At 50.6% G+C, this 60,197-nt stretch overlaps 6 protein-coding genes across 14 annotated transcripts; 3 read left to right on the top strand and 3 right to left on the bottom strand.

Annotated features, from left to right (window-relative positions):
* Positions 1 to 3,220: 3,220 nt before the first annotated feature.
* PVRIG (PVR related immunoglobulin domain containing) lies at positions 3,221 to 5,621 on the bottom strand. Of its 4 annotated transcripts, XM_032459723.1 has the most exons (5): positions 4,821 to 5,200; positions 4,386 to 4,736; positions 4,089 to 4,212; positions 3,940 to 4,000; positions 3,221 to 3,835 (listed from the first exon to the last, which is right to left on the bottom strand). In XM_032459723.1, exons 1-5 carry the CDS (start codon positions 4,879 to 4,881, stop codon positions 3,515 to 3,517), a joined length of 918 nt encoding a protein of 305 aa, XP_032315614.1. In that variant the 5' UTR covers positions 4,882 to 5,200; the 3' UTR covers positions 3,221 to 3,514. The 4 variants fall into 4 exon arrangements, with proteins under 4 accessions (XP_032315614.1, XP_006189283.3, XP_032315612.1 ...); XM_006189221.3 differs by having other exon boundaries at positions 3,221 to 4,000; positions 4,821 to 5,618; XM_032459721.1 differs by having other exon boundaries at positions 4,386 to 5,052.
* Positions 5,622 to 10,440: 4,819 nt separating this feature from the next.
* Positions 10,441 to 36,442, bottom strand: STAG3 (stromal antigen 3). Of its 4 annotated transcripts, XM_032459725.1 has the most exons (37): positions 36,285 to 36,442; positions 35,640 to 35,760; positions 35,275 to 35,384; positions 34,747 to 34,929; positions 33,471 to 33,573; positions 32,842 to 32,958; positions 29,263 to 29,359; positions 28,428 to 28,504; positions 27,936 to 28,140; positions 27,369 to 27,520; positions 24,897 to 24,970; positions 23,823 to 23,946; positions 23,221 to 23,319; positions 22,936 to 23,015; positions 22,507 to 22,614; positions 22,121 to 22,235; positions 21,853 to 21,958; positions 21,562 to 21,665; positions 21,200 to 21,292; positions 21,001 to 21,090; positions 20,560 to 20,760; positions 20,371 to 20,441; positions 20,180 to 20,267; positions 19,625 to 19,705; positions 19,446 to 19,553; positions 19,136 to 19,304; positions 18,872 to 19,008; positions 17,991 to 18,092; positions 17,333 to 17,481; positions 16,949 to 17,077; positions 16,693 to 16,850; positions 12,729 to 12,903; positions 12,398 to 12,499; positions 12,036 to 12,114; positions 11,753 to 11,841; positions 11,133 to 11,189; positions 10,441 to 10,848 (listed from the first exon to the last, which is right to left on the bottom strand). In XM_032459725.1, exons 4-36 carry the CDS (start codon positions 34,917 to 34,919, stop codon positions 11,156 to 11,158), a joined length of 3,789 nt encoding a protein of 1,262 aa, XP_032315616.1. In that variant the 5' UTR covers positions 34,920 to 34,929; positions 35,275 to 35,384; positions 35,640 to 35,760; positions 36,285 to 36,442; the 3' UTR covers positions 10,441 to 10,848; positions 11,133 to 11,155. The 4 variants fall into 4 exon arrangements, with proteins under 4 accessions (XP_032315616.1, XP_032315618.1, XP_032315617.1 ...); XM_032459727.1 differs by lacking the exon at positions 35,275 to 35,384; XM_032459726.1 differs by lacking the exons at positions 35,275 to 35,384; positions 35,640 to 35,760.
* Positions 36,443 to 36,515: 73 nt separating this feature from the next.
* Positions 36,516 to 42,141, top strand: GPC2 (glypican 2). The gene is made up of 10 exons (XM_032459734.1): positions 36,516 to 36,681; positions 37,332 to 37,490; positions 37,776 to 38,098; positions 38,901 to 38,981; positions 39,747 to 39,909; positions 40,162 to 40,292; positions 40,530 to 40,679; positions 40,769 to 40,908; positions 41,010 to 41,185; positions 41,863 to 42,141. Exons 1-10 carry the CDS (start codon positions 36,516 to 36,518, stop codon positions 42,108 to 42,110), a joined length of 1,737 nt encoding a protein of 578 aa, XP_032315625.1. The 3' UTR covers positions 42,111 to 42,141.
* A 1,051-nt stretch (positions 42,142 to 43,192) lies between these two features.
* On the top strand, positions 43,193 to 48,940 carry GAL3ST4 (galactose-3-O-sulfotransferase 4). Its single transcript, XM_006181238.3, has 4 exons — positions 43,193 to 43,465; positions 44,433 to 44,745; positions 44,927 to 45,230; positions 47,495 to 48,940. The coding sequence occupies exons 2-4, from the start codon at positions 44,621 to 44,623 to the stop codon at positions 48,524 to 48,526; spliced, it is 1,461 nt and encodes a 486-aa protein (XP_006181300.1). The 5' UTR covers positions 43,193 to 43,465; positions 44,433 to 44,620; the 3' UTR covers positions 48,527 to 48,940.
* A 214-nt stretch (positions 48,941 to 49,154) lies between these two features.
* On the top strand, positions 49,155 to 53,611 carry MAP11 (microtubule associated protein 11). 2 transcript variants are annotated; one of them, XM_032459732.1, is made up of 11 exons: positions 49,155 to 49,809; positions 50,023 to 50,118; positions 50,222 to 50,351; positions 50,520 to 50,606; positions 50,770 to 50,890; positions 50,997 to 51,144; positions 51,266 to 51,348; positions 51,446 to 51,609; positions 52,131 to 52,285; positions 52,508 to 52,701; positions 52,814 to 53,611. In XM_032459732.1, exons 1-11 carry the CDS (start codon positions 49,399 to 49,401, stop codon positions 52,965 to 52,967), a joined length of 1,743 nt encoding a protein of 580 aa, XP_032315623.1. In that variant the 5' UTR covers positions 49,155 to 49,398; the 3' UTR covers positions 52,968 to 53,611. The 2 variants fall into 2 exon arrangements, with proteins under 2 accessions (XP_032315623.1, XP_032315624.1); XM_032459733.1 differs by lacking the exon at positions 50,520 to 50,606.
* Positions 53,612 to 53,849: 238 nt separating this feature from the next.
* Positions 53,850 to 57,092, bottom strand: LAMTOR4 (late endosomal/lysosomal adaptor, MAPK and MTOR activator 4). 2 transcript variants are annotated; one of them, XM_032459744.1, is made up of 4 exons: positions 56,965 to 57,092; positions 56,400 to 56,480; positions 54,512 to 54,629; positions 53,850 to 54,211 (listed from the first exon to the last, which is right to left on the bottom strand). In XM_032459744.1, the coding sequence occupies exons 1-4, from the start codon at positions 56,965 to 56,967 to the stop codon at positions 54,099 to 54,101; spliced, it is 315 nt and encodes a 104-aa protein (XP_032315635.1). In that variant the 5' UTR covers positions 56,968 to 57,092; the 3' UTR covers positions 53,850 to 54,098. The 2 variants fall into 2 exon arrangements, with proteins under 2 accessions (XP_032315635.1, XP_032315636.1); XM_032459745.1 differs by having other exon boundaries at positions 53,850 to 54,196; positions 56,965 to 57,088.
* Positions 57,093 to 60,197: the final 3,105 nt, after the last annotated feature.

Here is a 60,197-nt window from a genome sequence, read left to right on the forward strand (position 1 = left end):
GGAGAGCCTCCCCCTGACCCTGTGTGTCCCTAAGCTTGGAATGGGGGCACCATCTCTGATTTCTCTTGGGGGAGTTACTCTCCTGGGCCTGGAAGAGGCCCAGAGACCAGGAGGGATGCAGGAGGCTCTCCTGGCTCAACTCTGGCCCCTCCAGGCTAGGCCCTCTCCCTGCGTCCTGCTGGCAGAGTCCTCCGACACCCCAGGTCCGATTTCTTCTCTCTAGGTCCCAGGCCCCTCCTTTCACTGCTGAGCTCAGCAGCAGCGGGTGGGCGCCCCGGCAGGACTGGGAGCAAGGCTGTGACGTCGCCCAGCCTCTGCAGTGAACCCAGCAAAGGTCTGTGGCTCCCTGGCCCCACAAGGGGCTCAAGGTCACACACCCGGCCGTGGTGGTGGTGCCAAGGGTCCAGCACTCCATCTGGGTGCAGGTCAGTACAGAGCAGTGGCAGCCAAGGGCCCCAAACTGAGAGAAGCTGGATGGGCAGTGGGCTACACAGAGGGTAGGAGCTGGCACTGGACTGAGGCTAGTGGTGCAGGGGTGCTGGTGGGGAGCCGTAGGCCATGGGGACACATGATGGGACCTGAGTGGGGAGGAGTGCTCTAGCGGGCTGAGCCGGAGCCTGGGCTCAGAATAGGGCTGGGGGCGAGCCCCAGGGTGGGTAGGGGCTGGGCTGCGGACAGAGGGCTCCGGGGTCGCCAAGGGGCAGAAGGTCAGGGTGGCTTGTTCTCGGGGACCTGCTGCTGGACTGCAGTGGGGTGAGGAGAAGGAGCAGTTGACGGGGGCTGGAGGTAGTTACCAGGGAGGGAGGGTCCTGAGGGCGGTCTGGGGGCAGGTTGAGCTCCGGTCCTGGGCTCCAGGTTGGGCTCCTGGGCCAGCTCAGTAGGCAGAAGGGGGGCTGTGGGCCCGGTACTGAGTGGGTATGGGTCCTGGACGTGGGTAGTTCACAATTCTGTTCCCCTGCCCACCCCCTGTGCCTCTGAGGATGCTCTTCTCTGCGGCAGGGCTGACATCTGCAGAAGGACCTCCAGGGCCGCCTCCGGGGTGGCTGCCCAGCCGGACTCCTCTGCTGCTTGTGTCAGTGGTGTCACCTGGTGGCATCCACACGCCTGGCTTCCGGCACCTAGCTCTGCCTCGACCTGACGCCCCAGCAGGGCCCCACCAGGAGCTAAGCATCTCCAGGGCCAGCATGGTGGTGCCCCACCCCCTCTCCTCCCCGGTATGAATCTCTCTGCCTTCTAGCTGTGTGATCTTGGGCTCAGGCTCCACTTTCGCTAAGTGGGCTTCTAACAACCCCAAGGAGCAGATATTTTCTGTAAGTACTAAACAAGATAGTCTGTGACAAGTTGCTCAGTACTCGACCCTGCTTTCCAATCTTCACACTCCCCTCAGCCTTTGCCGTCCTTATATGAGAAGCAAAGTGAGCCTCTAAGAGGTTAAGTAAGCCACTGGAGGTCCCACCGCCAGGGAGTGGCCCCCGGTATTCCAAGCCACGTCTGTTCAAAGCAGCAGCCTTATATGGGAGGATGGCCTGGGGCATGTCCTGGATGCCCAGTGGAGATGCTGGGCTGATTCAGCTCTGTCCCCTTGGGCCAGTTTTCTCCTGCTTGGGCCTCAGTTTCCCCACATGTTGAATGAAGGAACAGTAGAGCATCATCTCCAAGATGGTGGGGCTGACGCTGCTTTCAGGAGCTGTGTGCAGCCACACCTCCAGGCACAGGGCCACAACCCGGCGCTCTCTGCTGGTCCCTTCAATGCTGCTGGTTCTGGCACTTGGGCTGGGCAGTAGGGAGCAGGCCATCTGCAGGGACTTGCTGGGTCCTGAGGTTTTTGGTTTCACGTAACAGGACCAGGCTGGGCTGTGGCCTCCTGAGCTTGTGGAGATGGGCTTGGGTCGGGGGCTCTCCCTGACTATGATGGGCAAGGGGCCTGGTTGAGGGCCTGGGAGCCCTCAGAGCTGCCCCCTTGTCCCATGAACAGTCTCTTCCTAGGGAAGTGAGGCCTCCTCCAAGGCTTCCCCTGAGCCCCACTGCCCCCTTCCCCATCTCTGGTCTTGACGTGGTCCCAAGGTGGCCTGGCTGTGAGCTACTCCCTCCTTTACTGATATTCCCCTGACTTTCCTCAGAGACCTTCGCAGCACCCCTCCTCTCTCCCTTGAACCCGCAGCCCTGCAGGGACCACTGAGCTGACCAGGTCAGTGCTGAGGGCTTCTCAGAGGATGATGACCCCTGACTGAGGAAAGCAGGCCCTATGACCCCTTAACCACCCCCTTGCCCTGTCTAGGTCACTCTCTCCCCAGCATGGTGTAGGGCTGGTGGCTAGATGGCGATGGGTCCTGGGAAGGCCACAACCAAGTGTGCCTGGAACAGTAAGCTGGGTTTCCAGAAGTTTCTGTAGTTGGACACAGCCTCTGGACAGGCCCTCCCTGAGCCAGGCAGAGCGATTTAGCAGGTGGCACTGCCTGGGATTTCCCACATGCGGGACCAAAGAAGGGGCTGAGCGGCAGGTGTCCCCCACTAGCATTTGCCCTGCTGGGGAGCTGCCTTAGCTGGGCTCCAGGCCCACGCGGCCCCTGTCGGCTTCAATCCACCACGCCCTGGGGAGCTTTGCCGCTTGCAGAGCTCTCTCACCGTGTTGTCTCATGTGGCAAAGATGTGATGAGGGTTGCTGTTTCCAGGCTACTAGGGCTGTTTCCAGGCGGGCTGGCTCCTGAGGGGAAGATGAGTGGGTGGTGGAGTGTGTGTTAGGTCTGAGTGGGCCCCTGCCTGTCTCCGGAATGGCCTGTAATAGTTGAGGAGCCAGACAAAGCCACTGTGGGAAGATCTGAGGTGTGTCCCCTACCTCTGAATGTCAGCTGTGTGGAGGGAGGGCATCAGGGCCCCACCCCAGGCCAGCTCGGGGAGCCCCTGTCCCAGAGACGCCAGGCCAGACCACAGGAACTCTTCTGGGGTTAAAGCCCTCAGAAGCCCTTGCTGCTGTCCTAGGACATAGGGATTTGAGTATGGACAGTCCTGCCTGGGGGCCACCAAACCCCCGACCCTATCTTTCCACCTGGTGTCCCTCAGCAAGGTCTGCAGGGCCAGAAGTCCCCCGTCCCCAGGTCAGGGCAGGGGAGAGAGATCCCCTGCTGAGGCCTCCCCTCTCCCTTCAGTTCTAACTTGGTCCTGCCTCCCCGGAGTTCAAACTGCCTCTAACCTCTTAAACCCCCCAAAGAAAAGGCCCAGGTGAGAGAAATCATTTTTCTTTACTTAGTTTTGACCTCACCTGGGAGGGTTGGGGACTCGAAAACAGGAAACAACCTGAGATGGGGTTTGTCATCTCACATACACACCTGCGCCCACACGTACCCACGTGCTGACCACATCCGCGGCAAGTGGGCCCGGGCCTGGTACGCGTGAAGACACTTACTGGAATAAAGCAAGATGTGCAAAGACGGTGGGCACCCAGGACACACACCAAACAGAAGGGGATCCCAGGCGTCCGGGAGGGGAGAAAGGCGGCGTGGACTTAGGGTCCCTCTTATCGAACTCCTAAACGACCCTCCATGGCTCTGCGCCCAAGAGGGTGAGGGAGGAGGTAGGGGCCGGCGTGGAGAGGCCTCCTTTCTGCCGGAGCATAGAGTCCGTTCTCGACCAAGACGAAGCTGCCGCGCGCAGAGGTGGCCAGGGGCGCCCAGGGGGCGGCGCTCTGGGGGCGGCGCGCCGCGCGGGTGGGGGGCGGCGCCCACCCGCGCAGTGGCTGGGGCGGGAGGACCCGGGCCAGAGTTTCTGGGCAGAAGTAGTTGGTGTTGATGGTGGCGTAGGGGGCGTGGAGAGAGGTCCGGGAGGCTTGGCCGGCTGCCTGCAGGGGTGACACGGAAGGAGATCCAAGTGAGGCTCGGCCTCACGGCGTCCCAGCTCCCGCCCGCTCCGCTCCCCTCTCCAAAACGACCCCCTGATCCTCACGCTTGCTGGCCTCTGTGTCTGGGGGCCCCTGTGTCTGGGTGGCTGAAGCTTCATGATAGACCTGGGAGAGAGTTAGGATGTTCAGAAGCAAAGCAGTGACCGCGAGTGCTGTGGGGATTTGGGTGGGCCCGGCAGGGGCTGGGTCTCACCAGTGCCTTTGTCGATACAGGAGGTAGAGGAGGCAGATGCAGCCAAAGAAGAGGACCCCCGAGACCCCCAAGATCCCAGCCAGGTCGGCCCGCAGCATGGGGGCTGGCGTTGGAGCAGGGAGCCCTGTGCAGAGAGAGAGAGAGAGAGAGAGAGACACACACAAACACACACACACACACACACACACACACACACACACACACACACACACACACACGGCAGACAAACAGCTGGTACCCCCGCGTCCCTGCATCCCTCCCTGTCCTCCCTGGGTGCCCTCCCCTCCTGAACCCCACCTTGGTCTGTGCTGAGGGAGAGGTTCCCACAGGCCTCCTGGAAACCCTCGGGGAAGGAAGTAAACTTGCAGCAGAAGGTGGTGTTGGGACTGGAGCTTCTCCCCTCAGACCCTTCCAGGGTGAGGGAGATGCTGGTTCTGGTTTCCCAGTGGGCCTGGCAGGCAGGGGCCCAGTGCTGGGTGCCGAATTCTGGGTGCAACACCGCCAGCATGGTTCCTCCAGCACCATCGGGGCCCCCGTAGCTCACAGTCACCAGGGATATAGAGCCAGATCCCAGGAATCCACAGCGGACGGTGAAGGACGGGGACTCGGTGGCCTCCATCTGAACTTGCACCCACACCTCAGGGGTCCCTGTGGGGCACAGGCATAGGAAGGGCCCAGGCGGGTTCTCCATCCGCCCCCGTGGCCTCTGCTTCTCCGCAGGCCCCCACTCACCAGCCGTGATGCAGAGAGTCAGCAGCGCCAAGAGCAGGCCCAGGGCCCGGGGCCTGTCCATGGCTTCCCTCGGGCCCCGGCTCTGGGGGCTGCCGAGGTGGGGACAGCACTTGTGTTTCCGTTCTCATCGCAGGAAGCTTTTACGTGTGAGCTGGCCCTGGAAGCCGCTGCTCAGTGCTCTCCACAAATCTGCCCCACTTCCTTCTCTCAGATTGCCTCAGTGCGGTGAACAGGGGCGTGGACCTCAGGCCCTCAAGAGACAGAGTGACAGTGACAGGTTTTCCCTGTCCCCACCCACGCTGTGCTTCAGGGCGAGCAGGGCGGCAGCTCAGGCCCCCTTCCCCACCCTGTCTGTGGGTAACAGCCCCGGGCAGGCCAGGGCCTGGGGAAGGGTGAGGAGGGGGAGGGAAGAGGTGTTTCGGGGACGTGAGAGGAACGTCCTTCCCGTGGGAGGGAGGGGCCCTGGTTTCTCCTTAAGAAGAAGGCTCTCGCCCAGCTAAGGGGTGGGGAATGTGTGGCACTTGGGAAGAGGAAGACCTGTAAGCAGAAGAACCAGGGGGGACTGCCTAGGAGCCAGGCACCACTTGACTGTCACTTGCCTCTTGAGGACACCTGAAGCGGCCATCCACACACCTAGGTGCCCACCAGTCCCATGTCGAATCCCAACCCAGACCTCCCTCCTGAACTCCCACCTCTAACTCCAGCTGTCCCACTGAGCACCTTCTCCCGGATGCCTGTCAACGTGCCCCAAACTGAACTCTGCCCCATCGGCAGCCCTGTCCCCCCAGCTGAAGGCCGAGGGTTTCCAGCTGCTCAGGCCCAAGGCACAGTCATCTGGGACTCTTCCCTCATCTCTGGCCCATCAGGAAACTGAAGGCTTCCCAGCCACCGCCTGAGCTTCTTCCCGCTCCCGCCGCCAACTCTTGGACTCAAGCCGTCGTGCCCCACCAAGTGTTGCTCCAAATTGCTTTCCCAGCTATGTTCATTTACTGAACGCAAACCGACCAGGATGCTGCCATCAGCAGTGACAAGGGATCAGAATGCTTTGTGTCCTGTCGTACCCCGTGCTGAGCTTGCCTCTGGGCTGAGAGGAGCTTGGTGAGCTCCAGGCCAGAGCCACAGGTCGGTGTTGAGGATTCTTGCCCAGGGTGTGGTGAAAACCGAGAGGTGGCCCGACCCCCGGGCTGTGGTCACTGAGGCCTGCCCGATCCACGTGCCCATCTCCATATAATCCTGTCTAATCCCATGGCATTAGCCCAACCACACCTGAGAGCCTGGATTAGCACGGCCTCCAGGCCGGTCTCTTCACTGCCCCCTGCCCTGCTCTCAGGCCAGCCTTTGTTCCGCCTTCGGGTTTTTCTGTTTTTGTTTTTTGTTGTTGATATTTTTAAGAAGGAAGACACAAGTGAAACTGTAAGGATGTACGTTAGATCTTCACTCACTCTCTACTCATTTTTCAAGGACCTGGGCTACTTCCTGTGAATGGGATGAGGGTTTTCAAATCAGAAGAGCTTCCCTCTAGCTTTTATACTATTCAGAAGGCACGGACTAGAATGGCTCCTGTTAAATTGCTCACACGCATTATTTACCCCACAGTGTAGGCCCCACGATCACGGAACCGTTCACACGGCCTGCTCCCCAGTGGTGCTGGTAACCCTGGAGTAAACACTGCACGGGAACTGAGCTCTATGGGGGGGGTGTGAACCCACACTGTGGGGTGTCTCCCTACACAGACAGGGGCACAAATAACCAGCGTGAACAACAGTGCAGAGCAGTCACATCTGAGGGGTGAAGGGTCCACGTACCCCTTACCTTAGTGTCCATATAATTAACTCCAGAAGCTGCCATTAGAGGCCCCACCTCCAGCCTTTGTTTTAAAGCCTATTTTGTCTCATGTAAGTATTGCTACCCCAGATTTCTTTTGATTTCCATTTGCATGAAGCACCTTTTTCCATCCCCTCACTTTTAGTCTCTGTGTGTCTTTAGATCCGGAGTGAGTCTCTTGTAGGCAACATAGGTATGGGTCTTATTTTTTTATCCATTCAACCAGTGTGTCTCTTGATTGAAGCATTTAGTCCATTTACATTTAAAGTAATTACTGATGGGAGTGCACTTATTGCCAGACTTGTTTTCTTGTTGTTTCTGTAATTCTTTTATTCCTTTCTTGTGTTCGATACCCTTGTGAGTTGACTATCTTTAGTGTTATGTTTGAATTCCTATTTGTTGTATATCTGTTAGAGATTTTTGGTTTGTTGTTATCATGAGGCTTATATAGAGAAATCTATATACATGTGACTATTTTAAATTGCTGATCTCTCAATTTCAAATGCATTTAACAACCCTGCATTTTTACTACCCCCCCATAATCACTGTTTTTACATCGTATTTTATAGCTTCCTTTTGTGCATTCCTTAACCACTTATTGCAGATATAGATGATTTTACTACTTTTGTCTTTTAACCTTCCCACAGGCTTGTAAGTGGTTAATGTACCATTCCTGTATATTTGCCTTTACCACTGAGCGTTTTCCTTTTGTAATTTTTGTATTTCTAATAGTGGCCTTTTTTTCTTAGATAAGTCCCTTTAACATTTCTTATAAAGCTGGTTTGGTGGTGCTGAACTCCTTCAGCTTTTGCTTGTCTGTAAAACTTTTATCTGTCAAATCTGAATGCACACCTTACTAGGTAGTGTTCTTAGCCGCAAGTTTTTCCCTTTGCTCACCGTACCATGCCACTCCCTTAATGGCCTGCAGTTTCTGCTGAAGTCAGCTGATAGTCTCATGAGGGTTCCCTCGTGCGTACCTTGTTACTTTTTCCCTTACTGCTTTTAATATTCACTTTTTAGCTTTAATTTTTTGCTATTTTAATTACATGTCTTGGTGTGGTCCTCTTTGGGACTCTGCTTCCTGGATCTGCATGTCTGTCTCCTTTCCTGGATTATGGAAGTTTTCAGCTATTATGTCTTCAAATGTGTTCCCTGCCCGCTTTTTCTCTCTCCTCTCTCTGGGACCTCTATAATGCAAATGTTAGGATGCTCAGTGTTTTCCTGGCGGTCTCTTAAACTGTTCTTATTTCTTTTTATTCTTTTGCTTTTCTCTGTTCAGCTGCAGTGGTTTACACCACGGTCTTCCAAGCTCACTTATCTGTTCCCCTATATTATTTAATCTACTGTTGATTCCTTCTAGTGCATTTTTCATTTCAGTTATTGTAGTCTTCATCTCTGCTGGGTTCCTCTTTATATTTTCTAACTTTGTTAAAAACTAACTTCTCACTCCATTCATCCATTCTTCTCCCAAGTTCTTTGATCATCTTTACGTCCATTACTGTCAACTCTTTAGTTAGCATATTGCCTATCCTCACTTCACTTAGTTCTTCTGGTGCTTTATCTTGTTCCTTCATTTGAAACACATTCCTCTGTCACCTTGTTTTGCCTAATTTGTTGTTTTTTCCTATGTATCTGGTAGGCTGACTGCATTTCCTGATGGTGGAGAAGTGGTGTTTTGTAGGAGACATCCTATACATCTTAGCAGCATGCTCCCCGCTGGTCACCAGGGCTGTATGCTCTAGGGGTACCCCCATGTGGGTTGCATGGGTTCCTCTGTTGAGGCAGGCCAATTACTATGGGCAATCTGGTAAGTATAGCTGGCCCCCAGTCCAGTTGGCTCCTAGGCCCTGCCGTGTCCAGAGGCTGCCAGCCAACCAGTTGGCAGGGCCAGATCCCAAGGCAGCGGGTTGTGGAACCCTGGGTGGTCCTGGGATTAGCGCTGGTTCAGTAGTGGTCTGAGCCAGATTCTGAGGTGGTTGTGAGTCCAGAATGACTGGATCCAGCGTCAGCCTGCTCATGGGTGGGGCTGCTTCCTGACTCAGATGGCTCCAGGTTCCAGGCTGTCACAAAGCTGGTCTGCTGAGTGGGGCTGGATCCCAGGGCAGCTGGCTGAGGAGTCAAAGGGATCTCAGAGCTGCTGTTGGCCTGCTAGTGGGAGTCGGGACCCAGGGAGGCCCCTGGGGTCCTAGGGCTAGTGCTGCACTGGTGTGTGGAGCTGGGTCCTGGGGTCTCTGACTACAGGGCCCTGGGCCCTGAAGTTGTCAGTCTGCTAATGGATGCTGCTGGATCCCAGGGTCTCTGGCTACAGGGCCCAAGGTATCCCAAAGCTGGAGTTGGCATGGTGGTGGGCAAGGGCAGGGCCTGGGGGATCCCCAGGCTGATGCCTGCCTGCCGGTGGGTGGGCTGTGTCCTGCCACAGCAGGCTGTGGGGCTGTGGCAGTCCTGGGGCTGATATCCACCTGCTGGTAGGTGGGGCTGGTACCTGTCCACTGATGTTAGGTCAGTCCTGAGGCCAGTGCTGGCTAACTGGTACATGGACCAGAGCCCAGGGTGTCCTGGGGCTGGTGCCTGCTGATGTGGGCGGAGCTGGGTGGTCTGGTGTGTGAGGTGAGGCCAGGTCCTGTGCCCTCTGGTGGACAAGGCTATGTCCAGATGTGGCTGTGGACTCAGGGTCTCAAGGCAGCCTACCTGCTGGTATGTGGGGCTATCTTGGATGCCAGCCTGGCCCACCAGTGGGTGGACACCAGCCCCAGGACCACCACACCCTCACAGCTTCTTTGTCAGGACCCAACTAACACACCAGCAGGTGTACACCAGCCCCAGGGCCCGCCAGAGCCCTGGCTCGTTGCTTGGCCTGAGGCATCCCAGGACTGGTGCCTACAGGTGGTGGGGGTGGGGGTAGTGATGAGGCGAGGTCCCGAGGCTGACCTAGAAGAGAGGATTCCAAAATTATACTTGCCAGCACCAGGATCCATGTGGTAGAACAAGCACCAAAAATGGTTGCTGACAGTATTCATGTCCCCAGGGTGAGCTCCAGTTACACCGCCTGCCTCTCTAGCAGACTCTTCAAGATCAACAGGTGGGTCTGACTCAGGATTCTTTCAAATCACTGCTTGTTCCCTGGGCCCCATGTGAAATTTTGTGCACACTCTTTAAGAGTGGAGTCTCCATTTCCCCCAGCGCTCTGGGTCTCCTGAAAGTAAGACCCATTGGCCTTCAAAGTCAAACATTCTGAGGGAATCATCTTCTCACTGGCTGGGGAGCCAGATGTGGGGCTCAGAACCCTTGCTCCTTGGGGAGAACGAGTAGCCAGGACATGGTGAGGAACTAGCTGGGGAAGGCAAGGATGAAGGAGAAGGTGGTGTCAGGACTCTGGATTTGGGGCTGGACTTCAGAATAACGTCTAAGTTTCCTCCCAACTAAGATATCTGAGAATCTATAAAAGTTCAAATTATGACAGGTGTCTTAGGATGAGGGCATGAAATTACCCCTAGAAAGAAACCTTGGGTGAAGGCTGCCAAGATAAGTGGACTGGCCTGGTCTCAGTGCAGGTGATGAGGCAGGCCCACCTTCCAGCTAATCAGGGTGCTACCTACATTTCCTCTTCAGCATAAACCGTCTTCCACTAAATAAACTACTCAAAGGAAGCCAGCTTCTCAGTTACTAAGCACCACATCCTTGAGATCCAGCATATAAAGCATCTATTCACTGGGCCATGGAGCTTGCCAGAGGGCTGAAGACACCAGCACAGAACCTGACCTCCGTCAGTTTAACAATCTCAGCCACACCCTGGGACTGACTCAAATGTGTTTATTGAGCTAATCAGTAGGGCACAAAAAAGGCTAGGAAAGACAGTCCACAAAATACAGAAAAGCTATCCAGCTCCTTCCATTCCAACATAGGCAAGCAGTGCCGTTCTCCAGTACTGAAGTGAAGTCCCCACCCCTCCAAACAGCAGAAAATAGGCACTCTGCTCAAAACAGGGGAACAGAGCCACAGTGCATCCGAAGGACAGGAAGTTTATGGCTTCTCTATCTCAACATCTTCCAAGAAAGGTTAGCTTAAAAAGGCAAAGCCCACCTCTTCTTCCCTTCAGAGACCAAGGGTGGGGAAATAATGATTCCTTTTACTCTATCTCCTGTTGGCCTTTTCCAGGTGCTCATGTCGTGGAGGTGGGGAGGGACACAGGGTCATGTCAGAAATCCTGTAATGAGAAAGATGAAAGGAAAACAGATGTAAGAACAGACCAAAGGACAAAGAGATGACTGTATGGTCCTCCAGATGACAATGCTCATTCTCCTGCACCCCCACCCCCACCCTGCCTGCTACTCTGAAAGCCCTGAGGTGGCTGAGATGGCAGGCCAAGCGCAGGGGCCATGGCCTTTCTTTCCATCTGTTTGACAGGCACATAGGTTACCTGCCAGCATCTCCCAAGGGTGCACAACTTCTCTTAACGTGCCTTCCACAGTCTGTTTTGGGGATGCTCACCTCAATGTTCAGCTCTGTAGAATCTAAGAGGTCCAGCCCGTGCTCGCTGGGGGAAGACTGCAAGAGAATAGGGTCAGGACTCAGAAAGGTCCCTCCCCACTCCCATCACATACAAACAATAACAAAGGTCCCTTTCCAGTCTCATGTGACAAGCTCAAGGGTTGCGGAAGGTAGGTCTCGGAAGCAGCCAGGTGGGGAAGAGGAGCAGAGTCAGGGTGGGCAGCAGCGTCAGGCCTTGTCAGAGAAGCGCCTCCTCTCCTGGCCTGCTAACTGAGACCCTTAAATTCATTCCCTTTTGGAAGCAGAGATGGGATTTTTCCTGAGAGGACTTTAGGAAAGATTACTTTAATAGAGGCCTTGCTGTCCAGTCTCTGGATTGAACATGTCGCTATCTGGTTTTCCCTTGGAGCACAAGACGTTCACTCCCCTATGTCCTCCCTCCCTCCTCACAGAGCAGAGAAAGAAGAAAAGCAGCAGACATACAACCCTTTTCTGTTTATAAGGTGCCTTCACTGTGTGTTTCCTGGAAAAGGTCCATTTTGAAGAGGAGGAGGCTGAGGGGGTGAAGGAGCTAACCTGACAAGTGGTGGAGCCGAGGGTGCTCAGGTCGCCGCACTCACCTTCCATGCTTTTCCCACTTCCTCCCGGGAAGCAGGCAGCCCAGGGTAGAAAAGGGAGTGAATGGAGGAACAGGGACTAGGGCTGCCTCCTGAGAAGAGAGGAGGGAAGGTGGGGTGTGCCTGTGTGCGTGCGCGTGTTACTCAGTGATTCTTTCAAAACGCCCTGGGCAACTTCCAGGGACAGTGGACCATCAGGACTGACAGAGAAGAATCACTCTCGTTTCTCTCCCTCACATCTGCTTCTAGTTCTAGAGGGAGAAGGCAAGGGAATGGGTCCGCTCACCTTGCCTGTGCCTTGCCACTCTTCACTTGACTCATCCTGAATTTCTAGCTCTTCTTCGTCCTCCTCCATCAGGCTGAGTCTAGAAGCAGTGGCAAAGAGTATAGAGATTTTCAAGGACCCTGAGGGTGTCTCAGAGGCACCCCGGGGGAGCAGGGGTCCCGGTTTCCACTCCTGCTTCAATCACAGCAGCTCCACTTAAATCAGTTTCACATACTAGGATTCCACACTACACTGGAAGGAAGTGTTCTGTGGTTACACCGAGTCCAAAGAGCAGCAGCACAGAAGCCCTGGATAAGAGGGGAATCCCCTCACTGTAGGTGACAGCTCAGAAGTGAAGACAGAAGATGATGAGAAAAGCTCACCGGGTCAGCCGGTTGCCCAGACCAGGACCTGACGCGTTGACTGGAGTCTGGAAATGCTGTGGACTTGAGGACCTTGACCTCCGAGTGCCTAAACGGGGCTGGCTGTTGGGAATGAAGCAGGATCAGTGACGGAGGTAAAAATAAAGGGTAAAAAGAGGAGGTAGAGTGGCCAGCATTAAACCTAGCAAAAAGCTTAGTATGGAAAAAGAGAAAACATAAAGCTAAAAAAAGGGAAGAGGACCAGAGAAGAACCCCAAAATGAGGGGGTGCTATGGGAGGGAACTACACAACAGAAATGGCAAGACACAGCCGGACTCTCCTGGGGCCGCACCCTTGGGTAAACGCCAATTCTGAGCCACCTTCTTCTTCCATCTCTTCCAGCCCCACCAGGGGCTGCCTACTCTTCACAGCTGTCGAGGTGAGGGTGGGTGTGGGTGGGATACTGTTCAGCCGTAGGCTTTCCTCCTGGGATGAAGAGATGTCCTCTCTGTGCTGCCTGGAGGGGCCTGCAAGGCAGCAGAGACACATTAACTGTAGACCAGGTACTCCCACAGATGCTTTTAGTTTTTCAAGACCTGCTCAGGATTTGATAAGGGAGCATTAATGAAGAAGAGAATAGAAAATCTAGATGGCTCAGTACATTATCACTAAAACATGAGCACAGCCCTACATACTAAAAAGTAAGGCTTACTGAATTGTATCTGGGACTTGTCCAAGAAAAACTCACTACACAGCTTAGAAAACAAGATGGAAAGAGATATAAATATACATTCCACAGATAAACAGTAACATACAAACATGAATGTGAGAGCAGATTAAATTCCCTAAGACTGAGGTCTTGGTTAATCAATGAAGACAAGTGACATCCTATTCATTCAAGATTTCTACAGTGAGAAAAACCTTAAAACGGCAAGTTTTGGGACGTGAAACTAGGGAGGAAGCATGAGAGCTAGAGAGAAACAGAAAAATGGGAGAGAGAACTTTCTAAAAGCCAGAATTGCAACATCAGCATAGTTCTAATATGAAGGATAAGTGGAAGACCTGGGGCCCAAAATGGTAAGTAACTCTCCAGCAGAGATCTAAGAAGGCAGAGGGGGAGAAAGAGCCCCCAAATGCCTTAGAAGACCCAGGTGATACAATTTTAAACATATCGGTATTTGTCAACCATATATTCACACCCCCATTAGCCTCCCTCCCCATGGCCATGACATCAGTAACCAGCAAGTGAGCTGCTACTGGCTTAAAAGCAGAGGGCTGGGGAAACCGGGAGGGGCCACACCCAGGAGCCTGTGTCCGCACAGAAGAAAGCCTGGGCCCCCACGTGGCTCCTTCTAATCTCCGCAGCCTATTGTTACTCATGTAACGTCCAGGGGTTCAGCCCTGGGGCCCCTCCTTGTCTCCATCCGCACTGGTGTCCTCAGCCACTCAGGTCCACAACTTGAAATACCAACTCCCACATGTATCTCAAGCTTCTCCCTCCCCCTGAACTCCAGGTTCCTCCCCAGCTGTCCATCCAACACCACCTGTAGTAACATGGGTAATGCCAGAGCCCTGATCTTCTCTCTGCCCACACACAGCCTTCCCATCTCAGTTGCTATCAACTCCATCCTTCCAACTGTTAGGCCAAAATCCTGGGAGTCATCCTCAAATCCTCTCTGTCTTACATCCGCTTTGCCAGGAGGTCCCATTAGAGTGACATCTTAGAAACACACCTAGAATCTGGCCACTTATCATCTCTGCTGCTCACTGGTTCACTCACTCTCATCTCTTTTCTGGGCCCCTACAGCAGCCTCCTCACCAGTCCCTTGGCTTCAACCCCTGCCCCTCCTACAGTCAGTTATCAACACAGCAGCCAGAAAAATCCCCTTAAAATATAAGGCAGATCCTGTCACTCCTCTGCTCAAATCCCCCAATGTTTACCCATTTCACTCTGAGTAAAAGCCAGACCCTTCCTTCTGCCTGACATGCTCTGGACTCCTACGACCTCCCTGGTCTCATATCCTACACAATCTCCACTCAGCAATACTGGCCTTCTTTGCTGTTCCTTGAACATGCCAAACACGTCTCTACTATGACTGGCCGCGCTCTCCCGTCTGTTACTCTGATGTACACCAGGCACCCCCACTTCCTTCAGTTTTCCTCTCACATTCATGTCCTCTGCCAGGCTCTCCCTGATCACTCTTCATAAGCCTGCAATCCCCACACCTCACCAGCACGTTCTCATTCTCTCCCATGCTTCTCCACCACAGCACATGTCACTATCTGACATTCTTCTAAAGAAAGTTCACTGCTGTATTCCCAGCACAGGTAAGGACAAGGTGCTCAATAAGTATCTGCTGAATGAATGACGGGACCTAGCTCGGCAGCTTTATCCTGCCTTTACAAACCCTCTGTTTTAGGCAAATCAATCTATGTATCTATGTGCTTTGGCGAACACTTACCATCCTTCTATGTTTTTCTTGGCTATTCTGCTAGCCTGTGATACTCATTCTTCCTCTATTCAGCTTACAGAAATCTTACCCATTTTTCAAGCACCAGCTTAAATTCCATCTTCTTGATAAAGCTTTCATATATCAACTAAACTTAAAAATGATACTTTCCTTCCCTGAATTCTATGGCATTCACCTGTCAAATCCTCTCAAATCCTCAAGTTACCACATGTTGGTGACTTTATAATTCACATTTTCTAGAAATCTATTTTCTTTCTTTCCTATTATATGGTAAGCTGCTTAAGTATCCTTCATGGCCACAGAACCCCTAACACAGTAGCTTGCATATAATAGGTCCTTAATAAACAAGTATTTAATTGTTTACTGGTGGTATAAGGAGTAATTTTAGATAGTATACAGAAGGCATTAAAAGGAAGTCACAACCTACCTCACACCACATACAAAATTAACTCAAAATGGATCACAGACCTAAGTGGAATAGTTAAAACTAGAAAACTCTTGGAAGAAAACATAGGAATAAACCTTTATGACCTTGGATTAGGCAATGGTTTCTTAAGATATGACATCAAAAGCACAAACAACCACCACAAAATAGATTAAGTTGGATTTCATCAAAATAAGAACTTCTGTGTTTCAAAGGACACCATCAAGAAAATAAAAAGATAACCCACAGAATGGGAGAAAATTTCTGCATATCTGATAAAGGACTTACATCTAGAATACATAAAAAAACTCTCACAACTCAATAATAAAAAAAAAAACTCAATTTTTAAATGAGCAAAGGATCTGAACAGACATTTCTCTGAGGAAGATATACGAACAGGCAACAAGCACGTGGAAGGACGTGCACCACCACCAAGTATGAGGAACCCTATAACCTTACACATTTGCTGCTGGGACTGCACAGTGATGCAGGCACTTTGGAAAACAGTTTGGCAGCTCCTCGTAAAGTTACAGAGCTATCATCTGATCCAGCAGTCTTACTCCTAGGTATATCTCAAAGAAAGTGAAAACATACGTCCACATAAAAACTTATACATCAATGTTCACAGCAGCATTATGCACAGTAGTCTAAAAGCAGAAACCACCCAAATGTCCATCAACTGATGAATGGATACATAAAACATGGCATATCCATACAATGGAATATTATTTGGCGGTAGAAATTTATGAGGTACTGATAAATGCTAAGCATGGATGAACCCTGAAAACCTGCTAAGTAAAAGAAGACACACAAGGCCACACACTGTATGATTCCAGTTATATAAACATCTAGAACAGGCATCCGCAGAGACAGGAAGTGGATCAGTAGTACTGCCTAGGCTGGGGGAACGGGGAGGAGAAATGACCACTAATATTTATTTCGTGCACTAGAAAACACGAACTAATGCACCAAACTTGTGATTTCTAGGCTATTATTATTTAAGATGAGACTATATAAAAAAAAGAAAATTCGTTTAAGAAAAAAACTTAGGTAAATTACAGGGCAGGCAATGATCTGAAGGCAAAAAAATCATGAAGGTAGTGCAAAAATCTGTGAAATTTGGAAAATAAGAGAATGCAAAATGTCAACGAGGGACATCCTAAATGTACAGATTTCTTAGTTCAAGCTTTGGTTTTATCATTAGTTTCTATTTAATTTTTCAGAGGTTTGCTATTGTTAGTTGGCTAGACAAACCTGGAAGAAAATGAGTACCCTTAATGACAGTAGGTGCTCAATAAAATATTTATTTGACCAAAAATAAGAGTCTGAAGGAGGCAAAAGACCATATGCTACTTATCTAGGTAGTGCCGATCAGGGAAGTAGCACTGAGCACCCTGATACCCACATCTACAGCACTTTACCTTCGATGCGCCTCTTCTTGGAGCGGGGGTAGCCCTGAGGGCTGGCCTCTGCCGTGTTCTCTACAGGGCTGAGGGAGTGGCGGTAGGTGGTGACTGGACCCCAGGTACAGCTGGAATCTGGGGAGACACGCTGCAGACACTTCTCCAGGTAGGACAGTCTAAGGAAGAAGTGGGATGGAGAGGCTGAAATGGTGACAGGCCCTTATCACACCTTTCTTCCCTAACCCACATCTTTATCCACCCACCCCTAACTTACAGCAACTGCTTGTCTTGATGGAGAAGTCGGGGGGAGAACTCTGAAAGAAGCTCCAGGAATGCTAGATTTGGGGGCTGACCGGAGGAGCCAGCTGGAGGAAGCTCAGACAAGGAGAACTTGATGCCTTCCCTTGGTTGAACAGAATTATTTTAGGAAGATAGTCCCTTCCCACTTCTGTCCCAGGGCTGAGGCATCCTGTCCAAGTGCTTCCTCCCCCAGGCCCAGTCTGCCCCTCCAGAGGATACCTGTTCACCAACTCCACTGCGGCTCCTCAACATGCTTATCCTCCTTCCAAGACCTCACTCCAGCTCTCCCTGTACACAGCCTGACTCAGCCCTCTTAGGGAGATTCCAGTATGCTGCCCTCCAACCAATACTTCCTTACTTGTGCAGCACGACCACAAGGTCACGGTTCTGTAGCTGCTGGGGTCCAAAGCTCAAGGCGAACCTCCTGGCCAGGTCCCTCATCTCGCTGAAGGCTGGAAACTCATTCAGGCCCTGGGGCCCCTGTTCCTGCAGCAGTTCTGTGTACAGCTGTGTCCAGGAGACATGACACATTTGGGAAAGGGAGGGACAAGGGAGAAACAGGGAAGCACAGCATCCCCTCCTCTGCCCAGATTCTGAAGGGCTTGGGACGCCACCTGCTATTTTCGCTCTTGCTTACTCCTAGGACACTCTGACCCTACTCCTGACCCCCTGCAGCAGAGACTTCACTCTGCTCTGTAACAAATAAAGATGTCTGTAGTAGCTGAAGGGGCTGAGAAAGAACAGACTGGGAGAAGGTCAGGGATTCCCTATCACTTGATTGTTGGTACTCCCACGTCCTGACTGACATGGGGTGCAGGTGGAAACTGCCCGGTCACGTAAAAAGTACTTTTCACAGTCTACTTGTTACGGAGACTGTCATCTAGAGTAAGAGTCAAAGTAAATGAGAAAGTTCCTGCTTGGAAGGATCTCCTGCTCCAAAGGGCTGGGGGTCGGGCACAGGGTCTGGGCTGCAGAGGGGCCCACAGGCCGGAGGCCCGCCAGGCCCCAGGGAGTACCTGCTGGAGGCTCAGCAGCAGGACCCGGGAGCAGTGGCTGCGGTCCATCTGCCTCGCTCTAGTCAATGTTTCCTTGATAATGTCACCATAGTCACTGTAGAACTGACAGAGAGGAAGTGGAGAAGACCATGTCTGACCACAGGAAGAGACGGTTTCTGTTTTGTTTCTTTCTTCACAGCCCTAATTGTGTCTTCTTCCAAAAGGGTCTTAGGTAGCAAAACGTGAATCTAAGCACAAAACAAGCCACAGCAGACCGCAACTCTAGCCAGTAGGCACAAAGCTCAAAAGACACTGGAGCTTAGGCAAATAAATAGGGGAAGAAACTCTGTCCTGAGCCCATTTCTTGGAGAAGAAGGGTAGCAAGCCTGCCAGCGCCCACGGCCATGCGACGCTGAGGCCTGCGCTCTGTCTCTCCCACTAGAACAGAAGCTCCAGGAGGCAGAAGCTGCTGTCTCTTTTGTTCACTGAGGTGTCCTTAGTGCCTGGGGTAGCAGGTACTTGATAAACAAAAATCAGCACAATGGTGGGTTGAGAAAACCAAGGTACATATCTAGGTAACTTGTAAGGATTGACCCCTCTTCCATCCTTTTTTCCTTCTTACATTACCCCATTCCATAGACTAAGTTCACAGAGAAAAGAAAAAAAATATTTCTAGACGAGAGTATGATTCTTCCCCTCCAATGAGTTTCTTCCTCCTAACAGCTTTTTCTCCATAATTATTACTACTAAGTCTCTTTTCTTTGTCCCTTTATTCTAAACCCCTATTGTCTTCCCCCCAACTTCTTCTTTAAGCCTAAAAACCATCGTTTTCCCCAGACTCTTTTCTGCAGTGCTACAGCGTCTGCAGCCGTGATTGTGCTCAGCCTGGCGCCTTCGTGTACCTTGTTGTAGTGTTTGAAAACATCTGAGGCCGCATCCATCTCCAGCACCCCATAGACCAGCAGCTTGCAGAACCCAGCCAGAAGGCGGCGCCGCTGGTGCAGCTTCTCTATCTGTAAACGGTCCTCCTGGGAATGACCTGGCTCACATCAAGGGCAGAATGGAAGTATCAGAATCACAGATGTGTTTGGGCCTCCCACCCCACAGGCCTGAGGCAAACCCTCGCCCCAAACCCTTCCTGAACCCCAGGAGAAGAGTCCCTGTACCACTGCCCAGTTCTCCAGGCTGAATGAAGACATGGTCCATGAGAAAGCTGGCTAGCTCAGACTGCAGAGTGGCTTCAGGAAAAAAGACAAGGGGCCTGAGGAAATCTCGTCCCCCTACAACCATCTGAGGGCTGAAGATGAGAAGTAGATCACTTAACAAGACAAAAGCCTGGTGGGAAAAAAAGAATGCTTAAAAAGTCAGAATGTTGACTATGATAGAAAGTACACAGCTAATTCCCTCTTAGAACAGGGTTTACTCAGACCACAGGCGAGACTTGCTTCCTTGGTCCCAACTTGAGTAAATGCTCACCTGCTCCTGGATCTCAGGCTCCACATCTGAGAGGCAGCTCTGGCAGAGCTCGCAGAAGGCCACCATCCTGCCCTTCAAACTCAACAGCTGCTTCTGTGGAGACAGCGGCTTCAGGGAGAGGAATGAAGGGAGACATGGGCTCCGCCATTCCTGTTCCCCATACTCAGACCCATATTCACCTGAGAAGCATCTGATCCGGAAATGCGGTTTAGCATCCAGAGAATGGAAAAATACACAAGAGTCAAGGCTGGCAGGGTCACCTGTAACAACCAAATGTTGTAACAATGAGGTGGGGGCCAGTGGAGGAGAGAAAAAGACGGGCAGATACACACAAAGCAGGGAAGAAAGACAAAAGCAGACAAGAAGAGAAAAAATGAGATTAGGAGAGACCCAATTCCTTTTCTGGTGGAAAAGAACTGATTCTAGACAATCTTCAGAACATTCTATCCTGGGTAGGAATGCCTCCTCTCCCTAATTTATTTAAAGTCTCCTAGAATCCCTCAATATTATCCTTGACTCCCAGGAAACAAAAGAGAATTGCTATTTTCAGGTGCTGGGCAGTAAGTACGTTTACTTTCCAAGAGTGGGATGGAAGGAACGACACACATGAGCTCTCTCTCTCATGTCCACTCCACATCCCTGGGACTGGAACCACTTGCAAGGGTCAGTCACTTAGGATACAGGGCCCTCAAACTCCTCTCCTGCCTCCACATCTCTGACTTGTCTATACTTGCCTGGTGAGGAACCTCTCCCGTGTCCACAGCCTTCTGGAGGAGTCGGTAGCATGGCTCATAGAGCTCCCAGCGGGTTAGGTCATGGGCACTTGGTGGTGGGGGAGAAGGGGAGAGGGAAATGTTACAGAACGAGAGGAATGAACCCCAGACACTGGCAGAAACAGAACAGGGAGCAGGAAGGGGTGGCTCACTTGTAGAAAGCAGAGAGGCGCTTCAGAGTGGCTGCCAGATTATACACTTCATCCTCATCTAGGAAGGATGACTGAGGAAGAAAGGAGGTCCATGATGGAATTTCCTAAGAACTCACAGAGCCACGTCCCCGTCTTGTGGGCTCTCCCACACGAGCCTGGGATGTCCTGTCATTCAGCCCTACTTCCTACCTGCAGCAGCTCTTCAAGTTCCTGCTGGAAGCGGTCAGTCAGCAGATCCACCAGTTGGCTGCGGGCAAAGTCCACCCGGCTGAAGAACGTGAACTCGGGCTTACAAAGCAGATAGAGGGCGTGGGCGCCGGCCTGCAGCACCGCTGGCTCTGCGTGCTTCACCACCACCTCCTGCAGCTGCTGCAGGAGGAGATCCAGGTGCTGAGAGAGAAAAAGGTGGGAGAAGACAGTGTTGGAAGGAGGGGTTGGGGAAGACAACACTTCCTGAGGGGACTAGAGCGGAGGGAGGAAAGAAATAGGGTTTGAAGTACTAAACTTCAAGGATAAGATGCCCAGGGAAGGCTTACTGATTTTTCTCGAGAAAACCCAGATACTGGCAGTAGAACCTTTGGCCCTAGGAGGGAATCAAGGTACAGGGCAGGCATCTTCCTCCCTCCTCACCTTCTCCAAGCGCCTGGTGCAGTAGATGCTGAGGTCAAAGTAGCTGAGAAGCTGCAGCAGGGGAGTGGCCTTCTCTGCATCAGCTGAGAACTGTGGGGATGGAGAGGGAGGCCTACTTATGACCTGACAAACTGCTCATTCAGAAGCTACTTCCTTCCACCCACTCACTCCCAGATGTTGAGCGGTGGGGCAGCTCTACCTTGGCCAGGAGCTGGGGGAGCAGGGGGATAAGGTGTTCAGTCAGCTTCACCTTGTCGTCAGCTTGGATCTTACGTTCTTTGGGGGTTAAGCCCTGGAATTAGAGTCATTTGGGGGTGGGGAGAAAGGTGTGGGAAATACTGGGTCCAGAGAGTATGTACGTGTATTCGTCTGCCCAACAATCTTATCTTCCTGGGGAGGAAAAGAATTCAGCAGCTCCCTTCAGATTTCTTTTTTCCGGAAATGGAATTCTTTGAGAGGCAGAGGAAGGAGCACCCTAGCCTATGACTTGAGGATAAGGACAGACAATACCTGTCTGGATTTAATACTGCTAACCAACCCACCCCACCCCTCACACCATACCTTCCTCCCCGTGACCCGCCCCACAGGCGGGTGACCCTCTGAAGCCTGCCGGACGCTGGACACAAGGATTTCTATCAGCGTGCTCTCCTGCACATCGCCCAGGCCTGGGGTGGCAGGAAGGTGAAAAACACAGAATCACAGATTAGCCACCTTGCATCTCCAAGTTCTCCCCCCTCCCCACCCCCACTGCTCATGACACCTATGCCTTTCACAAGTCAGGACAGAAACCCCTCCTGGTTTCCTACTAGGAGGTTGAGAGGTCCCCTCCCCTAGCTACCAGGTGGCACACACTCTGGTCCTTCTCCAGCAGCAGGCTTGTCAGACTCTCCCAGTCCTTCAGCTGAGGCCCTGCACAGTCCCACAGGCTGTCTACTAAGTACGCAGCATGGTCATGGAGCTGTGGAAGAAGGCAGACGTTAAGTTACTGAAGCCACATTTTAAAACTCTAGGGAGTGGCTACTAACAAACCATTTCTCTCTTTCCTGCAGGGCCAGCCCCCATCCTTCTCTACCTGCAGGTCTTATGCACAACAGCCAAACAGCTCCTCTCCATACGTCACCTCACTCTCCACAAAAAAGGACAGCAGGAGGTGGAAGAAAGTCCTCTGGGTGTGGGGACTTCGGCGGCGCTCTCTCCCACCCGCTACTCTTGCCTCACACGCAGGGTAGAAGAGCCTGGTAGAAGGGACGCGGGGAAAGGGCACGGCACAGGAGGAAATAAGGAGAGCAGTAGTTACCATGGAAGGTAGAAACAGTCCAAGGAGTGAATGAAAGGAAAAAGAGGCCCAGAGCTAAGGAAAGCCCCAAGGAGTTGAGAAGGGAAAGGAGACACCAAGAGAGACTTTAATAGGTATGTGGGGTCCTTAGAAGATGAGCAACAGCAGATGATGAAGAGAGAACAACAAAGGACAGTGTCAGAGGAACGAATGAAAGGAGCCTCACTCACTTCCAATACAGAAACTCCCCTGCAGCAGAGGCCAGGGCTCTGTTAGAGGCATACACAACAGGGTAGATGCTCTCACAGTCTGCATCTGTCAGCACCCCTTCCATGTTCCTGCCAGGAGAAAAGCAGGTGGACATCGATGCTGTCCTCTAGCACAACTAAGGCTAGAAGCAAAAAGGCAAAACCAACAAAGATTAACTCACAAAGAACTTTCAGTTGGAGGAGTGGGAGACAGAGGGATATGGAGAGTTAGAGAAGATAGGAAACCCCCCCCCCCGGAGATCTGGCAACTCAGGAACCACCTCTGTCTTTTAACCTGTACATAAACAAGAGTCAGCCTACAATTAGTGGAGGGACAGGACTCTGGAAGGGCCTGTCTGGTGCTGGAAAGGTTAAGTCTGAGATGCTTGCCTCTCCACTCCCAGGACTTACTTAAGGATAAGTATCAGTAACCCGACAGCCTCCACTGCCACGTCGTACTCCCGGTCCATGACCATGGAAACCATCCGGTCCTGGAGGAAAGAGAACATCACTTGATATCTCATTGTATCCATTCCAAAACCCCATGTTCTCTTAGAATTTGAGATTCCTAAAGAGAGGTGTAGAAGCAGATACTGGGATAGCTATGGATATATAAAAGCAAGAGAAATGGAAAAATGAAGTGGGGAAATGGGAACCACAAAAAGAGCCAAGCCCAGGAGCACTGCTTGATCTTACCTTAAAGCGGCTGGTAAAGAGCTCCAGGCGGCTGGTCAAGTCTCTGTTGCCATACAGCCCTTTTAAAGCCTTCAAGCACTTCAGGCGGACTTCTCGATGCTGTGGATGGAATGGAAATATGACCGACTCCTCCTCCACACCCCGACTGGACCTCCACACTCCCCTGTCAGATCACTCACTCCGGGCCTGGCTGTCCTCTATACTGAGGACCCTGAGATGCCTCAAAGACTATGAACAATTGTCTTCTCACTTAAAACCCAAAAGGATCACAGCAGAATTTAGCAATCACAACGAAAAGGGTCCTTTGGCTACTACCCTAGCACTTGTATTACCACTCCATCAATAACTTTCTTGCCTTTTCACAGAAAAAGTCTTTCTCCCCTAGACTGTGGTTTTGAGGCCTTTAATCTCATAGATATGTCTGTCTCTCAACTTATCCTACCCTCCCCAATACTGGGGGATTTTCAGGTTTCAGTGTCTTGATGAGTTCATCACTGATCACTAGCGAAACACCTAAGTGGAAGGACCAGGAAAAGCTTAAGCATCCTAGGGCAGGGGAGAGAATGGGGGAATAGGGGGAAGGAGACTGACTCAACTCTCACCTTGTCATGGAGGGTCCAGCCAATATATTTTAAATAGCTGTCAGTGAGGAAAGAGGTGCTGTAGCTCTGCATCCACGACCCAATCTCCTCAATGCAGATAGCACGGATCTCAGGAAGGATATCCCTGGCACAGAGAGAGAAATGGAACCTTATCACCTTCTAAGCTCACTTTCCATTCTAGTAGGTATTTTCTTGTCACAAGAGAATCTATATTCTTGACTAAACACCAGGTTTATGCCTTTCACTTCCTCCTCCCAATGTGAATACAATATACAAAAAAGTGAACGCTTTCTTTCTGTAACCAACTCATAAAGTAGTTGAACTTTTTCTCCATGCCCCTTTTAAAAACTGATTTTGGAATTTAATTAATTGTTGGCCAAACTGCATGTGTGTTTAACTGAGGTCTAGTTGATGTACAATAGTATGTAAGTTTCAGGTGTACTAAGCGATTCACAATTTTTAAATGATATATTTCATTTATAACCATTATAAAATATTGGCTATACACCCTGTGTTGTACAATATATCTGCGTGTGTGTTTTAACTCCATTACAAGAAAAGAGTAAATCAGCTGAAGGGTTCTGGAAAGGCAGAGGCTGAAATCTAGGTAAGAGTGAGAAACAAATACTGATGCTCCTTAACTTAATTCTACCAGTTCTTTACAAAGTAAAAAACCCCCCTGCCCTTAGCACAGTGAAAGGCATAGTGAACTGGGCTAGGAAAAGGCTTGCGAAGCTGCTCATCCTCAGAAAAGTGCTCCCTTTTGGATCTCTGTTCTCTGAAAGGATCAAGCCCCAGGAAGATGGGGGAGGGGGCATCTTGGGCAAAGTTGGAGCAGAAGGATACTCAGCATGCCTTATCTTCTTACCTTCTCTCCCAGAAGAGCTTATATAATCCTTTGTAGGTGGGGATAAACTAAACCTAATTTGGAACATTTGTTGTTAGAGTTTTTGCTCCAGCTGCACTAGCAGTGGGACTGACCAGGGAACTCAGGGTTAGGAGGGGACCTTGTCACTTCTATAGACTCCATAAGCACAGACCAGTGGCGTCAGTGAGAGCAGCCCAGTAACTCACCTGTAGCGATGCACGAAGACGCCCCTGAAGAGGGCGTTCATCATTCCCTCAATCTCTTCTTGATGCTCCTGGAGCTGGAAGACAGGGAGGAGCAGGTCACTCTCTCATCCCCCAGTAATATAAAGCCACAAAAATATAAAAAAGTATGAGTTCTACCTATTTATCATAGGACACAGTCTAAACACCTGGTATCCTATGTTCCCTTTTAAGCTTTCTAATTCTGGAAGAAACTACATAGTCAACTAGTGCCTCAGAGATTTCTTTCTATTTGGAAAAAAAAAATCCCCTGTGTCTGGTTATTCTATTTTTGGCTATTCAGATATTCTAGCTGGTAGTTATGTATGTTTTTGACTAATAATAATTGGGAAAATAGGTTTTTAATAAGTGCAGTTTGTTTGACAAAAGAAGTGGGGGAAAAAAAAAGAGAAGGAAGAGATTAGATCAACGGTTCTCAACTGGAGCCCCGCCCCACCCCGGGGATGTTCAGCAATATCTGAGGACATTTTTGGTCATCACGACCTGGGGAGGCACTGCCACCGGCTGGTGGACATCCAGGAGAGGCCCCTAGTACCACTACTGAGAAGCCCTAGAATAACTGATACCAGGGAAGCAGAATTACAACTACAAGGAATTTTAAGTGAACATAAAGACAACTGACCCAAGCTCTTCAGTAAATCAATATATTGGTAGAAAATGGGGTGGGGCAGAGATTCTGTATAAGATTGACAGAGACTTAAGAAGCACACAACCAAATGTAATACACAATCCTTAATTAAATCCTGGTTGGAACGAATCAAATATAAAAGGCATTTTGGGGACAAATGGAAATTTTTTAATATGAATTGAGATTAGAAAATATTAGGGAATCACTGTTAGTATTTTTGTATATGAAAACGGTATTGGGATTATGTAGGAACATTTTTTTTAGAGGACATATTTAAGTCTTTAGATTGAAATACAGTATGCCCATAATTTACTACAAAATAAAAAAAAATAGATGAAGCAAATGTAGTGAATACTAGTTGTTAAACCTAGATAATGTGTATGTGGTGTTCATTCCACCGGTGTATTTTTCTGAATGTTTGAAAATTTTCATATTTAAAAGAAAACGAAGGAGAGGGAGGAAGGAGGAAAGGCAGATCAGCAGTACCAAATTCTACAGAAGTCTGGAAAAGGGAGCTTGAGGAAAGGCCATTCTCTATAGGCATTAAGTCACTGGTTTGGAGAGAATAATTTGAAAGAAAAAATGGTGATAGAAGCTAGGCAGCAAAAAGGATTCAGATGGATATTAAGGAAGTAAGGAAATACTAAAAAGGATAGAAATGGAGTAGCTCATAGAGGAGAAGTGAAGGAAAGCACGACATTGTAAACTGACTACACTGCAATAAAAATAAAAATAATTTTCAAGAAAGATTCAAGAGATTATATACATTTATAAGTGGAGAGAAGAAAAGAGTGGGGAGGGAGAGACTAAAGACAAAAAGTGAAATAACTGATGAAGTAAGAGCCCAAAGAAGTCCATAAGAGATTAACGCTAGTGTATATAAGATTTGAGACAGACCTAACGCACATAAGGTTTAAGATCACACTGACGGTGAACATTGCAAAAGAGAATCAGAGCAGGAGAACATTTCCTTCTCTAGTGATTTAGCACGGAAAAGAGCTTTGGTGAGAGCTGGGACAACAGTCAGACATGGTGAGTCCTGCCAACCTCACAGTGGGGCAGGTCTCAGATACTAAGAGCGAATGGGGGGCAATCAATGTTGGTCTCATGACAGACACAGCTGTTTGAAGGTATAATCAGTGTAAGAGATTTTGTTGGGGTTTACATCCTCCAGGGGTTTACAAGTTTAAAAAGAAACAAAGCAAATAGCTATTATGTGCCTGGTTAGGCAATTTACTCATCATCTCATTTAATGTTCATAAAAAAACAAATTGTGCCCTTTTTAAAGGAAGGGAAACTGAAGCTGAGAGGTTACATAAGGCCATGGAGCTAGGAGTTAAGTGGAATAGAGTTTAAACCCAGGAGTGACTGAAGGCCCATGTCCCTGCCATTCCAAAACTTGGCCTCCCTCACCAGTGGCTGGCCTTCAGCACCACTGTGGCAACCTGCATACTCCACACTTGACAAGAAAGCCAACACTTAACTCCCTGCCTGAGATGCAGGCACAACACTTAAACATTTGTGATAATGAACGTAGACAATGGAAACTGAGCAAAAGCAGATTATAGAGAATTCTAAAATGTACTCAAAGCTAGAAATAATTTACTGAGCCCACATCCAAGAAACAAGACGGGCATGTAATGACCTCTGCCAGGATGGGTCTATTAAACTATTGCCAAACTCCATCATTCACGATCTGAAAGGCTGCCTGTGCCTTAGTAGAGAAGGGCCTGAGACTGACAAGGGGCTGCAGCAGCAGTGGATGGAAGCTGGGAGAGAGGTGGGGAGAGGAAGGGAATACCTCTCACCTCTTTGCGTTTCTCCAAAAGGCTCTCCAGTCGCTCAGGTGCTCTCTGTCCCGGGCCCTTGTTGCGTTCAGCCTCATACTGACGCTGATTGTTGTCTTTGTGCAGACTCAGTTGGAGGGCAACTCTTACCAGGGAGGTCATTAGCTTCATGGCTTTGAGTCAGTAAAAATAAGGAAATCATTACTTGTCAGAGGGAGAGTGTAGGTTCAAAAAAGAAGTAAAAAAGGGCAGTGAAAAAGAAAAGCTAGAAAAAGGTGACCCTAAAGTCCTAAGACTCACTGCTCTGGAGTAGACTTTTTCTCTGCCTAACTCTCTTGGGCTTCTTTCAAGCCTTAGCATGCTCCCAGTGATGAGCTATGTGAAATGTGTTAAGGCTAGAAATTATCACTGTGATCCACCCCTTTTTATAATCCCACTAGTGAGAAACTGGATGGAGGTTCAGAATAAAAGCACGACCTTGAAGTAAAGAGCTAAAATATTAGTAGGAAAGAAGATCCAGGACTGGAGAACGGAGGAAAGTTCTACCAACCCCCAGGAGAACATTTACAGAGTAAAATGACTGCTTACCAGCCAGGGTGCTAGTGTGACGGAAGGCACGGACCTGGGAGTCTGAGAGGCCAGTGAGCAAAGAGATAAGGTTGTCCATGGGGAAGCCATCATAGAGGAGGCTGTACTGGCACTGATAGACCAATGTCCTCACGAATTCACAGAAGCTTCCCTGAAACTTCTTCCAGGATGGGCCTGGAGCTGTCAGAGGATATTCTCCTGAGTCCTACAGAAGGATTTATGAAAAGAATGGAAAAGTTATTACCAGGTCTATGAAGTCATAGGGACTGGATGACAAAACCCAACAGTACAGGAAAAATGTGTCTCTGTTACACCTCATTCTCAACTCTAGAGGCATATTCAGATAATGCGTATAGGTCCCTTTTGCTCCCAAGAGATTAAACTCCCCCTTCTAAAAGCTATTTTATTTCCCACAATCAGAAAGAAGGGGGTTAATGGGCCTTGTATTTTGAAATAAGAGTGGCAAGAGGATCCTGGATTGTCTTCTTCCACCTCATTGAACTGTTCTGTTAGGTGCCGGATGATCTCTGAGTTGGACATCTTCCTGAACATCTCAGGGGTCACAGTGCCTGAGGAATGCAAGAGATGAGGTATTTAGAAGGAGAATAACATTTACATATACATTTGAAGATGAGCTAGAGAATATACTGAAAAGAGCTGAGGTGGGGAATCAGAAGGCCTGCATCCTAGTCATAAATCTGCTACCACCTAACTGAGTATCTGCTATAAAGCAACCTCTCTAGAAAACCCAAGAGGAAAACAAAAAAAGAAAAAAGAAAACCCAAGGGAATCAACCAGCAGAAAACTACAGTTTAAAAAATCCAAACAAACAAGAAAAGAAAGCAAGAAAATTACACCAGATTGGATTCTTGGAATACAACCTGCAGTCTTGTAAGACTATCTGCCCCAGTAAATTAGGTCATGGCCTCTGAGAACCTGGGGGCCGATAGCTTCAGTAGAGAAATATGAGATTAAGTGGCTAATAAGGAATAAGAAAATAAAAGATTATTTCATGTAGAGAAAGGAAGACTAAAAGTCTGATGGTCCATTTCCAAATTTGTAAACATCATACCATCACATTAGCATGATTATTTATTTTTCCCCAAAGGGTCTTGCCTCCAAACCAATGGAGCTCCTTACTGGATTTCTTCCCTACTTACTACATCAACAATGTAGTCAATACTAGTTAAATAAGTGAAACTTTTCTTATGCTTTAATATCTCCTTTTATTTAGGAAATGCCTAATCCTACTCATCTAAATGAAGGAAACGTTTTATAATATAGGAGCAAAAGGATGGAGATCAGAAAGAGGTAGGAGTTTCCTCACCTTTACAGCCACAAGATCGGATGAAAAAGTTAATGAGCTCCAGAAATCCTGCATCCTGGTCTTGCTTGTAGCTATCCAGCCACTCATCTACCAAAGACTAGGAAAACAATGTGGATGATTTCTATATCTGGCAATGTGACAAACTAAAAATTCATATAATCTTCCCAACTGCAGTATCTAAACTTCTGATTAAAGTATATCTTTTAAAATGTACTGTGAACTAGAATAAAAGGTAGAATTCCATTAACCCAAAAATGAAGTGAAGGTAGAAATTCTGGGAGATAAGCAAGATGATTTTTGCTCTGAGGGTTCTATTAAACCCTGGGAACCCTGACTTTCTGTCCAGATGTCTGCATGGAATGTAGAGCATAAGAGATAGGGCCTAAAAGGGCTTCCAATCAAAGTAGTCCAAAGGAGGCTCCTGCAAAGAGTCACATCCTCATGAAAGCAAGAATGAGAAATAAATCTAAAAGTCAGAGGGGACAGCAAGAAAACTAACTTGTTATGACCTCAGTGTCAGATAGAAAAAAAGAACTGTCCCTTGAGAATTCATAAGCATAAGCCAGCTCTCAGGTCTGCATTTGCAGTCCAGATTCACATTACCTACACAATCAAAATAATTTCAATCAGAGAATTTAATTAAAAGCGATTCTGGAGTATCCCCATTTAACCACCAGAAGCAAATGTAGGTTTCCCCTTTTAATAACCCACCTTCAACCCAGGCCCCAAAGAATTCCAACATATAAGAGCTCCATGGAAAATGAGCAGCTCACAATAAAACCTAGTAAAGAAACAAGGCACTGAAAGCAAGAATTAGCAGAAAAACAGACAGCAGAATTATATTCACAGGCTTTAGACACTGAAGTTATCACAGATTGTAAGATTATTGTTTCTATGATTAAGTAAATAAAAGATAAGCTTAAAAGTAGAAGCAAAGAACAATTAATTTTGGAATAGGACTGAACAAAATTTGTAACAGTAGAAAATATAATAAACAAAATATGAAACTTCAACGAATGAATTAAAAGCAGACTGGAAACAGCAGAACATAAGATGAGTGAACTGGAAGGTTAAGTCAAAGAAATTAACCAAAATGCAGCCCAGAGAAACTAACAGAAATAACAAAAGAGCTGTTAAGACATGGAGAATAGAGTGAGAACTTATAACAATGTCTATCTGAATTCCAGAAATGGATAACAGAATGAGAAAGAGGCAATATTTTAAAATAATTTTCCATAGTTGTTGTAAGACACCAGTCCTCAGAGCCTGGAACCTGATGGATCTCAAGAATAACAAATAAAAAAGAAATTTACACCTAAAAACATCCTATAAAACATCAGAACACAAAAGCAAAAAAAAGTCTTGAAAACAGTCAAAGCAAAAAGAAATCATTTACAAAGGATATGCATCCAACATTTACAAACAAGAACATTTACAAGTCAGATCTGTACAAATACATTAGCCCCTTACCACATGTGGTTATTAAAATTAAATCAAATAAACGTTAAAAATGTAGTTCCTCAGCCACATCAGCCACATTTCAAAAATCCACATGTGGCTAGTGGATACTGTACCTGACAACAGGGACACAGACATCTCCATCATTATAAATTATTGTATTAGACAGCACTAAGACTAATAGCTGACTTTCAGTAGCAATACAGGAAGTTAGAAGGCAGTGGAATAATCTTCTCAATATGCTGAGAGAAAAAAAATGTCATCTTAGAATTTGATACTCAGCAAACAATCTTTCAAGAACAAAGGTAAAAAACATTTTATACAAGCAAAAAATGAGTTTGTTAATAAACTCTATCTAAAGGGAATTTTAAAGGATAAACTTTGGACAGCAAGAGAATGATTCTGGGTGGAAGATCTGAGATTTGAAAAGAAATGATGAACAAATAAAATTATAAAAATGCAGGTAAGTATAAACAAACATTATTTAAAACAATGATGTCTAATTTGTTTGGAGAGGAGGAAAGGACAGAACTAAAACTGCACAATGAACAGTATGTAAGTTGGAAGGTGCAACTGTAATTAAAATGTGTTTAGGTTCTCAGAGGAGTTAGAAATTCAAAAGCAAGCAAGCAAAGGGGAAAAAGAAACAAAAATGGCAAGATTTTTAAAAAACATAAAATAGTAGAAATAAACTGAATTATATCAGTAGTGACAATAAGCGTAAATGTATTAAACTCTTTTTAAAGGAAAGAGTGGCAGACTGGATTAAGAAACGTAATAGATATATGCTGTATGCAGGAGACAAACTCCAACAAAACACTGAAACTAAAAGGACAGAAAAAGATACAAGGCAAACACTAACCAAAAATAAAGCCAGTGCAGGTGTATTAACATAAAATAATTTTTTTTTTGTTTTAAAGTCTGAAGATAAGGGAGTGTTAATATATATCAAAAGATTCAATTTACCAGGAAACAAAGACTCAAAATGTTTAAGGTAAAGATAGGAATGAATACAAAAGGAGTAACTGAAAAGTCACCTTCATGGATTTTAAAACACCTCTCTCTGTAATTGCTAGATCAAAAATACCAAACAAACAAAAAACCCACATCCAAACCAGTAGAAATATCAAAGTAGTATCACATTTAACACTTTTTATCTCATCCAAGAGAACACTGTACCCAAAAACTGCAGGACACACATCCTCTTCAAGCACATGTATAACAGTCTTGGAAACTGACTAAATGCTAGGCCGTAAGTTTCAAAGGCCACATTTTCTGACTACAGTGCAATAAGGTCAGAAATCAGTAACAAAATACAGAAAAACTCTGTATGTTTGAAAATGTTAAACTTTTCTAAAAGCTATAAAAATCTACATTACACATAAATATTGGTGAATCTCAAACAACTGAAATTAAATTATGGAAGATTATAAAAAGAATGATTCATTTAAGTTAAGGAACACATTCATTGGTGATAAAAACCATAATGAGTCACAAGGAAATGACTGGTAACACAAAATTCATTCTAGTGGCTATCTCTGGGTGCTGAGGGGACTGTGGGAGTAGGTTGGAGGGAAGATATACAAGGGTCTCTACAGCACTATTAATGTTTCATTTCTCAAGCTGGGGCTAGAGGTCTGGGTGATTATTGAAAAAAATTTAAATACACATAAGCCTTACACATTTTTAGACAATAACAGAATTACAATAAAATTTTTAAAAAAAGAATGTAAGGAGAGGAAAAAGAAATGTGGGGAAGGAAGAAGAATTAGGTATAATTGTCAAAGTGGAACTAAAAAGTGACAAGGGTGAACAAGCACCCACCCATATCCAACCTTCTCTAAATTATCCAATGCCTCTCCTTGCCTCCTCCATCAATCAATAAAGGCAAAATCGATACTGTTCTGTGATACTTTAAGGAAAGAAACATTCCCTCTCAGGCAAGCTTCCCTGTGTATCACTCCAAGGATTCACTCCATGGTCTTAATCTGCCTTTCCTGATATAGGTTATGTTCACTAAAATACCTACATTAAATCAAGTTTGGAAACACACGTCCTTATCTTTCCACCCTACAAGGGAGGAGATGGTATGAAGAAACAAGAGGTGAGATACTGTTTTACCTGCATGTCACTTTTGGCAGCTTTCACAGCATCAAAGAGATCACTAGCCGGTGGCTCTGACTCTCTTTGGCCATGAGCATGTACCATTCGGGCCCCCTTCTTTGGATGTTTTGCCACCTAGTAAGCATAAAGAGATCATGAATTTTTTTTAAAAGTGAAAGTGACATTAACACTTGGTCTCCTAATTATAACACAGAAAGGTTTAAGCTGCCAATTCCATAGCAGAGTTTGAGTTACTCAGATTAGAAATAACTGATTTCTTTATTTTAAAAAACCTATAATGAAAAAGAATATATATATGTGTATAATTAAGTCACTATGCTGTACATGAGACACAACACTGTAAATCAAGTAAACTTCAATAAAAAAAAGAAATAACTCATTTTTATATTGTGAACTTTACTACTAACCTCTTCTCCTTTTAAAAGTCCCCTAGCCCCATTCCTTTTCCTTTATATCCTAATACTCCCTTTTCTTATTCTTTTCTCTTCAAAATTTACCTTCTTCCTACTTCTGACCCTTAACTCTCCGTAAGCCTTGTCCTCCCATCAAGCATATCACCTGAGTCTCTTCTAGGTTTTCTTTTGCTGTTTCCCAGACAGGGTTCAAAACAAAACTGACTGACTCACTGGGGTTGTTCTGAGTGGTCGTTTTGCGGCTCTCTTCTTCACATTTCGTCTCAAGTTGTCTTCGAAGTCACTGCCTTCACCAGCTGACAAAGATTCACTATCCCTATGAGGGGATGTGGTTCTGCTTAGATACAATACCCCAGTCCCTATATATAAAACAGCACATCAATTATAATTTCTCTTTGTCTCTAACTGTATACCCTGCCCATGAGAAAAAAGGATTTAGATTTTAAGAAGAGATGAGCTTACTGTCGCCAGGAAGTAGGGAAAATGTCTTAAAGAAAAACTTTCACTTGAATAAAGCACGGGAAATGAAGAACAAGAAACTGAGGTAGGTGAAGACCAACCTTTTCCTAATACCCTCTCTGAATAAGAGAATCAAAAGATATTCATGTAAGCAGGCAGGGAGATCACTGCTGTGTAGAGAAAAATCAGCATGAATCAGGAAGTCATGTATTACTTACACACAAAGAGGAGATTAACATGTGCCGTGCCTGGAGTTAAATTTCACCCCTTGAAATAAATTCACATGTCTTATTGATTAGAACTGAATTTATAACATAGACAGAATCTGGTCCCAAACAGCAACACTGATAGAAACTGAAATGATTTAGAAGATACTAATTAAAATTTCCTAACTATAAATGAAGTATAACTTTAAAAACTGTGAATCGCTATGTGGTCCATCTGACACATAATACTGTACATCTACTATACCTCAATAAAAAAATTACCAGGGAATAAATCAGACCTTGTATGCGATGATAGTTTCCCTAGAAAGTTTTTAAAAGAACCAAGATATACTCATAACCATTATAGAATAAGCTATCATAAATATCGTTAAGTATCATAAGTGATAACAGATATGGACCTGTTTATAAAATCCCCAAATATAGGAACTCCAGAACACCAACTGAAAAGTTGATATAGTTGCCAGGCAACAAATAAAGAACTCTTCATTTTTCCCTTTCTTCCATCTCTGGGCCCGCACCAGAGGTTGTAGGTGCTGAACATACAAATGTGTTCAGGAAAGGTTTAGACAAATTGCGTGACGCATTTCCAACAACATGTATTATTTTTGACGCCTCCAGTATGTAGGGCAATCAAAAACCAGCCAGAAGAGCTGGAGGCGGGGGTGTCACTGTTCTAAGTATAGCACCTCATCTTTTCAGTCATACGCATGTCACTACCCCTGCGGTAAAAGGACATGTGGGAAACTGCGGATGATACAGGAGAAAGCTGTCAATTTCAACAATTCCTCACCAACTCCACTCACCCGTCTGAAGCCTGGTCCAAGTCTCTGTCATCACAAGGCACAGTGACAGACGAACTAGAAGACGCAGACAAGCCCCTTGGTCCACCCGCCACAATCCTGTGCAGTGGGGAGGACACGCTGCTCGGGGAGGAAGAGCTATGGAGCTGGGAGGAGGACGACCGCAGGGTGGGCATGGTGGACGAGCTGCGGAAGAGAGACGGAAGGTTTCCTGCCCCACCACATCCCCAGCCCCAGCCCTGACAACCCCTTTTCTTTCTAAGGGAACTGCTCTGGAACTCAGTGGGGGACACAAAAACTAAGACAGAGCGAGTCCTGACCTAAGGCATCAGGTTAAAGGCACAACCGCCCCCGACGCCGACCTCGCATTTGGAGTCGCTCTCCAAGCACGCAGCAAGGCCCACGCCAGGGCAGCTTCAAACAAATCCCCGCCCCGAGGCTTCGGAAGCATCAATCGCCCGTGTAAGGAAACCAGCTGATACGTTAGAAACAAAAAAACGAAAACGAAAACGAAAAAAAAAAAAAAAGCACCTAAACTTCCACTTCTACCAGGCTAGAACCTGACTCCCCAAGGACTGAGACGAATGGGACAAGCTGAAGGAGTTGGGTGTGGAGGCGCCATCAGAACCGGGCTGGAAGCGCTGAAAGAGTCAAGCAAAGTGCGCGTTCTTCCCTTTTCCAGAAGGGGGTATCCCTGCCCCCTCCCCGGGCTACATTTCTTTGGGTTAAGGGGACGTCTAACCACTCAGGAGAGTGACCATCAGCCTCCCAGAGCCGGGGCTGGGAGAACTGGCCTCCGCGGAGGCGGCGACTGAGGCATGGACGCGGGAGGGCCCTCTCTCAGAACCGGGGCGCGGGGTGGGAGGGCGAATGCTTGGGTCAATGAGGAGCCTCACTGCCTGAGCCTAGAACTGCGACTTCTGGCTGAGAAGAGTTGAGGAAAAGTCACCGCCTCTGGTCCCTCAGGTCTCTGAGGTCACCCGACCCCGTCCGGCACCGGCGCCCTCCTCTTCCCTTCTGGTGGCAGAAAAATCCAGAAAAACGCGGGAAGGCGCGAGGCGCGTTATGCGCAGGCGCGAGCCCAACGGCGCCTCTCAGGGCTGGTAATTGTCGCGAGGCTTGGGCGTGTGCGAGCTCGTGCTCACCACGTTCCAGTCACGCCGCCCCGGCAGCCTCGTGCGGCCACGAGCTTTCAAATGTTCCGCTCTGTCACGTGGGCTCAGGCGCGCCGGCTGCCCGCGTTAGCTCGGCCCCGCCCCGGCCCCAGCCCCTGCCCCGCCTTTCTGCCCCCAATTTTCCCCTCCATTGGCCAGGCTTCACACTAGACTAGTAGTAGCTCCTTTAATCCGATTTATCAACTGCCATAGGCTGGATTCCACCCAGACCCCGCCTTTGGAATCGGATCGCCACGCCCCTGAGGAAGGCCTCGCCCCTCCCCAACCAACCTCCTTAGTCCGTCCGAGCCCCGCCCCACTGCTGAGCTTCCCCAGGACATTGGCTTAATTTCTCCCTTGACTCCGCCCCTGAGGCTGACTTCTTACCATCATTGGCAGGGCCCCGCCTTGGGCCCCGCCCCCTGTCCAGCTACCCGCTCCCATTGTCTCGGCAGATGCCACCTGGTCCAGCTATCGTGCTCCGTGTTCAGTTTTCGGAGGTCGCGCTCTTTCTCTGGCTGGCGGGGCGGTCCCGCGGCAGAGAACTGGCTTCCCGAGTTCGGGCCGCTCTTCTTTCCTCCTTAGGACCCGCTTTGCCATCCCAAGGTGGCAGCAGCTATGTACGCGCTGCGATCTCTTCTGCTTCTGCTCTTGCCTCTGTGTCCTGGTCCTGGTCCTGGACCCGGTATCGAGGCAAAGGTTACCCGGAGTTGCACTGAGACCCGGCAGATCCTGGGGGCCCGGGGATATAGCTTAAGCCTACTCCCTCCCGCCCTGATCTCAGGTGAGGAGAAAGAGAAAGACTAGAGAATTGGGGGCGAGGGAGGGGGGGTGGGGGCGGGTCCTCCCCATCTCACAATAACTCTCTTCCTTTTCAGAGTGGCTGTTATAATCATCTTTTCATCTCAGAGTAATAGTGTCTCTTCTCCTCCTGAACTTCTTTACCAGGGTCACAATAACACTCCTGTTCACATAATAGCTCTCTTACTCCACCCCCACGCCGGGAATCCCTTTCTAGTAATTAGCACCCCGTCTGCCTTTCTTTCTTCACAGTCCAATTTGTTCCCCTCTCTATCTCTATGAGCCCCTTCTGTGATAATACTTTCTTTTCTTACCAAGTAACCCCACCCCTCCAAACCCCCATTCTTTCCATTGAAGCTGTCCTGTAAGTCCTCAGAGGCCAGGGGTGGGTGATGTTAGGGAAGGTTACCTGAGGACTCTCTGACCACAAAATTGGCCCATTCCTACTTGATTCCATGGCTAATGGCAGTGGACTTGGGATGGGTGAGCGGACAGTTAGGAGGGGGTAGAGCCAGGTGGGAATGAGGTGGCAGACAATAGAAAAGAGACCAGACAGGCTACCCATAGAGATCAGCAGGAGAAAGAATTTCACGACATCACTTCCCACCATTCCTTCGTGTCTCCTCTGTCCAGGTGAGCACCTCCGGATCTGTCCCCAGGAGTACACCTGCTGTTCCAGTGAGATAGAGCAGAGGCTGACCTGGGAGACTGAGGCCACTTTCCGTGGCCTGGTAGAAGAGAGCGGCTCTTTCTTGGTTCACACACTGGCTGCCCGGCACAGAAAATTTGATGGTGAGGACCTGGGGTCCCCAAACCTGGCCTCACCCCTCCTCTCTGTGTTCATGACCCCAGCAAGTATCCTGTCCCGACTCCCTACTCCATCCCTAAGGTCTCTGGCATTGGCTTAGCCCCCACATCCTCACCCTCGACCTGACCTCGGAGAGTTGCTTAATTTCTAACTCACTTGTCTTTTCTCTTCTCTCCCCAACCCCATTTCTTCCTGCCTCTGCCCTTTCACTTTTCCATCCTTCTCTGGCCTCACCCCACCTCACACCCCTTTCTCTGCACTTGCCACAGAGGTCTTCCGGGAGATGCTGTCATCATCCGAGCACTCCCTGGCTCTGCTCTTTCACCGCTCCTCTGGCCGCCTGTATGCCCAGCACACCCCCTTGTTCAGTGGCCTGTTCTCTCGGCTACGGAACTACTATGAGAGGTCCGGTGAGGGGTTAGATGATGCCTTGGTGGATTTCTGGGCTCAGCTCCTGGAGAAAATGTTCCCTCTGCTGCACCCACAGTACATCTTCTCCCCCGACTACCTGTTCTGCCTCACACGCCTCGCCTCCTCTGCTGACGATTCTCTGAAGCCTTTTGGGGACTCACCCCGCCGCCTCCGCCAGCAGGTGAGGGACCCCAAGGCCTGAGCTTCAGCCACCTCTGACCTAGTGACCTCTGAATTGTACACCACACACCTCCAACCCAATGACCCTCTTATCATGCCCCACTCACCCCTGACTTGGTGACCCTCCTATCCTGCATGGCAGCCATCTCTGACCTGATGACCCCTACCTTGAGCCCTAGACACCTCTGCCTGACCCAATGCTCCTTGGTCTCCTTAATTGGCTGCCCCCCCCACCCCTGCCACTCTCATTCTGTGTCCTAGTTTCACACAAATCCCTGACCCACTCACCTGCTCTTGGCCTCCAACTACCTTTCTGCCAACTCCTCCATAATCCTAATATCTTGACTTCCTCTGGTTCAAATAACCGTGAATTGGACACTTGTTATTTGAGGACAACTTTCATTTATAGTATCTCATTTAATTATCATCTATGAGGTAGATATTAGCATTCCTGCTTATTTTACAGATGAGAAAACCAAACCTCCCAGAGGTTCAGGTCTTACAGCCCATAAGTGGTAGTAGAGCTGTGTCTCACACCCAGGTCTTCTGGCCTCAAGTTCAGTGTTTGTTCTGATTGTAAAATCCAGTCCCTCCATCTCTTCCCAAACCCAGCTCCTCTTTATCCTTCTAGCCTATGGTTCCTTGGAGCCTCTGGAACTAGCATCTAACACTCCTAACCACCCCAAGATAACCCCACAAACCTCACCCCCACTGCTCGTCCCCTTGGTGCAGTCTCTTGGCCCCAGTCTTGACTGACCCTTGACGATCCTGTGTTTTTTCTCACCTTCTTTTCCCTCCCCCAGATAACCCGGGCCATGGTGGCTGCCCGGGCCTTTATTCAGGGCCTGGAGACCGGAAGAGATGTGGTCAGCGAAACACTTAAGGTTAGAGGGGGCCTGAGTATGGGCAGGGCCCAGGGAGGGAGAGGCAGAAGTAGGAGAGGCCTCACGAAGAAGAGTCAGGTGCCAGCTGGCAGGAAAAGCCAGGGACCTTCCCATATCAGCCTCCAGTTTCAGCCTCGAGGCCTGACATCCCAGGTAAATCAGGAAAGCCAAAGTCTCCCTTGTGTCATAACCTATGACCTCCTCTCACCTCTGGTACCCTCTCCTGCTCTCTGATGACTTTTACCCACTGCCAACCTCTGGGGTCCTGCTCATCTCTATCGCATCTCTGAGATTGGAGTACTGGCCCTCCTGGTTTCCTCCAGGATCCCTCAGTGGCTCCCTCCTCCCTGCTACCAGAGGCCAGATTCCTGATTTAGCCTTCAAAGCCCTCTCTCAACTGCCCATTCTCTCCCTGACCTCCTAGCCTTACTTCCTGCATCCTCAGTCTCCTCCCTCCCCAACCCTGATGAGCTCATCTTGTCCTTGAACCTTTTCTCAGACGCCTCCCTCCCCCCAGTGCCATCGAATTCCATTTCTCCCAAGAAACCTTATCTACAACCTGGCCCCTAGGACCCTCCCTCCTCAGATATGGGCAGTCTTGGGGTCTTACCTGCTGCCATGTGGGATCATCAACCCTAGACATTCACACCCAGCTCTACACAAAGGTGGGGTGGAGTATTTGATTTCTCTCCGTGCCCAACACCGGGCTTGGCTGAGGGCAGCCATGGTGTTTGGGGATGACACAGCCCTACTCTCTGCCCTCAGATGCCGATGTCCGAAGGCTGCAGGCGGGCTGTGATGCGTCTGACAGGCTGCCCCCTTTGTCAGGGTGTCCCCTCGCTGCCACCCTGCCGGGGTTTCTGCCTCAACGTGGCCCAAGGCTGTATCGGCAGCCAGGGACTGGATCCTGACTGGGGGGCCTATCTGGGTGAGGGGATTCAGGAAAGCCTGGGAGGGCTGTCTGCGTAGGGGGTGGGCAGGGTGGCCTGGGGAGAGAGTTTTAAGCCATATTGAGGGGAGAGGATAGCGGGGGGTCTTTTCTCATGTGAGTTTCCCCCATCTGAGACCTTCTGCTTCCCTCCAAGGCCCAGCTGAGTATTTGTGGGAACATCCTAGTTCAGTGAATATCCCCCTGGATGTCCCCTCATTTCACCCTTTCTCTTTCTTCCTCTCTTTCAAGATGGTCTCCTGTTCCTGGCTGAGAAGCTCCAGGGCCCCTTTTCCTTTGAGCTAGCCGCCCAGTCCATCGGGGTGAAGATTTCAGAGGGTTTGATGCATCTACAAGAAAACAGTGTGGGAGTGTCAGCCCAGGTACAGAGGCCATGATAAGGGTGGGAATGTCGACGGGGTTGGGGGTGGGGGGCGGGGGGGCGTGTCTACTCTAGAGAAAAGGGTAGAGGAGAGAGCCTGGGGTTGAGGGGACAGTGTGGGTTGTCAGGGAGACACTGTAGGGTCTCTGGAAAATCCGGGGTGCCAGGGGAGATGGGAGTGTCGGAGCATGGGTTTCACTGGGGGATGGCTGTGTGGGGTCTCTTCCCCGTGCCGCAGGTGTTCCAAGAGTGTGGGGGTCCCCAGCCGGCGTCGGCCCGCGCCCGCCGAGCCCCAGCCCCCCGGGAGGAGGTGGGCCGGCTCTGGTCGGCTGCGGCGGCGGAGGAGGAGTTGCCCACGACGGCTGCGGGCGCCAGCCTGCCCCGGCTGGTGAGTGGGCGCCGGCGCTGCGGAAGCGGGGGCACGGGCGCGGCGCCTGGGGGCGCGCGCTCCAGCTCCACTCGGCTCTCTGCGCTCAGGTGTGGGAGCTCCGCGAGCGGCTGGGCCGGGTGAGGGGCTTCTGGGCCGGGCTGCCCTTGACGGTGTGCGGGGACCCCCGCATGGCTGCGGACATCTCGCAGGAGGCGGCGCCCTGCTGGACCGGAGCTGGGCGAGGCCGGTGAGAGCCCGACGGCGGCGGCGGCGGCGGAGGCGGGCGGGCGGGCGGGCGTGGCGGACTCCGGGGCGGGGCGGGAGCCTTCGGGGCTGCTCTGCTCGCAGGTACTTGTCGCCCGTGGTCGGGGCCTCCCAGGCCGAGCAGCTCGACAACCCAGAGCTGGATGCGGAAGCCTCGAAGCCCGACCTCCAGGCGCGGAGGCGGCGGCTGCAGCTCCGGGCGGCCACCACCAGGATGAAGGCAGCGGCCCTGGGACGCGACCTGGAGCTGGAGGACTGGGGTGAGACCTCGCTCCTCGCGGCTTTCCGCGATTGGACCCGGGCCAACCCGCAGCCCCGCCCCCTGCCTTCTGAGTCCCTCCCCTCGCACCTCTCAGTTACCATTCATTCATTCATTCACTTTACACGCTTATGTTGAGCGCTTACCTCAAAGGTGGGAGAAGACTAAAGAAAGGGTCTCTATTCTTGAGTTCACAGCCCCATGGGGGAGACACTAAAACATTCTCACAGAGCGTGGGAAGCTCCTGAGAGTGGGCAGTGGGCTGGGAGAGACTGGGTAGGGTCGGGGACGGATGCCTTGGGTAGAGTTTTCCAGAGAAGCACGCACGGACATTCATCGTTTTCTTCTCTCCGACTGTCTGTCTCTGTCTCTCTTTGTCCTCCCCCACCCTTCCTCCCCATCTGTCTGTCTCTCTCTTTTCTGTCTCTGTCTCATTGTCTCTTCCTGTCTCTCATTGCCTTCTCTCATTCCCATGTCTGTCTGATCGCGTCGCCCTCTCCTTGCCTTCCTGTCACTTACTTTCTCCCTCCTCCCAAACTCCCCCCTCACTCTTTCTCGAGTCTCTCTTTCACTTGTTTTATCTCGAGTTCTCTTCCTACCTGTCTCTTTCTCTCTCCCTGTCTCCTGCTACCTCTCTTCCCCATCCCTGTCTGTTTCTGATCCTCCCTTTCCCTGCAGATGACGCTAGCGGCTCTGGAGAGGGACAGCACTATGCAGATGACTGGATGGCTGGGGCAGCGGCTGTGGCCCCCCCAGCCCGGCCTCCTCGCCCTCCTCGAAGGGATGGTACTGGGGGCAAAGGAGGAGGTGTGATTATCCGCCACAACCAGGACAGAAGCAGGACTGGGGGGACGTCTGTTGGTTTTCACACCCAACCCATCCTCATTCTCTTCCTCTCCGCCCTGGCCCTGCTTGGACCTCGATAACGGGGGAGGGGTGCCCTAGCATCAGAAGGGTTCATGGCCCTTCTCCTCTTCCTCTGACCCAGCTGGGTCAGGGGAGGAATCGAAGGGGGCTGCAGAAAGAATAGAGAAGGGACTTTTTGTGTGAATGGCTGGGGCCCCAAATCCAGGAGATTCCCATTGGTGCATTGGGTGGGTGGGGGTGTTCACAATATTTATTTTTTCATTTAGTATCTAGGGGGGAGGGGCTGAGGGTATTTATTTAGGAAGGAGGTGTGGTCTCTCCAACCCAGCCTCTATGATTGGGCTGGTGGTCAGCCCCAACAAGGAGAAAGGGAGGAGTTTTAGAGTTGCAGTTGGGGGGGGGGGTTGAAAGGAAGTTGGAAGTGGGGAGGGGTGGGGCACCCAGTCTCAGAAATAGACAAAAAAAACCTGGGTGCTGATGGGGTGCAGAGCAGGGGACTGGGGTGTATATGAATAGGATGTCAGGATCTATGGGCCTGGGTTCTACTGAGCTTTTTCAGTATCACTTTCTTAAAACTAAAATACCAAAAAAGAAAAAAGTAAAGTTCATCTCATGGCTCTGCCATCCACCACATCTTTCACAAGCTTCCCCATTTCATGCTTCAGTGTTCTACTCAGTGTTGATTCTATAAATAAACAGCTAATTTGTTGGACCTTATGTGTGACTTTCTGTATCTTCAGCATCCCTCTCTGAGCCCTGGCTCCTGGCACAAGCCCTGGAGTCACTGACCAGCAGCTCATTTTCTGCCTGCTTCTCACCTCTGTTGGAACCTGTCCCCTGGAACTGAGTTTGGGCAAGTTGGCCACCCTCTGGGTCTGAGCAATTTCATCTGCAAAATGGGGAGAAGTGTGGGGACTGGCAAAGTTCTCTTAGACTTGAGGCATCATTACTATTACCACCCCATTGCCCTCTGCCTTCAGGGTGGCAGCCCCCGTTCTCACTGTCAGCCTCTGGGTACCTTCTTGCGTCCTTGACAATGTCTGCTTTCAACTCTCGTCTGTTTCTCCTTTCTTCCTCCTTTCTTTCGGTCGCCTGAATGAGTCTTTTGTTCTGCAGAAAGCTGAGAGAAAAGGTAGAATTGATTCCTAAGTGAAAAAGGAGGGTAGAAATTGTGTCTTCTAAGGGCCGACTGGGTGCTCTGGCAGAGAGGGAAAGATGCAGGGAGGGTGAGACCCAGAGACGCGATCAAAGCCGAATCAGCTACGGAGACTGGCGGGACAAAGGGAGGAAAGGGGAGGAGCCTGGGCGCTGAGAAAGTTTATGGGGAAAGTTGAGCCAAGCGGGGAACCGGGCGGTGGCTGGGGCAGGCGGGCCGGCCAGATCCCGATTTCCCTGCTGCTTCTCAGGTGGCTTGGTGAGTGGGCAAGTGAAGCCGAGACTTTGGCCAGTGGAGGGACTCTAGAATTTCTGGGAGGAGACTTGGGGGGTATCACAGAGAGAGCCTTGGAGGGAGCCAACCCCAGACTGGTGACGGACTGAGCAGTCACCAAAGCTGGAAGGGACAGCGGGCTGGAATCCGGAGTAATGGGAGGAGACAGAGATGGATGAAAGGAATAGAAGAAATCTGAACATGGGACAGAGTCCAGTGCAGGGCTGGATCCTGGGGGCCGGGTTGGGGGGGAGGGAATTGGAGACAATGCCAGAGGGGGCGGGTTTCTAGGTAGCAACTGTGGGTTCTCTGCCGGGGTCACTCCAGGGCTTGTCCTGGAAGGGGGCTGTCAGGGCTTGTTGGAGGGGCTGTGCCCCACGGCTGTGGGCTGTAATTTGAAGGAGCAGGTCCAGACTTCTAGTTGATTGGGAAGCTGGGGCCCAGGAAGGAATTCCGAAATTCAGCTTTCGAATTTTTATCATTGTGTCGCAGAGTTTCTCTCTCTCCAGCCCCACCCTCTCAATCCCCTCTGGGTGCACTGATGGGGTTAAAAAGTGGGAACGGGGGTGTGGGAGGGGTATGTCTGGGGATCTGGGCTTCATAGTAACCCCACACCCCCCCCAGCCCCTCACATACTGGGGTCTGCCTGGTGCTGAGAGGGAAAGGATGCCTGAGTTTAGAAGAGATGGTCGACTTATCTTTACAAAGTTGCTCCTTCAATCTCGCCTCCCTAGGTTCCTGAGCCAGTGTCCCGTCTGGACTTCATTCCCTCCTCACAGCTGTCCCTCTCAGCCTCAGAATGAGGCACTTAGAGGATCTGGGTGTAGAAAAGGCTCCCCACCCCCCGCTGCCACCCCCCTGCCCAGAGTGAGGTCTCAGCTGCCGCAGCAGCGAGAAAGAAGGCTCTGCTCTCTCCTTAGACTCCCCTCCTTCTCCCTCATTTCCCTTCTAGACGCTGACAGAGGCAAAAATCTGCTAACTCAGGGGGCAGACTCAACTGGGGCTGCAAGCAGGCCTGGGGAATGACCCCTCGATCTCGAACTGGTGCCTTCCGCAGCTGCACGGCTGTCTCAAGCTGTCTCTGCCTCCGTGCCTGGCCCTTGCCCTGTCCCTCTCTAGTGTCACCCTTCCCTGTGCCACATGGGCCCTCTGTCTCCTACCAGGACCATGCGCCTCTGGGGGCCTCGGAGCCTGGGGGTGGCTCTGGGAGTCTTCATGACCATCGGATTTGCCCTCCAGCTCTGGGGGGGTCCCTTCCAGAGGAGGTGAGTTCCCATCTTGTCCCAATGCCCCACAGATGCCCCCCACTTTCTCCTCCCCATCCCACTTGGGGCTGTGACTCTTGGGGGCTCAGAGGATGCTCCGTGCCCTCTGTCCTTGCTCCACAAGATGCCCATCCACCTGCTGGTACAGGACAGGACACTTCCCCTCCCGTCTCTCCCCCAGGCTCCCTGGGCTGCACCTCCGACAGTCCTGGGCCTCATCCTCTGGATCAGCTGCTCCGCCCTGCCCACCACGGCAGCGACTTGTATTCCTGAAGACGCATAAATCCGGGAGCAGCTCTGTGCTGAGCCTGCTTCATCGCTATGGGGACAGACACGGGCTACGCTTTGCCCTCCCCGCCCGCTACCAGTTTGGCTACCCCAGGCTTTTCCAGGCCTCGCGGGTCAAAGGCTACCGCCCTCAGGGTGGAGACACCCAGCCTCCCTTCCACATCCTCTGTCATCACATGAGGTTCAACCTGAAAGAGGTGAGGGGTGTAGAGGGGGCGGGTGGGATTGGAGAGAAATGGGCTCGGGCCCATGACCAAGACCACCAGGGGAGGAAGCCCCAGGCCTGGGGGTTCTCTAGACATCACCCTGCCCAAAGGTTGGGCATGGGGACCACAAAGGTGAGAATCCTGTTCCCCTCTGCTCAGCTGTCCCTTCCCCAGTATTACATGACAGCTGAAGTCCTGCCCTCTCCATCAGGAGCTTCCTCCGGTCTCTTTCCTTGACCAATTTATCCTGCTGGCATCAGTCCCCTGCCAACTCTGACCCCCCAAAAAACTCTCCCTCCAGGTGCCCCGGCCCTCCCTGGCCCCTTCCACTGACACCACCAGGGCCCCTTCTCAGTCACTGCCTGCTGACCCGCTTTCATCTCACTCCCCTCAGCAAGTCTAGCAGATTTTGAGAATCAGCTATATGCCAAGCCCTAGCTCAGTCCCAACTTCCCCTCCCCTGGCCCTGGGAGCCTCAGTTCTAAAGGGGGGGGATGAACACATGCACTCACATGTCATACACACACACACAGGAACCTGAGAGCTCTGGGAGGAAGAAAATCAATGTGCAAATGAAAACACAGAGGGGAAGAGTGAACTTTCATCTAATACTTCCAGAGTGCTGGGTAGTCATCTTACCAGCTCCTTGCCGGGAAGGCATGATGAGCGTCTCCACTACACAGATGAGGAGGTCGAATCTCACAGAGGCTGAGTGACTGGCCTCTGTTAACAAAAAGTGGCAGAGCTAGGATTTGAACCCAGGCCCAGCTGCTCCAAAGTCAAAGTGCCTTCCGTGGCATATGTGCATTTGTATTTGGACATGCGGGGAGTTCCAGTATCCATCAAATTAAGTAGGGCTTTCTGGAGAGTTGGGTTTTATAGGAAAGCGTGGACGTGACTTTGTAGTAAGGAGAATATTAGGAGCTCTTACAGCAAAACATCTCAAAGACATGGTGGTGGCAGCAGTGCTGGTGGTAGTGGGGTGTGTGTGTGTGTGTGTGTGTGTGTGTGTGTGTGTGTGTGTAGGTGGCTGTGAAGACACTCCTGCTGAAGCTGGAGATGGAGGAGGCAGCTGAGCAGCATGACTGTGATCTAATGGGCAGCAAGGGGCATGGGGGGGGAGTGAGGTGAGGACAGCGATCACTGGGGCAGGTTTCCAGGGGTTTATGATGATGACCTTCATTGTCACAATCATTCACTGAATACCTCCCATGTTCCACACACACCCACATTCTTCAAGGTAAGTGATAACCTAGCTTTATCGATGAAGGACTGAAGGCTCTGAGAAGTTCAATAACCTGCCCAAAGTTACACTGTTTGTAAATGGCCGAATTGAGATTTTATTCCAGGTCCATCTGATTGTGCCGGCTGTTCTCTGCACTGTTCCCCTAGGCCTTCAGAGAGGCACACAGTTCACAGGCTCTGCCCTGCAGGCATGCCCACATCTGCAGAACACGTTGGAAGACTTGTTAGGGATTCAGGTTCAAAGATGGAAGTTGCGTTCAGATACAGAAACACTTCAGGGAGCCCCAGATATGGGTTTTGATATGGATCTGCCTGCAGGACCCACCTGAGCCCAGTCCCCACCTTCCTTCTTGCCAAGAAGTCGGATAACATGTCCCAGGCCTCAGAGCAGCACCCTATTGAGTGGCCATGGCTCCCCAGTGCCCATTTCAGAAGTGACTGTTTATCTCCAAGATGCCCAGAAGCCCCACAGATGCCCCGTCCTTTGGCCATCTGGGCTTGGAGTGCCCGCTTGATGCCAGCATTATGGTTGTCCTGTCTCCTCCCTATTTACTGCCAGTGATGCCCCTGAGGAGACCTGAGGCCAGTTCCTCTCTTGGAGCTGTGACCAAGAGGCCCACGGTAGGCACTTTCTAGGTTTCTGTTGGGGAAGTGAACACAAAGTTTGATTCATAGAGGTTTTACTGACCAAGGCCAACAGAAAGCCCTGAGGAAAGCAGTGTTCTCCAGGAGCTTCCCATCTTTCAGGTTCCTTCACATCTTTTTCTCTTGTAACCTCTGTAATCACATGGGAAGAAAGGCATGAAGATCTCCATTTTGCAGGTGAGCAAACTGAGTCTCAGAGATGTTACGTATCTTACCCAAGATCTGTGCAGCTAGTGAAGGAAGCTAGGGTTCCCAGCAGAGCTGTCAGAAGGAGGTTGGAGGAGGCCAGGGGATCAGCGGGCATTGGGTTTGCTCTTAGTTTCTTCCTGGCTTAGTTCTCTCTCCCTGTTTCCTCTCCTCTGCAGGTACTTCAGGTCATGCCTTCTGACAGCTTCTTCTTTTCCATTGTCCGAGACCCAGCGGCTCTGGCCCGCTCAGCCTTCTCCTACTATAAATCCACCTCGTCAGCTTTCCGCAAAGCACCATCCTTGGCTGCCTTCCTGGCCAATCCTCGAGCCTTCTACAGGCCCGGGGCCCGTGGGGACCACTACGCACGCAACTTGCTATGGTTTGATTTTGGCCTTCCCTTCCCCCAAGAGATGAGGACCAAAAGAGGGAATCCTCAACCCCCTCAAGACCCCAACCCCCCAAAGCTGCATGTCTTGCCTTCTGGCACTGGCACTCGGGCCCACACCCTGGATCCCAATGCTCTCTTTCATCCTATTCCCACTGTTGCTGGTGGTCATAGCCAGATGTCCAGCTCCGCCTCTTTAGATTTGGGGTCTTCATCCTTCCTCCAGTGGAGTCTGGCCTGGCTGGACTCTGTCTTTGACCTGGTCTTGGTGGCTGAATACTTTGATGAGTCACTGGTCCTGCTGGCAGATGCCCTGTGCTGGGGTCTAGATGATGTGGTGGGCTTTATGCACAATGCCCAGGCTGGAGGTGGGCAGGACAGAGGACCCGCCAGCAACGGTGGACTGACTGCTGAGGACAGGCAGTTGACTGCACGCGCCCGAGCCTGGAACAACCTGGACTGGGCTCTCTATGTTCACTTCAACCGGAGTCTGTGGGCACGGATAAAGCAATACGGCCAGAGCCGGTTGGACAGAGCTGTGGCGGAGCTCCGGGCTCGCCGAGAAGCCCTGGCTAAACATTGTCTGGTTGGGGGTGAGGCTTTAGACCCCAAATACATCACTGACAGGAGATTCCGCCCTTTCCAGTTTGGGTCAGGTAAGGTTTTAGGCTATGTGCTTCGGAGTGGACTCAGCCTCCAAGACCAGCAGGAGTGTGAGCGCCTGGCTACCCCTGAGCTACAGTACAAGGACAAGCTAGACGCCAAGCAGTTCCCCCCAACAGTCTCTCTGCCCCTCAAGACTTCAAGGCTACCCTCCCACTAGGCATCAGACCACTAAGGCTTAGTCTAAAGAGCAGCTCAGCCACAGGGTACATGTGATGAGTGTGGGGCAGCCAGACGCCACTTCTGTTTCCCTCAGAAAGCATGTCTGCTCCCTAGAGGATGAGTGGAACTTTGCAAGGATGAGGGCCCCATGTCCTCCAGCCTGTGTCAAGGATTCTCAGTCCTATCAGCATCACCCCCAATTTTGCCCCTTCCCCTTTCCAGCCTCCTGGCAGGTCCAAAGAGTACTCAGGAAGGCCCCCCTGGAGATGCAAACCACAGAGTACGACAGAGAAAGTTTGGGACACAATGGGTTGGAATAATGCGTCCATTTCTCCATGAAATATTTTTTACTGGGCCACGGTCATTCCACTTTAAAATGTTTGTTGAATGAATAAATAATTCGAAACTTCAATCCGCTTTATGTGGGGCCGAAAGGGAAGGGGATGGAGCATCTTCCTGGGAAAAACGGGGCTGGAGGGGGTTCTTTTAATATTTTTTCTCTAAGAAGTCTGTCCGCAGCCTCACCTAAACCCTTCGTGCTGCAGCCGCACCCCGCCCCTCTCCGCGGTCCAGTCACCCACAAATTCCGGCGCCTCCAAGGCCACGCCCCTTCCCTTCCGCTTCCGGTTTCTCGCCAGTCATTTGGCCCCTCATCCCGGTTCCGGCCCGGCATCTCGGTTCCGGCCCCGTGGGGTCTCGGTTCCGGGTTTGTTGTCCCGGTTCCCGGCCCCGGCTGGTCTCTCGGGCCGGCCCAGCCGCGCGCGGCACCCGTCGGCGGTCGGGGCTCCCGGGAACCACCCCAGCGGCCCTCCCACCCTCCGCGGGTCCCGGCCCACCTCGCCCCTTGGGCCCGCGCGGTCCTCGCCGCCCATGGAGTCCCAGTGCGACTACTCGATGTACTTCCCCGCCGTGCCGCTGCCGCCGCGCGCCGAGCTGGCAGGGGACCCGGGCCGGTACCGGGCGCTGCCCCGGCGCAACCACCTCTACCTGGGGGAGACTGTCCGCTTCCTGCTGGTGCTGCGCTGCCGGAGCGGCACGGGGTCCGGCGCCGGGGGCGGTCCGGGCTTGGGCTCCCGAGGGGCGTGGGCAGAACTGGCGACCACCCTAGCCGCCCTGGCCTCGGTCAGCGCCGGAGGCGGGGCGCCCGGGGGCAGTGGCTCCGGCGACCAGGATCCCGAACCCCCGGGGGGCGGGGATCCTGGCGGTGGTGGGTTGTTTCGCGGCTGCAGCCCCCTCCTCACCCACGGCCCAGGCCCTGCTACCTCAGGGGGAGCGACCACGGTGAGGAGCTTGGGGGTGACACGGCACAGGACGGAGGGGCGGTTTGCCGGGCTCCAAAGACCAGAGGGGAGAGGGATGTTGGAGGGAAGCCGGAGGCGGATGACGGATGAGGAGAGGGGAGGGCAGGCACCACAGACGGCAGATCTTAAAGGGAACGCCGGTGCTGCGGGCTGCCTCTGACCCTCCTGACCTCTTCACCCTTTTCACAACCAGCTGCCTGTGGAGGAACCAATTGTGTCCACAGATGAGGTCATCTTCCCACTCACCGTCTCACTGGATAGACTGCCCCCAGGGACACCTAAGGCCAAGGTAAGATTAGCAAGGGGTGCAGCTGTTGTCCCAATTCTGGCGCCCTTTCTCAGACTGGCCGTGTGTCTCCTCTTGACTGTGGTCCTGTGTCCCCTGTGCTCAGATTGTAGTGACCGTGTGGAAGCGGGAGGTTGAGGCACCAGAGGTCAGAGATCAAGGCTACCTGCGCTTGCTGCAGACCCGATCTCCTGGGGAGACCTTCCGGGGCGAGCAGAGTGCTTTCAAGGCCCAAGGTGGGGAGGAGGATGCAGAGGGGAAATGCTAGAGTCTGGAATTTGGGGAACAGTGGAGGGGTGATACTGGCAAGTGCAGGACCTAAGGAGAAGAGGAAGATTAGAAACTGTGGGTTGGAGGTGAGGTGCGCCCAGCCCGTGGTCTCTTGCCTCCGCCCTCTCCTGCAGTGAGCACGCTGCTGACTCTGCTGCCCCCTCCAGTTCTGAAATGCAGACAGTTCACTGTGGCTGGAAAACACTTGACTGTGCTCAAGGGTGAGCAGATCAGCGGCTCAGGTCTTGGGTAGCATCAAGGGCACTGACTGGGTGGTGGTTACTCTGGACAGGAGGGTGGTGATAGGCCCATTTTGCGGGGTGGGGATAAAGGTGGGATTTGAGAGATCTAGATACTCTGAGCTGAGCTGGTTACCTCCGACAGTGCTGAACAGCTCCTCCCAGGAGGAAATTTCCATCTGGGATATCCGAATTCTCCCAAACTTCAATGCCAGTTATCTACCTGTCATGCCCGATGGCTCTGTGCTGCTGGTGGACAATGTCTGGTGAGGTCCTGGGGAGGTGCAGGGCCGCAAAGTGGAGGGGGTGGGGTCACAGCCGAGAACTCTGGCATGGAAAGATCCAACCCTGGCCCTCTCTCTTTGGAACTAGTCACCAATCTGGGGAAGTCTCCATGGGCTCCTTCTGCCGGCTCCCTGGTACCTCTGGCTGCTTCCCCTGCCCGCTTAGTGCGCTGGAGGAGCACAACTTCCTGTTTCAGCTGAGAGGGGGTGAGCAGCCCCCTCCAGGGGCCAAGGAGGTGAGTATGAGGGACTGGCATTTTCAAGGAGAAAGGCTGAGAAAAGCAGTGTGAGGGAAAGGTCACGGGTTGGCCAAGGGGAGAGAGTATGTCTGATACATGTGACGTTTCCCTTCTTCAGGGTCTAGAAGTTCCCCTGATTGCTGTAGTTCAGTGGTCCACCCCAAAGCTGCCCTTCACCCAGAGTATCTATACACACTACCGGTGAGTTACTGGGACCCCCACCTTTCCCCGCGGGCACTGTCCTATTCATCTTGTTTCCAAACACACACATCCTGCTTCCCTCTCTCGTGGATTCTAGCCTGCCCAGCATCCGCCTAGACCGCCCGTGCTTTGTGATGACTGCATCTTGTGAGTCTCCTGTTCAGACCTACGAGCGTTTCACTGTCACCTACACACTGCTCAACAATCTCCAAGACTTCCTTGCTGTGAGGCTCGTGTGGACCCCAGAGCATGCCCAGGCTGGTAGGTAGCTGCTAGGCTAGGACTTTGTCCCAAAGGAGGGGAGGGGAAAGGAAGTCACAGAGCTGGGTGGCTTGAGCAGGCTATGTCGGCTCTACCTGGGTAGTCTCCACAGTGTCAGAGGGTTTAGAGAGGCCACAGGGCAGAGTGATTTTAAGAGACACTGAAGCTGGGCTCCCTGGTATGTTTGACTTCTACTTTTTCAATTTACTAGCTGTGTGACCTTTGGTAGGTTACTTAACCTCTCTAAGCCTCAGATTTCTCATCTCTAAAATGGAGATAATAACTCAAGGAGCTATAATAGTGACTTAATGAGTTAATATATGTGAAGTAGTTAGAACAGATCTCAATACACAGTAAGTATTAGCTATTGTTATTTATTAAATTCAGCAAACAATAGCATGTACTCAGTTTACTCCAGGTAGTGGCTCTGAAGATCAAACAAGACTGTGCTCTTGAAAGTCCTTTGCAAACTGTGGAACACGGTACAAGTGTGTTTCCCAGTCCCTGTTTCTGCCCCACAGGCAAGCAGCTGTGTGAGGAGGAGCGCCGGGCCATGCAGGCAGCCCTGGACTCCATCGTCTGCCACACACCCCTGAACAACCTCGGCTTTTCCCGGAAGGGCAGCGCGCTCACCTTCAGTGTGGCCTTCCAGGCTCTGAGGACAGGGCTCTTTGAGGTGGGCTGGGGAGGGGCTGGGCAGTGTGCTGGGTGGTGTGGGACGACAAGTGGGAGGAGTCAGGGCCCTGGCTTCTGCAGATGAAGTGTAAGGGCTGGCACTACAAAGCTGGGCAGAGGGAAGGTGTGATTTAGATCTGACCTAAGTGGGGAAGATGACGCGAAAGGAGGTCTGGGGCCTACAGGCCGAGCCAGATGACTGATCTGTGTCTCCCCACCCCAGCTGAGTCAGCACATGAAACTGAAGCTTCAGTTCACCGCCAGCGTGTCCCACCCTCCGCCCGAGGCCCGGCCCCTCTCTCGAAAGAGCAGCCCCAGCAGCCCTGCCGTCCGGGACTTGGTAGAGAGGCACCAGGCAAGCCTGGGCCGCTCTCAGTCCTTCTCCCATCAACAGCCCTCCCGCAGCCACCTCATGAGGTATGGGCCTGCAGGAGGGGTGCCACTGGACTTGGGAGAGGCTGGAATTGGAGCAGAAGTGGGAAGGGGTCCTGGGGTCCGACTAGAGCCCACAGCTTCTGCCTTCCCCCAGGTCAGGCAGTGTGACGGAGCGCAGAGCCATCACGCCCCCCGTGGCCTCCCCTGTCGGCCGCCCCCTCTACCTGCCCCCAGACAAGGCTGTGCTCTCTCTGGACAAGATTGCCAAGCGCGAGTGCAAGGTCCTGGTGGTGGAGCCCGTCAAGTAGCACTGTGCTGCTCTCCCCCTCTCACACTCCCAGAAATCCCAGAAGCCCTGGAGCAGGTGCTCCCTCTGGGCTGTGCCTCCCCTGGGATGCCTCCCACTGTGGGTGAGGAGGCCCCGCAGGGCCGCCTGTCTGTCTGCTGATGAAGGACGAGGGTAGAAGCTGTGAAACGGGCGGGGATGGCTGCAGCGTGAAGCCAACAGTATTTCCCGGACTTCCTGGGTGGGCTGGCCCCACCCCTCAGCCAGGGCAGGGGCTCCAGGAGCCCCTGGCCCCCCGCCTTGTACCCTGGTTCTAAGTTTACAAAGTGTTTTCCTTATTCCTATTAAGTTGTCTTCCTGCGTCTGACATTCCCTCTCTCCCTCCCACCCACAGGGCTGAGATCAGAGGGGTGGTGATGGTAAAGGGACCCGACAATGACATGACCCTCCTGTCTCAGGTCAGGGGAGACAGCTCCGTGGCCTCCCCTGCCCTCATGTTTACGTTTGCAGCCTGAAGCACTTTAAGTTGTGTGGGTTTCTTGGATTTTGGTTTCTTGGGTTTTGTTTTTTGGGGTTTTTTTTTGGTCTGTCTGTTCCTGTAACTTATTCTCCAACTACTGCTTCCAACTGAAATAAGACTATTAAATGCCTGTTCAGGAGGGAGAAGAATGACTTGTTTGTGTGTTGGTGGTAGGAGCAGAGACCCAGGGGCTCGGAATGGTTCCCTTCAGCATGTGCACCAGATAGCTCCCCTCAGCTGCCTTCCCACACACTTTTTTCCCCTTCTGATTCCCAGTTTTGGACGCCTAGGAGTGGCCTTGCCCCACCCCTCGGGGCTGAGGCCCTAAAAGGTGGAAGCCAAATGGGTTGTGGCCCTCCTCCCCCCATACACACAACACATCCCTGGGCTGGGAACATCAGTCTCAGGTTTATTAAGGAGGGTGGGAAGGGGGAGGTCTCCTGGCTCTCACTCTCCTTAACATCGTACAAAGTCCCCAAGCCTCTGCTCTTCCAGGCAGGGGGGCAGGGAGGTGGGTGAGCAGACAGCCTTAGTTCCAGCGGCAAGCCAAGAGGGAGGTGGGGCAGGTGTGCGTCTTCCTCGTCACAGAGGCTCACGGCCCCATCCGCCTCTGCCCCGCGCCCTCTGGCAGGCTCAGACGTCAATGGACTCCCGGCCTCGGTTCTGCCTCTTCACCACAAACACCCTCTGTCCCGACACGGTCACCAGCAATGTGTGTTCCCCAAAGACCACTGGAGGGGAGACACCTTCCCCCGCCCCAGGAGAGGGAAGGGAGCAGAGAGTTAGTGGGGTGCCAAGGCCTCCCTGGGGGTCACAACTGATAGTTCAAGGCTCACAGATCTGAAAGTGGGAGGTCTCCATTAAATCCCCTTGCCTTCTCATAATTCTGATGCAGGGGTGAATTCCAAGGGGAAGAGAGTGGCCAGAACCAGGGATCCCAGGGGGAGATGGTGGGTGGTCAGTAGGAGACAGGTGTTTTTTCTCCTGAGAAGAGAGAGCACCTTCCTCCCGCGTCACTACCACCAGGGGAAGGGGCTGGGGCTCACCCGAGAGGCGCTTGAAGGGGATGTTCATGCCGTGGTGCAGCCGGAAGCCGCAGGCCGTGCTGACCAGCTCAGAGATGGCGCTGGCTGCCTGCTCGTCATTCTCTAGGTCCCCAGATGACTGCAGGAGGATGGAGGACGGCAGGAATCGGGGAACAGAATTGGGAAAGAATTCCAGCAACAGTCACTTTGGCTCTAGCATTTGTAACCTCTCCCTCTCCATCTTCCAATACCCCAAGGTCACCGCCAGTTTTGAAAAAACCAACCAAAAACTTTCCTGTGACTCTGTAGTCCCTCCTGCTGCCATCCGGTTTCCCATCCTTAAAATACTGGTCTTCTCCCAGGAGCATTCCCTCTCATCCATTTCTTTACTGACCCTGCTTTCCTAATCCCTGACACTTGATTTCTGTTTCCACTTATTTGATAAAACCACATTCTCACACATCACTGCCCACCCACTAAGGGACTTGTTCTAGGCTCCATCTTACCCTCAGTTTTCCTGCTTGCTGCCCTGTCTACAGAGTATGAAACATAAACATCCCCTTTGTCCTTGAACCCCTTCCTACTACCTAGCCCTTGGGTAATGCTGTCACAGTGGCCCGGGCTTCCTCTTTTCTGGTCACTGTCTCACCTTCTCCCTACCTCCTCAATATGGGCCTCCCATTAGGTTAAATTCAGTGCCCATTGCTCTCTTGGGCATTCTGCAGCTCAGTTTCCTCATCTGTAAATTGCGGACAACAGTATCTTACGGGCTCGTGGAGGTTATGTGAGATACTGGCAAGATGTTCACAATAGCTCCCAGCAATGTATATTAACTGCTACTATTTTCTATCAAACTCAATGTTTAAAGTTGACCCATCAAAATTCCCCTTTCATCTCTCCCTCCCCAGTCAACTTCCTTAAGTTCCTGTTTTTTAAGGCACCATCATTCTAAACTTGAGTTTAAAGTCTTTTATGATGGAATAGTATCTCCTCTGTTGCCTATCTCTGGTCATTACCAAGGGATACTGATAATTCTTTAAAATCTCTTCTCTCCACACTCCTCATCACCACCAGCTCAGTTTTATACCCAGATTTTGGCAAGAGCATCCCTGCTTCTGAACCCCACCCCCTCAGACCCATCTTTACGTCTAATAGAAGAATCTCCCTCAGCCACTTCATCATCTCATGTTTCTGTCCAAAAATCCTTCAGAGCTCCTGTTACCCACAAGATTAACCCAAATGTATTAACCCTGCCTTGAAAGTCCTCCACAATCAGATCTTTCCTAACCTCATCCTCTTCTTCCCCCAGACCTTTCCAGATCTTTTCAACATAAACCCACCACCAATTGAGACAGGCTGGTGTCACACTCCTGCAAATACATCCACCTCCCAGCCATGAATACTCTCCCTCTTTTCTCCCTGTTCACAACCATCCATCTTTTCAGCCCAACTGAATTGTTGCCTCCTCCAAGAAAGTTTCCTTGCCAAAACACAAGTTATAACACGAAAGGCTGAATCCTTCACTTTCTGAATTCCTTCAATAGTCTTTACCATGTGCATTGCTTTCAACTTTTAACCTTAAGCCTTGTCTCTCTAGCTCGATAGAAAACTCCAGAGAGCTAACACTATACTGTACTACAGAACAAAATACCAGGCCTCTTTAATGAATACCAAATAAATACATACTCAAGAATAACTCAGGTAACATCAGTTATCAACAAACATGTAACTCATCTGACTCTGGTTAGTAAACTTCTACCTAAGATTCCAGAGACTGATTTAATTCCTGAAAGCTTACTATATGCCAGGCATGATACCAGGTAAAGACCAAAAAGAGTCAAATCAGCCTACACTGGGCAACGTGTACTTGGGGGACCACCACCCCTTCCTTCCCTTTTCCAGAACGCACCGCCAGCACTGCGCCTTCACTTAGCACCAGGTAGCCGAGTTGGTCTGGGATTCGCTCCAGCCCCTGTGTCAGTGCAGAAGTCTAGTGGGTAAAGAAGCAATCAGTGAGAACCAGACTAGGAGGATAGCCCTCGGCAAACTCAAGTCTCTCTTTTTGACAATGGCCCCTCAGGCCTCTTTCCCTGGCCAGGGCCCTCTTCCCTCTACATGGCCTTCAACACTTATCTTCCTGAGTCTCCATCGGTCCTCATTCTCTCCTGGGCTCCCCCCGGCCTTCCACATCCCATCTGTGCTACCCCTCTGCCACCCCCCGCTTAGCCCCCTCTCCAATTCCTCTTGTGGCCCGCCACCCCCCCCCAGACTACTCCCCAGCCCCACTTACACCCTCCCACAGACCCCTCCTCAGCCCTCTACGTCGCCACCCCTCCCGTCTGCATTCCCTCTCTGTCCCGGGGCGGACAGGAAGTGAGGGCAGGGTGCACACTCAGGACCGGGCAACCAAAGAGATTGGGGGACAGGGACGCGGAACCCCTGGCGCGAACTCCCGCGCATGCGTCCTCACTCACCATCGCAGCCTTAGGTGCTGGGGGGCGCTCCCCGCCAGAGTGGCTTCCGGCTCCAGACCCGGGTCACGTGCTTCCACCAGGCCGGCTCCTCCTCCGGCCTTGCACAGCCCGACTTTAGTCCCGCCCCCAGATGCAGATTGGAGAGTGGTTACGTCATCAAACTTAATCTGCCAGTGCGGAGCGCCGCTTTCCAGAGAGGCTCGCGGATTTGCCGCAGGCCTCCTTTAACACCCATCTCCCCGCCCCTCAGCCCTAGAGCGCCGAAAGGGGGCGTGTCGGCGGGGGGGCGGACCTGGGGAGGCGGGGACGGAGGGAGGATAGCGGGCTGTCGGTGTGCGCCTGCGCACACAGGGGAACCCGGAGTCGACCTGGGCTAGATGGCCCGCAACTGGAAGCGTGAGTGAATAGAGTAAAAAGACCTGAAATGCAGATGAAGAACTATTCAAACGCTACTCTGTGCCTACTCCAGGCAGCTCTCTAAGACGGGGATTTTTTCCCAAAGTGGTTTTTCGTCCCGAGATCCTGTAAGAAACGGTGTGATGGTGCACCGAGTCCCCCGCTAGCCAGGGCAGCTGTAATACAGAATATTCTCTGCCTGGAAAAATTAGAAAATGACCTCAGGGCCTCTTTTTTTTCAGTATGTGAGTGTCATATAGAAATTTTTTGTTTCAATTTAGTTTTAGACCTGCTGCAATACTAATTTTAGTGAGGCAATGTTGGTGAGGTAAATTGAAGGATGATTCTAATGACAGAACAATAAATAGCCAATGAGGATGTGGAGAAATTGGAGCCCTCATACATTGCCCACAGGGAGATTAAACTGGTGCAGCTGCTGGGGGAAACGGATTGGCGGTTCCTCTAAAAGTTAAATATAGAGCTACTATATTTATAAGTGAAAGTCAAATATGGAGAAGTCGAATATGACCTAGCAGTTCCCCTCCTAGACACATACCTAAGAGAATTGAAAACATATGTTCACACAGAAACTTGTAGGCAAATGTTTATAGCAGCATTATTCATAATAGCCCCCAGATGGAAACAACCCAAATATCCATAAACTGAAGACTGGATAAATAAAAATATCCATACAGTGGAATATTACCCAGTTGTAAAAAGGAGTGAAGTACTGATATACGCTACAACATGGATGAACCTTGAAAACATTATTCTAAGTGAAAGAAATCAGATACACAAAGCCACAGATTATCTGATTATAGTTATGTGAAATGTCTACACTGGGCAAATCCACAGAGACAGAAGCCAATTAGTGGGTACCGGGGCAAAGGGGAGAGGGAAATGGGGAGTGACTGCTAATGGTTATGGGGTTTCTTTTTGGATGATGAAAACGTTCTGAAATTATACAGTGATGATGGCTAGACAACCCTGTGGGTGTAATGAAAACCACTGAATTGTATGCTTTAAAATGGTGGATTTTACAGTATGTGAATTACAGCTCAATAAAATATAAGTAAGTGCTGTTGCTTGAGGAGAAAACTAATGAGAGAAGAAGGATGCCTTTTTAAATATGAGGTACGTCATAATATAAAATTTAGATTAGAAAGCTTTGTGGAGATAATTTGCAGAGCCTTCCCGGGCCTTCGATATTGATGACAGTTTGTGGGGTTTTTTTTTTTTTTTTTTTTTTGCACATATTGGTTCAAAGCGGTTTCATCCATACACTTACCTAAGCCACTCATTAACCACCCCGTAACAGTATCCCCAGATGCTACACTGATGAGGAAGTGGAAACTCACGGGATTGAGGGACTGAGCCTCACTCACAGCACACAGCTGGCAAGTGGTCGAGCCAGATTCCAGTCTAAGACGGCTGAGGCTGATGCTTTTTCCATTGCTCCGCTGGCCAACTCCTTTTTTTTTTTTTTAAAGCTACATTTAATTTTACCTCCAAAATTCCCTGTTCTCATTTTTCTTGACATAGAGGAACCCTTTGCAGGACAATGCTCATCAGCCTTCATTAGAATTGTTTCATTCTCACTGACAACTCGAATCATACTACTCAGGAAAGAAGCAAAGCTTCTCGTTCTTTCATTCAACCCATATGTATTGAGCACCTTCTATGGACCAGACACTCTTTGGAATTGGAGGTACAACAGTGAATAAAAGTAAGACATTTTTAAAAATTATTGTTTTCAAGGAGATGTGAGAGAGTGTATGAGCCAGATAACACATAAATAAGAAAATTAGTATATTAAGTGATGAGCAGTGCTGTGGGGAAAAGAAAAAAAAAAAGCAGAGCTCCATTCGCAAGACCTAGAGAATTCTGCAAAAACAGACTTTATAAATTAATTCCTGTCTTCCCTTAGTCTCCCCACAGCTTACTTTTCCACAATTGCCTCTCTTTGTTCAACCTGGTATAAAAGCACATGGGTTTTGCCATTTCTTTGGATCTTCATTCCCTTGTGGGGGCTCCCACGTCGCGTAAAATGTGTATTAAATAAATATATATGCTTTTCTCCTTTTACTCTGCCCTTATGTCAAGTTAATTCTCAGACCCAGATGAAAACCCTAAAAAGGCAGAGGTTAAAAAAATCCCCCCCCCCCCACTACTACATTGTGCAGGTACTTCTAAGATAGGATGAATATCAAATTTTGAAAAGCAGATTAGTCCCCATAATATCAATGGGCTTCATCAATTGGTTGAAGGTCTGAAAAGACTGAGGTTTCCAGAGGTCTTCTCCTCAAGACTATCATAACACGGAAACCCTGCCTGAGTTCCAGCCTGCTGCCCTGAGGGTTTCAGACTAGAGACTGCAGCATCAGCCCGTCCCTGAATGTCCAGCCTGCTGGTCTACCCTACATATTTGGGATTTGCCAGCCCCCACAATTTTGTGAGCTAATTCCTTAAAATAAATATTCTCTCTCTCCTTTTCTCTCCCCCTTATTCTCTGGAGAACCCTGACTAATAAGCGGTTAACTTATCGCTGGTTTCCGTGGCTTTGGCATCTTTGATGCCTCCCTTAGCATTCTTTTTCTTTTTAATCCTGATTCTCGGTGGTTGTTTGCTTTGAAACAAGACCTTCTTACCTCTCACACCCAACCTCCTTTTCTCTCATTTTCCTAGTGCCAATTATTACCCTATCAAGCAGCCGTCAACAGACTTCCCAACCCCAACTCTGCCTTTCTTGGTTCCCTTAGCCCTGACACACTCGTTCAGCCAGCACTTTTCAAAAGACTACAGGGTAAGAGTTACGTGCTTTGGGAATAAAATGCTGA

The sequence above is a fragment of the Camelus ferus genome, chromosome 18 (assembly GCF_009834535.1).
Source record: "Camelus ferus isolate YT-003-E chromosome 18, BCGSAC_Cfer_1.0, whole genome shotgun sequence".
Classification (NCBI taxonomy): Eukaryota; Metazoa; Chordata; class Mammalia; order Artiodactyla; family Camelidae; genus Camelus; species Camelus ferus.

Coding starts and splice junctions, on each gene's coding strand:
- LAMTOR4 (XM_032459744.1), bottom strand. Junction 54,630..56,399: donor GTGAAGGCGCAGTGCTGGCG/GTGCGTTCTGGA, acceptor ATCCTCCTGCAG/TCATCTGGGGACCTAGAGAA. Junction 54,212..54,511: donor CCCCTTCAAGCGCCTCTCGG/GTGAGCCCCAGC, acceptor GGGCGGGGGAAG/GTGTCTCCCCTCCAGTGGTC.
- MAP11 (XM_032459732.1), top strand. CDS start 49,399: ATGGAGTCCCAGTGCGACTACTCGATGTACTTCCCCGCCGTGCCGCTG. Junction 50,352..50,519: donor GAGTGCTTTCAAGGCCCAAG/GTGGGGAGGAGG, acceptor CCTCTCCTGCAG/TGAGCACGCTGCTGACTCTG. Junction 50,891..50,996: donor CTGCTGGTGGACAATGTCTG/GTGAGGTCCTGG, acceptor CTTTGGAACTAG/TCACCAATCTGGGGAAGTCT.
- GAL3ST4 (XM_006181238.3), top strand. CDS start 44,621: ATGGGCCCTCTGTCTCCTACCAGGACCATGCGCCTCTGGGGGCCTCGG. Junction 44,746..44,926: donor GGGGGTCCCTTCCAGAGGAG/GTGAGTTCCCAT, acceptor TCTCTCCCCCAG/GCTCCCTGGGCTGCACCTCC. Junction 45,231..47,494: donor TGAGGTTCAACCTGAAAGAG/GTGAGGGGTGTA, acceptor TCTCCTCTGCAG/GTACTTCAGGTCATGCCTTC.
- STAG3 (XM_032459724.1), bottom strand. CDS start 36,341: ATGGGAGCGGGTAGCTGGACAGGGGGCGGGGCCCAAGGCGGGGCCCTG. Junction 27,521..27,935: donor TCACACTAGCACCCTGGCTG/GTAAGCAGTCAT, acceptor ACTGACTCAAAG/CCATGAAGCTAATGACCTCC. Junction 11,190..12,035: donor AGTGGCAAGGCACAGGCAAG/GTGAGCGGACCC, acceptor ATTCTCTTGCAG/TCTTCCCCCAGCGAGCACGG.
- GPC2 (XM_032459734.1), top strand. CDS start 36,516: ATGTACGCGCTGCGATCTCTTCTGCTTCTGCTCTTGCCTCTGTGTCCT. Junction 38,099..38,900: donor CCCGCCGCCTCCGCCAGCAG/GTGAGGGACCCC, acceptor TCCCTCCCCCAG/ATAACCCGGGCCATGGTGGC. Junction 41,186..41,862: donor CCTGGAGCTGGAGGACTGGG/GTGAGACCTCGC, acceptor CTTTCCCTGCAG/ATGACGCTAGCGGCTCTGGA.
- PVRIG (XM_032459720.1), bottom strand. CDS start 4,881: ATGGACAGGCCCCGGGCCCTGGGCCTGCTCTTGGCGCTGCTGACTCTC. Junction 4,213..4,385: donor CTCCCTCAGCACAGACCAAG/GTGGGGTTCAGG, acceptor CTCTCTGCACAG/GGCTCCCTGCTCCAACGCCA. Junction 4,001..4,088: donor CTGTATCGACAAAGGCACTG/GTGAGACCCAGC, acceptor ACTCTCTCCCAG/GTCTATCATGAAGCTTCAGC.